Consider the following 60,948-nt stretch of genomic DNA (forward strand, 5'->3'; position numbering starts at 1 on the left):
ACGACATCTTTTTTGGGTGTTAGTTCTAAAAGGTCTTGTAGGTCTTCATAGAACCATTCAACTTCAGCTTCTTCAGCATTACTTTGGGGCATAGGCTTGGATTACTGTGATAGTGAATGGTTTGCCTTGGAAACGAACAGAGATCATTCTGTCGTTTTTGAGATTGCATCCAACTACTGCATTTCAGACTCTTTTGTTGACCATGATGGCTACTCCATTTCTTCTAAGGGATTCCTGCCCACAGTAGTAGATATAATGGTCATCTGAGTTAAATTCACCCATTCCAGTCCGTTTTAGTTCACTGATTCCTAGAATCTCTATGTTCACTCTTGCCATCTCCTGTTTGGCCACTTCCAATTTGCCTTGATTCATGGACCTAACATTCCAGGTTCCTATGCAATATTGTTCTGTACAACATTGGGCCTTGCTTCTATCACCAGTCACATCCACAACTGGGTATTGTTTTTGCTTTGGCTCCATCCCTTCATTCTTTCTGGAGTTATTTCTCCACTGATCTCCTGTAGCGTACTGGGCACCTACTGAACTGTGGAATTCCTCATTCAGTATCCTATCATTTGAACAGCAAACCACTTCAATATACTTGTTTTGAGAACCCCATCATAGTCAACAAAAGAGTCCAAAATGCAGTACTTGGGGGCAATCTCAAAAATGACAGAATGATCTCTGTTCATCTCCAAGGCAAACCATTCAATATCACAGTAATCCAAGTCTATGCCCCAACCATTAATTCCAAAGTAGCTGAAGTTGAATGGTTCTATGAGGACCTACAAGACATTCTAGAACTAATACCAAAAAAAAAAAATGTTGTCCTTTTCATCATAGGGTACTGGAATGCAAAAGTAGGAATTCAGTCAGACTATACTATAAAGCTACAGTCATCAAGACAGTATGGTACTGGCACAAAGACAGAAATATAGATCACTGGAACAAAACAGAAAGCCCAGAGATGAATCCACACACCTATGGACACCTTATCTTTGATAAAGGAGACAAAAATATACAATGGAGAAAAGACAATCTCTTTAACAAGTGGTACCGAGGAACGCTGGGCTGGAAGAAGCACAGGCTGGAATCAAGATTGCTGGGAGAAATATCAATAATCTCAGATATGCAGATGACATTACCCTTATGGCAAAAAATGAAGAGGAACTCAAAGGCCTCTTGATGAAAGTAAAAGAGGAGAGTGAAAAGGTTGGCTTGAAGCTCAACATTCAGAAAACAAAGATCATGGCATCTGGTCCCATCACTTCATGGGAAATAGATGCAACAACAGTGGAAACAGTGTCAGACTTTATTTTTTTGGGCTCCAAAATCACTGCAGATGGTGATTGCAGCCATGAAATTAAAAGACGCTTACTCCTTGGAAGGAAAGTTATGATCAACCTTGATAATATATTAAAAAGCAGAGACATTACTTTGCCGACAAAGGTCCGTCTAGTCAAGCCTATGGTTTTTCCCGTGGTCATGTATGGATGTGAGAGTTGGACTGTGAAGAAAGCTGATCGCCGAAGAATTGATGCTTTTGAACTGTGGTGTTGGAGAAGACTCTTGAGAGTTCCTTGTACCGCAAGGAGATCCAACCAGTCCATTCTAAGGGAGATCGATCCTGGGTGTTCATTGGAAGGACTGATGGTAAAGCTGAAACTGCAATACTTTGGCCACCTCATGCGACGAGTTGACTCACTGGAAAAGAGTCTGATGCTGGGAAGGGTTGGGGGCGGGAGGAGAAGGGGACGACTGAGAATTAGATGGCTGGATGGCATCACCGACTCTGTGTACATGAGTTTGAGTGAACTCCGGGAGTTGGTGATGGACAGGGAGGCCTGGCGTGCTGTGATTCATGGGGTCGCGGAGAGTCGGACACGACTGAGCGACTGAACTGAGCTGAATTGAACCTGTAAAAGAATGAAACTGGAACACTTTCTAACACCATACACAAAAGTAAACTCAAAATGGATTAAAGATCTAAATTTAACACCAGAAACTAAAACTCCTAGAGGAAAACATAGGCAGAACACTCTCTGACATAAATCACAGCAAGATCCTCTATGACCCATCTCCCAGAGTAATGGAAATAAAAGTAAAAACAAACAAATGGGACCTAATTAAACTTAAAACCTTTTGCACAAGGAAGGAAACTATAAGCAAGGTGAAAAGACAGCCTTAAGAATGGGAGAAAATAATAGCAAATGAAACAACTGACAAAGAATTAATCTCAAAAATATACAAGCAGCTCATGTACCTCAATACCAGAAAAATAAATGACCCAATCAAAAAATGGGCCAAAGAACTAAACAGACATTTCTCCAAAGAAGACATACAGATGGCTAACAAACACATGAAAAGATGCTAACATCAATCATTATCAGAGAAATGCAAATCAAAACCACAATGAAGTACCATCTCATGTCAATCAGAACAGCTGCCATCAAAAAGTCTACAAACAATAAATTCTGGAGATGGTGTGGAGAAAGGGGTACCCTCTTACACTGTTGGTGGGAATGCAAATTAGTACAGCCACTATGGAGAATATTGTGGAGATTCCTTAAAAAAACTGGAAATAGAACTGCCATATGACTCAGCAATCCCACTGTCGGGCATACACACCAAGGAAACCAGAACTGAAAGAGACACCCGTAGCCCAGTGTTCATCGCAGCCCTGTTTAGAGTAGCTAGGACATTGAGACAACCTAGATATCCATAGGCAGACGAATGGATAAGAGAGTTGTAGTACATATACACAATGGAATATTACTCAGCTATTAAAAATAATACATTTGAGTCAGTCCTAATGAGGTGGATGAAACTGGAGCCTGTTATTCAGGAGCCAAGCACCATGCCGACAAGCCTAGGCTCCCGAGCTCTCCTGCAGAGCAAACGTGATGGAACAGCCATGTGGAGGTTGCCTGGACGTTCCCTGGGAGTGTGGCAGCCCTGCCTGGACACGGGACCCTAGGGGCCATTGCCACTGCAAAATAAATTCCCAGCCAGCGCTCCCAGCCTGGGGTGACTCTCAACTCCAGGCGGCTGGGGCCGCTATCATCCTAGTGTGTAGCTCCTGAGGCACCAGACCGGCGAGGCCTGTTCCAAGGAACTCATTTCCCGAGTCAGGGATGGATGTCGGCCTGCACTCTGCGAGCCTTACAAACACATTCTTAGGTCAGCACGGTCCTGCCCATGGGTGAGGAGGCTGCGGGAGTGCATCTGAGGGGGCCGGGCGCCATGTCGGGAACCCTAACCCTAACTCATCTAACCCTAACTCATCTAACGCTAACCATAACCCTAACTCATCTAACCCTATCCGTAATCCTAACCCCTAACCCTAACCCTAAAACCCTAACCATAACACGGTTCCCTGATGTCTTTCCTTTCTAGGCCTGACGCTGCCTGTGGCCGGTCCTGACTTCTTTCCTCTCTCTGTGCCCTGAGACGGCCCCCTTCAGGTCCTGTCCACAGACCCCGTGCGCTGCCACTCACCCACTTATGACTCCCCACCCCAGGTCCGCTTGACCACTCCCCTCAGGGTCCTCTCAGCTAGACCGCCAGCCCCCCGCCAGGTTGTCTCCGTGGTTCCCCCTTCCCAGGTCCTCTCATCGGCCAGATCGGGTCCCCAGGTCCCCTCATTGGCCCGCCGCTGCTCCTCACTACATCCTGACCCTGGCTCACTACTCCCTGACATCAGTCCTCACAATGGCATGTCTCTGGACCTCACTACCGCCTGACTCTGGTCCTCGCTGTGCCCTTACTCTGGACCTGACTACACTTCGATCCTGGTTCTATGTCCTAACGCTTTTCCATGCAATTCCTGACACTGCTTCTCACTTTGTGCTGACACTGGTCTCATTATATCCTGACTTAGTTTACTCTACATCCAGATTTGGGCCCCACTGCGGCCCTGACTCGGCCTCACTTCGACGTGACTCTGATCCTCAGTCAACCCTGTCTTTGGTCCTCACTTGAGCCTGACTCTAAAAGACCTGTTAAATATGCCATACAATACCTACACAAACAGAGTGAAGTTATTTCAAACACAAATATAGATCACTTCAAAGCAATTCAGAAGCACTTTCCAGATGAGATTTCCTGGAATGAACAAGCACCAAAATGGGAACCAAGATTACCCTTAGTCTGCAGAACCACAGTGTCTCTTCCCTCTGATGCCCCCTTGCAAGACCTACCATCTTATTTGGGTTTCTCTTACCTTGGTCGTGGGATATCTCTTCACAGCTGCTCCAGCAAAGCACATACTTATTTGCAGAGTATATCATGAGGAACGCTGGGCTGGAGGAAGTACAAGCTGGAATCAAGATTGCCGGGAGAAATATCAATAACCTCAGGTATGCAGATGACACCACCCTTATGGCAGAAAGTGAAGAGGAACTCAAAAGCCTCTTGATGAAAGTGAAAGAGAAGAGTGAAAAGGTTGGCTTGAAGCTCAACATTCAGAAAACTAAGATCATGGCATCTGGTCCCATTACTTCATGGGAGTGGAAACAGTGTCAGACTTTATTTTTGGGGGCTCCAAAATCACTGCGGATGCTGATTGCAGCCATGAAATTAAAAGACGCTTACTCCTTGGAAGGAAAGTTATGACCAATCTAGATAGCATATAAAGAGCAGAGACATTACTTTGCCAACAAAGGTCCGACTAGTCAAGGCTATGGTTTTTCCAGTGGTCATGTATGGATGTGAGAGTTGGACTGTGAAGAAAGCTGAGCGACGAAGGATTGATGCTTTTGAACTGTGGTGCTAGAGAAGACTCTTGAGAGTCCCTTGGACTGCAAGGAGATCCAACCAGTCCATTCTAAAGGAGATCACTCCTGGGTGTTCATTGGAAGCACTGATGCTAAAGGTGAAACTCCAATACTTTGGCCACCTCATGCGACGAGTTGACTCACTGGAAAAGACTCTGATGATGGGAGGGATTGGGGGGGTGGGAGGAGAAGGGGACGACAGAGAATGAGATGGCTGGATGGCATCACCGACTTGATGGACATGAGTTTGAGTGAACTCCAAGAATTGGTGATGGACAGGGAGGCCTGGCGTGCTGTGATTCATGGGGTCGCAAAGAGTCGGACACGACTGAGCTACTGAACTGAACAGAGTGCACAGCCAGTGTTTAGCTCCTCAGATGGCAGACCTCCAGGCCTGGCCCCAGGGCCTCAATTCCGAGTCAAGGCCAGGAGCCGGCCTGCACTCTGCGAGCCTTGCAAACACATTTCTAGATCAGCGTGGTCCTGACCATGTGTGAGGCTGGAGTGCGTCTGAGGGAGCTGGATGCCATGCCAGGGTCACCTGGCCGAGGGCACCTTACACCTCCCATGGGACCCCAGTGAGGGGTGGCCGGCCGGACCCTGGCATGCCCAATGCCAGAGCGGGGACCAAAGCTAGCTCTGGCAGAAGGAAGCAAACAGCCAGGGGAAGCTTTTGCAAACAGTTGCTGAGCCGCTCCGCGTTAGGGCTCCCCGGGCATAAAATGCCAATTGGGGCCCCTAGGCCAGGGCTCCAGGTGGGCGCTAAGGGTGTTCTGCCCACAGGAGCCAAGCACCGTGCAGACAGGCCTAGGCGGGCAAGCTCTCTCCTGCAGAGCAAACATAATGGAACAGCCGTGTGGAGGTTGCCTAACGTTCCCTGGAGGTGTGGGAGCCCTGCCTGGGCACGGACCCCTAGAGGCCATTGAAACTGCAAAATAACCTCCCAGCCAGCGCTCCCAGCCTGGAGTGACTCTCAGCAAACAGGCGGATGGGGCCGCTATCATCCCAGTGTGTATCTCCTCAGGCACCAGACAGGCGAGGCCTGCTCCAAGAAACTCATTTCCCGAGTCAGGGCTGGGTGTCCGCCTGCACTCGGCTAGCCTTGCAAACAAATTCCTAGGTCAGCGCAGTCCTGCCCATGGGTGAGGAGGCTGCGGGAGTGCGTCTGAGGGGGGCGGGTGCCATGTCGGGAACCCTAACCCTAACTCATCTAACCCTATCCGTAACCCTAACCCAAACCCTAACCCTGGTCCCAGCTGTATTTCCTCTCTAGGACCTGACGCTGCCTCTCGCTGCTCCCTGACGTCTTTCCTCTCTAGGATCTGACGCCGCCTCCCTCGGCTCCCTGAGGTCGTCCACTCTAGGACCTGACGCCGCCTCCCTCGGCTCCCTGACGTCTTTCCTCTCTAGGACCTGACGCCGCCTCTCGCTGCTCCCTGACGTCTTTCCACTCTAGGACCTGACGCCACCTCCCTCGGCTCCCTGACGTCTTTCCTCTCTAGGACTGACGCCGCCTCTCGCTGCTCCCTGACGTCTTTCCGCTCTAGGAACTGACGCCGCCTCTCGCTGCTCCCTGACGTCTTTCCACTCTAGGACTGACTCCGCCTCTCGCTGCTCCCTGACGTCTTTCCTCTCTAGGACGTGACGCCGCCTCTCGCTGCTCCCTGACGTCTTTCCACTCTAGGACCTGACGGCGCCTCTCGCTGCTCCCAGAGCTCTTTCCTCTCTAGGACGTGACGCCGTCTCTCGCTGCTCCCTGATGTCGTCCTTTCTAGGCCTGACGCTGCCTGTGGCCGGTCCTGACTTCTTTCCTCTCTCTGTGCCCTGAGACCGCCCCCTTCAGGTCCTCTCCACAGACCCCGGACGCTGCCACTCGTCCACTTACGACTCTCCGCCCCAGGTCCGCTTGACCGCTCCCCTCAGGGTCCTCTCCGCGGACCGCCACCGCCCCCCACGCCAGGTTCTCTCCGTGGTTCCCCCCCAGGTCCTCTCATCGGCCAGATCGGGTCCCAGGTCCTCTCGACGGCCCGCCGCTGCCCCTCACTACATCCCGACCCTGGCTCACTACTCCCCGACGTCGGTCCTCACTGTGGCGCGTCTCTGGACCTCACTACCGCCTGACTCTGGTCTTCGCTGTGCCTTACTCTGGACCTGACCACACTTCGATCCTGGTTTTATGTCCTGACACTTTTCCATTCAATTCCTGACACTGCTTCTCACTTTGTGCTGACACCGGTCTCACTATATCCTGACTTATTTTACTCTACATCCAGATTTGGGCCCCACTGAGGCCCTGACTCGGCCTCACTTGGACGTGACTCTGATCCTCAGTCCACCCTGTCTCTGGTCCTCACTTGGGCCTGACTCTAAAAGAAGTGTTAGATATGCCATACAATACCTACACAAACGGAGTGAAGTTATTTCAAACACAAATACAGATCACTTCAAAGCAAAGAAATAAGAAGCACCTTCCAGATGAGATTTCCTGGAATGAACAACCACCAAAGTGGGAACCAAGATTACCCTAAGTCTGCAGAACCAAACAGTGCATGCCAGTGAGTTATCACACACTGTCTGAGTTCTTGCAACACCCCACGTGCTACTTTCCTGGTTTCCCAGATTAATTCCTTGGAGTAGGACATTTGGGACAGTCCAGGCAGGATGAAGAGAGGGTCGTCCTCAAGGCAGAGTTGGCCTTAGCAGAGGCCAGGGCAGTCCCTCTTCGCTGTCTGCTCCTGCCCTGGAGTTCCAATTGCCAGATGGAGTATGACTCGGTCTCGGCCTTTCCAGGCAAGAATGCCAGGTGATCTGCCCTCTCATGGCATTCTCCAACCCTCCACTCACTTGAAAGAGGCTGGCATGGAGAAAATCTTGGAGCATCTCATCAAGTCAGAGGACCCACGGGGGCCATCCCCAAGTCAGCCCCACACTGAGCACCAAATCTGCTCCCAAAACACCACCTCTGTACACCTGTGCTAACCCGAATCTCAGAGATAGAGTTTCAGGTGAAGTGGAAAAGCATAGCTTTACTGCTTTGCTAGCAAAGATGGACACAGAAAACTCGTGCCCTCAAAAACTGCCCCAAAGCAGGAGGATTTCTTCAGGAGTTTTATAGCTATGGACTTCCCTGGTAGCTCAGCTGGTAAATAATCTGCATGTAATGCAGGAGACCCTGGTTCAATTCTTGGGTTGGGAAGACTCCCTGGAGAAGGGATAGGCTACCCACTTTAGTATTCTCGGGCTTCCCTGGTGACTCAGCTGGTACAGAATCCACCTGCAATGAGGGAGACCTGGGTTTGATCTCTGGGTTAGCAAGATCCCCTGGAGAAGGGAATGGCTACCCACTCCAGTATTCTGGTCTGGAGAATTCCATGCACTGTATAGTCCATGGGATCGCAAAGAGTCAGACTGAGCGACTTTCACTTTGTAGCAATGGTTAAAGGGCAGAGTGGTTGTAAGGAAAGATTAGGGTGTGTACAGGGCCTGAACTCCCTTCATCTGACCTCAGGTGGTCTCTGGGTGAGCTTCTCTGGAATGAAGAATGCTACAATTTTCCATTTTGCTGGAGAGGATGTTTAGTTGGGTAAAAAGTTTGGAGATGTTTTTATGTGTATCCCTTTGGACAGAAACTGGAGAAGGAAATGGGAACCCACTCCAGTGTTCTTGCCTGGAGAATCCCAGGGACGGGGGAGCCTGGTGGGCTGCCGTCTATGGGGTCACACGGAGTCGGACACGACTGAAGTGACTTAGCATAGCATAGCACTGGACAGAAACAGGACCCTGACCCAAGACAAAATACTCTTTCTTGAGTGCTCTTTCCTTCTCTCTGCATCCCCTCCCTTCCCTGATTACCACCTCTTCCAATCTGCCCTTTGGAAATCAGGGTAGGTCATGGAGCCGGGAGTCTATTCCCAACAAAGAAACAGGGAACATGGGAAAGGCTTCTGGGCCCAGGAGCCTCACAGGGTCCTGCTCGATTTCATTACCAGGCCCTGACCCTACGTTAACTATGGCTCTGAGCTGCCCATGATGGCCTGAGCTTTCCCAAACTGTCCTCTTAACTCTCTCCCTAACTAAGGCCCTGATGCTGGTTGTAACAAACACCCTGACAATATGCCCTGGGACAAATGATCTAAAGTGTCTTTTACTAAGGTCTTCAAGTTTTCTCTAAGGCCCTGACACTCTCCCTAATTAAGCCCTTAACTCTGTATTTAAGTGACGACCTGATGCACTTCCTCTTGCAGGCACTGAAGATGCACTCCTGATGCACTCCCTCACTTCAAGGCACTAAGGCCTTGAAGAAGTCTCTATCTGAGGGGCTGATACTGTCGGTAACCAATTTTCTGACTCTTTCCCTAACTAACATCCTCATTTTGCCTCTAAATAGCACCCTGGGACTCATCCTAATGCCCTGATGGTGTCCCTAATAGCCCTCAATAGCCTTACTTTTGCCATGATCCTATCCATAACTAAGGCCCTGAATATGTACTGAAGTAGGTCTCTGACGCTGTCCCTAACTGACACCCTGACACTAGTCACAACTGTGAACCCAACGCTAGCCCTATTAAGATCCTGAGATGCTGCTAAGTAACAGTCTGAACTTCTTTAAGGCCCTCAAGTTATCTCTAACTGAAGCCTTGAAACTGTCTTTAGCTAAGCCCCAGACACGTCCCTAGCTAAGGCCTGAACTATAGTTCAGGAAGGCCCTAAGCTTGTCCCTTACTCTGACACTGCCCCTAACTGAGGCCATGATACTGCCCCTTATAGCCTAAGCTGTCACAAAATAACACCCAGATCCTATTACTAAGGCCCTGACTATGTCCCTAAGAAAGTCACTGAAGTGCATCTAACTAACAGCCTGAACTATCTCTTACACAGGCCATGAGGTTATCTCTGAGTTTCTAACACTGTCCCTAATTAAGGCCCTGTTGGTGGCCCTAACTAATGTCCTGCTGCTGAATCTGAGTCCTTGATGCTCTTCCTGTTATCCTTTGCCCTACCAACAGAGTTTTGCCAAGAGAACACACTGGTCGTAGCAAACACCCTATTTCAACAACACAAGAGAAGACTAAATAGGGACAATTCAGTTCAGTTCAGTTCAGTCGCTCAGTCGTGACCGACTCTTTGCGACCCCATGAATCACAGCACGCCAGGCCTCCCTGTCCATCACCAACTCCCGGAGTTCACTCAAACTCATTACCAGATGGTCAATACTGAAATCAGATTGATTATATCCTTTATAGCCAAAGGTGGAGAAGCTCTATACAGTTAGCAAAAACAAGAATGGGAGCTGACTGTGGCTCAGATCATAAACTCCATATTGCCAAATTCAGAGTTAAATTTAAGAAACTAGGGAAAACCACTAGACCATTCAGGTATGACCTACATCAAATCCCTTATGATTATCCAGTGGAATTGAGAAATAGATTCAAGGGATTACATCTGATAGACAGAGTGCCTGAGGAATTATGGATGGGAAGGCAGTGATCAAGACCATTCCCAAGAAAAAGAAATGCAAAAAGGCAAAATTGTTGTCTGAGGAGGTCTTACAAATAGCTGAGAAAAGAAGAGACGCTAAAGGCAACGGAGAAAGGAAAGATATACCCATTTAAATGCAAAGAATAGCAAGAAGAGATAAAGACTTCCTTGGTGATGAATACAAAGAAATAGAGGAAAACAAAAGAATGGGAAAGACTAGCGATCACTTCAAGAAAATTAGAGATATCAAAGGAATACTTCATGCAAAGATGGGCACAATAAAGGACAGAAATGGTATGAACCTAACAGAAGCAGAAGACATTAAGAAGAGGTGGCAAATGCCAAAGAATGTTCAAGTTCAATTCAGTTCAGTTCAGTCACTCAGTCGTGTCCAACTGTTTGCGGTAGTTTGAGCATTATTTGGCATTGCCTTTCTTTGAGAGTAGGATGAAAACTGACCTTTTCCAGTCCTGTGGCCACTGCTGAGTTTTCCGAATTTGCAGACATATTGAGTGCAGCACTTTCACAGCATCATCTTTCAAGATTTGAAATAGCTCAACTGGAATTCTACCCCAATTGCGCTCACCTCACATGCTAGCAAAGTAATGCTCAAAGTTCTCGAAGCCAGGCTTCAACAGTACGTGAACCATGAATGTCTAGATGTTCAAGCTGAATTTGGAAAAGGTAGAGGAACCAGAGATCAAATTGCCAACATCTGTTGGATCATCAAAAAAGAGAGTTCCAGAAAAATATCTACTTCTGCTTTATTGACTACACCAAAGACTTTGACTGTGTGGATCACAACAAACTGTGTAAAATTCTTAAACAGTTGGGAATACCAGACCACCTGACCTGCCTCCTGAGAAATCTGTATGCAGGTCAAGAATCAACAGTTAGCACTGGACATGGAACAACAGACTGGTTCCAAATCAGGAAAGGAGTACGTCAAGGCTGTATATCATCACCTGGCTTATTTAACTTCTATGCAGAGTACATCATGCAAAATGCCAGGCTGGATGAAACACAAGCTGGATTCAAGATTGCTGGGAGAAATAACAATAACCTCAGATACACAACGATACCAGCCTTATGGCAGAAAGCGAAGAAGAATCAAAGAGCCTCTTGATGAATGTGAAAGAGGAGAGTGAAAAAGTTGGCTTAAAACTCAACATTCAGAAAAATAAGATCACGGCATCCGGTACCATCACTTCATAGCAAATAGATGGGGAAACAATGGAAATAGTGAGAGACTTAATTTTCTTGGGCTCCGAAATCACTGCACATGGTGACTGCAGCCATGAAATTCAAAGACACTTGCTCCTTGGAAGAAAAGCTATGACCAAACTAGACAGCATATTAAAAAGCAGGGACATTACTTCGCTGGCCAAGGTCCATCTAGTCAAAGCTATGGTTTTTCCAGTGGTCACGTATGGATATGAGAGTTGGACTATAAAGAAAACTGACTGCTGAAATATTGATGCTTTTGAACTGTGGTGTTGGAGAAGACTCTTGAGAGTCCCTTGGACTGCAAGGAGATCCAATCAGTCCATCCAAAAGGAAATCAGTCCTGAATAGTCATTGGAAGGACAGATGCTGAAGCTGAAACTCCACATGTTGCAAAAAAACTGACTCATTTGAAAAGACCCTGATGCTGGCAAAGACTGAAGGCGGGAGGAGAAGGGGATGATAGAGGATGAGATGGTTGGATGGCATCACTGACTCGATGGACATGAGTTTGAGCAAGCTCTGGGGGTTGGTGATAGACAGGGAAGCCTGGCCTGCTGCAGTCCATGGGGTCACAAAGTGGTGGACACGACTGAGCGACTGAACTGACTGAAGCTCTTCCTAACTAAGGTCTTGATGATGACTCTACCTAAGGCCCAGACACTGTCGTTAATAACCTAATTCTTTCCCTATCAGTTCAGCTCCATTCAGTCACCCAGTCGTGTCCGACTGTTTGCTATATAACACCCTAATTGTGGTCCTAACTCATGACCTGAGAATGGTCCTATTTCTCTGATCCTATTCCTTCATAGGGTCAAGAACCTCCTCCTCACAAAGGCCTGACACTGTCAATAATAATGACCTGACTTTTCCCCTAAGTAACACCCTGGTTTTGTCACTAACTAATGCCCTGACACTGATTCTAACTATAGCCCTGACGCTGGTCCTATTGAAAGCCCTGAGATATCCCTAAGGAACAAATTTACCTGAAGCCTTGACACTGTCCCTAGCTTAGGTCTTGGTCCCTTATAGTCTATGCTGTCACTAAATATCCCTCTGATTCTCTCCATAACCAAGGCCCTGAATATGTCCCTGATAAAGTCTGCGAAGTCCCTAATGAACAGCCTTAACTGACTCTTGCTAAGGCCATCAAGTTATCTCTGAGATCCTGACACTGTCTCTCAGGCCCTGATGCTGGCTCTAACGAATGGCCTGACGCGGACCCTTACTAAGTCCTTGCCCAGGAGTTCACCCAGGCTGCTGGGCAGCTTTCTGGTTTCCTCATCTCTTGCCAGCTGCCTGCCATTGGCCAATCTAAGATTCTGTGATGCAGTGGTCCCACACAGGATGTGCCTGAGGACGCTTACCTACTGGAGGATGGTCATGGCATTCCACCCTCCAAGGGACAGTGGCTCAGGGTGGGAATCTCTCAGCCAGTGTCTGACCTCAGGTTCTGTGTCCCTATTTGTTGTAAAAACCTTGAAGTTACTTCAGTAACATTTTTTAATGGATCTCCCCCTTGGCATATTTATAAGATAAATTTTATTGAATTAAAATTCAGGAACAACATTATTAGAATGAGCAGGAAGACAAAGGATGCCCCCAGTGATCTATTACTTGGAGGATTTTACAGTTCTCATGAGAAAACACTCACTCTCGTCACCCTCAAGGCATCAGCACGAGGTAGGAATCATCTGCATTCTTTATTTATCCCTATGAATCTTTCAGAACCTGTCCTTCAGGAGAAATCTCTGGGCTCTTCAGGAACTGTGAGTGGCGATATCAGGTAACTCTGAGACTGAAAAGCAAAAGGAAAAGAGAAGGTGAGGAGTTGAGACTTCTTGATGGATAAGCAGGGGCGTCCACGTTCACAGTCAACCTGCGAGTCTGAGTTAGTATCCAGTGAAAGCAAGGACCACCGGGACCTCCCCCACTGGCCTCATCACCTGGTGCGGGGACTGGAGACACTCGACCTGCCCTGGCCACTTCCAGAGAGATGGAGAAGATGGGAGAACACCACGGGAGCCACACTGGAAAAGGTCACTGCTATGAAGTAAGATGCACTTTTCAAGAAAGTGAAGGATGATCCCTTGGTTCTCAAAGACTTGCAACGATTCTGTGTTCTTCTGGAGACCTGTTGAAGCCTCCAGTCTTTGAGGGCAGTGATGAGAAGGAGCGGGGCTCAAAACCATCCTGCGCTCACTCCTTGAGGATGCTGAGGACGACCAGTGTCCAGCCCAAGGGTGCTGTGGGGCCTGAAACTCCCTTATCACCTGGGACCGGAGGGGCCCCACGGGCACCCCCACTGGGCCAGTGGGGTCTCGGCTTGTATGCTACAGACCTTTATCAGGTACGTGATCTGCAAACATCTTGTGCCATTTTGGTGGTGGACTTTTTTCTGACTCCTTTTGTGCACAACTTTTGTTGTGAAGAAGTCTAATTCATCTCTTTTGTCTTCTGTTATTTGTGGGTTTTGTAGCAGATCTAAGAAATCATGGCCAAATCCAAATCCAAAGTCATGAAGTTTTTCTCTCACGTTTTCTTCCATGGGGTGTATAATTTTGATTCTTACATCTAGGCCTTTGATCCGTTTTGAGTTGATTTTGTATACTGAGGGAAGTAGGTGTCCAAATTTGTTCTTTTGCATGTGGGATCTGGTTGTCCCAGCACCTGTACTAATTGCTGGGGGAAAATATTTGCAAATTATGCCACCAAAATACAGATGTATTTTGTCTGATTTCCAAAATACACAAACAGCACATGCATCTTTAAAAAAAAAAATTAAAAATGGGCAGGTCTAAATAGGCATTTCTCCAAAGAAGACATATAGATGATCAACAGGCACATAAAAAGACACTTCACATTGCTAATCATTAAAGCAATGCCAATCAAAACCACAGTGAGATATCGCCTCATAGTCGTCAGAATGGCATTGATAAAATGTCTACAAATAGCAAATGCTGGTGAGGGGGTGAAGAAAACGAAATCTCCTACACAGTGGGTGGGAACTGATGCAGGCACTGTGGAAAACAGTATGGAGGATACTCAAAAAACTAAAAAGTTGCCATATGAATTAGCAATCCCACTCCTGGGCACATATCCAGACAAACCTATAATTCGAAAAGACACATTCACCACTATGTTCACAGCAGCACTATTCACAACAGCAAAGATGTGAACCTACCTGTCCAACAACTGACGAATGGACAAAGACGTGTGTGGGGGGCTGTGGTGTTTGTGTGTTTATATATATACACACACACGCAGTCCATGGGGTCGCACAGAGTCGGACACGACTGAGCGACTCCACTTCACTTCATATATATATGTAAGTATCTCCCATGCACACCTGAGATACACACATTATTCAACTTGTTTGTGCAACTACGTGAAAGTAATTAATATCACAAAACTGCAAACTTAAAATGAATTAAATGGCTAATGCCACGTTTTGTATTTTTAATGACAATGAGAAAAAAAGTGCAGTGGTCATAATTGTTACAACATAAATGAATATTAAAAACATCCTTAGTGAGAAAAACCATACCATAAAAGGCCACCCAGATCCCATACTCATCTTGTCTGTTTAAATCCATCAAGGCTGTCCAAATGAGGGGAAAACTCAGTACTGGTTCCAGGAAAAGAAAACTGCATCAGGATGGATAAAGGTTTCTTCACACAGTTGGGGCAGCAGGTGAAAGTGGCAGTGGGCCTGTGAATTAAACTATGACACAGAGTCATGATTTCCTCTCGGGGGGCTAGGTGTTGGTGCCTCAGGAGAGTGTCACTGTTTTGGGTAAAACACACTGAACATTTTGTGTGAATTTGCAAATACGAGTACTTTATGCCATTATTAAAAGCTTTCTGTACATTTTAAAATTAGTGGAAAGTGAATTACTTTTCAAAACAACCATGACAATACCATTCAAGAAATCAGGTAAGACAGGCATCAGACTTTGCTATAGAGGCCAAGACTTACCAGACCAAGTTCAATCAAAGTTGTGACACTTATTTCCCTTGGAGGAGTCCATATAGTATTAGTATTAACAGGCATCGTGGGAAGAGGGTGTTAGTAGCCACTAAGTCATGGGTCCTGTGGATGATCTGGATTGCAGGAGAAACAGTGAGATTTTAGTTTCACAATCTTTTACATTATTTAAAAAAAATACATTAAAAGGCAAATTCAGCACACACAGAAAAAATTGAATACACACAAATCAATTTTGTTTCTATACATGAATAACAAACTATTGAAAAGAATAAGAAAACAATCCCATTCACAATTCAAGAGAAAAAAAAACTATCTAGGAATAAATTTAACTAAAGACATAAAAGACCTATAATCAGAAAACTATAGGGCATTGATAAAGAAATTGAAAACAGAAAAGAAAAATATCCTATGCTCATGCATCAGGAAAAATATTTTTAAAATATTTTCTACTGAGCCCAAGAGCCTAGAAGCCCATGCTCCACAGCAAGAGAGGCCACTTCCAAGGGAAGCCCACGTACTGTAACTAGGAGTAGCCCCACGACCACAACTAGAGAAAGCCCATGCACAACAAAGACCCAGTGCAGCTAAAAATAAAAGTAAAACAAAAAATAACTTAAAAAAAGCCTGTCAACAAAAGAAAAAATAATGTAGACTTTATAAAAAATAAAAATTTCTACTCTGTGGAAGACCTTATTCAGAAAACCAAAAGAAAAGCACATACTGTATGTATGCTCAGTTACTTCACTTACGTCTGATTCTCTGTGACCCTATGAACTGTAAACTGCCAGGCTCCTCTGTCCGTGGGATTCTCCAGGTAAGAATACTGGAGTGGGTTGCCACACCCTCCTCCAGGGGATCCTCCCAGCCAAGGGGTCAGACCAGCATTTGTAAGTCTCCTGTATTTGCAAGTGGGTTCTTTACCACTAGTGCCATTTCCAAAACACATCTGAAAAAGGATCTGACTCAAATTATACCAAACGACCTCTTTAAAATTTGGTAAAGACTGAAATACACACCTGGCCAAAGAAGATAGATAGTAAGTAAGCATACAAGAGTACACTCAGATGCTGGTGGAATGCGTGTCCAGTCAACTTTGGAAGACAGTTGGGCATTTTTCTCCAAATCTAAACAGTCTCACCTCAGGGTCCAAGAAGTGTATCTCTTGTATTTAGACAAGTGCTTAGCAAAACTGTGAAACAGAAACTAGCATCAAGTGATGTACGAGAGCTCTATTCATGATAGCTACACACTTAAAGATATCAGGATGTCCTTTCACAGATGCATTCATAAGTAACTCAGGACACAGACACGTCACGGGGAGCACAGCACAGCACACCCAAAACATGCGCCTCTGACAAAAGGGTGATTCTGGACGGATTCGTTTAAAAACAGCAGCACCAGGAGAATCCTGGAAATCCTGGAGAAACGCCATTTTATGAAGCAGATTTCCATTTATTAAGGATATCTCCATCGGTAAGGGTGTGTCCCTCTCTGGGACAGGAATTGGATGATGACATCTCCAGATGGTCAACACTGAAACCAGATCAATTATATTCTTTGCAGCCAATGATGGAGAAGCTCTATACAGTCAGCAAAAAAGAATGGAAGCTGACTGGAGCCCAGATCATGAACTCATCACTGCAAAATTCAGGCTTAAATTGAAGAACATAGGGGAAATCACTCGGAGAAGGCAATGGCACCCCACTCCAGTACTCTTGCCTGGAAAATCCCCTGGATGGAGGAGCCTGGTGGGCTGCAGTCCATGGAGTCGCTAAGAGTCGGACACGACTGAGCAACTTCGCTTTTAATTTTCACTTTCATGCATTGGAGTAGGAAATGGCAACCCACTCCTGTGTTCTTGCCTGGAGAATCCCAGGGACAGGGGAGCCTGGTGGGCTGCTGTCTATGGGGTCGCACCGAGTTGGACACGACTGAAGCGACTTAGCAGCAGCAGCAGCAGGGGTAATCTCTAGGCCATTCAGGTATGACCTACATCAAATCCTTTATGACTATCCAGTGGAAGTGACAAATAGATTTAAGGCATTAGATCTGATATAGTGCCTGAAGAACTATAAATGGAGGTTTGTGACATTGTACAGGAGGCAGTGATCAAGACCACCCCCAAGAAGAAGAAGTGGAAAAAGGCAAAATGGTTGTCTGAGGAGGTCTTACAAATAGCTGAGGAAAGCAGAGAAGCTAAAGACAAAGGAGAAAGGAAAGATATACCCACTGGAATGCAGAGTTCCAAAGTATAGCAAGGAAAGATAAGAAAGCCTTCCTCAGTGATCAATGCAAACAAATAGAGGCAAACAATAGAATGGGAAAGACTAGAGACCTCTTCAAGTAAATAAGAGATACCAAGGGAACATTTCGTGCAAAGATGGGCACGATAAAGGACAGAAATCGTATGGACCTAACAGAAGCAGAAGATATTAAGAATACACAGAACTATACAAAAAATGAACTTCAAGACCCAGATAACCACAATGGTGTGATCACTCACCTAGAGCCATACATCCTGGAATACGAAGTCAAGGAGGCCTTAGGAAGCATAACTACGAACAAAGCTACTGGAAGTGATGCAATTCCGATTGAGCTATTTCAAATCCTAAAAGATGATGCTGTGAAAGTGCTGCACTGTATATGCCAGCAAATTTAGAAAACTCAGCAGTGGCCACGGGACTAGAAAAGGTCAGTTTGCATTCCAATCCCAAAGAAGGGCAATGCCAAAGAATGTTCAAACTACCGTACAATTGCACTCATCTCACACACTAGCAAAGTAATCGTCAAAACTCTCTAAGCCAGGCTTAAACAGTATGTGAATCGTGAACAACCAGATGTTCAAGCTGGATTTAGAAAAGGCAGAGGAACCAGAGATCTAATTGCCAACATCTGCTGGATCACAGAAAATATAACAGAATTCCAAAAAAAACATCTACTTCTGCTTTATTGATTATGCCAAAGTCTTTGACTGTGTTCACTTCAGTTCAGGCGCTCAGTTGTGTCCGACTCTTAGCGACCCCATGAACCAGAGCACGCCAGGCCTCCCTGTCCATCACCAACTCCCGGAGTTCACTCAAACTCATGTCCATAGAGTCGGTGATGCCATCCAGCCATCTCATTCTCTGTCGTCCCTGTCTCCTCCTACCACCAATCCCTCCCAGCATCAGAGTCTTTTCCAGTGAGTCAACTCGTCATATGAGGTGGCCAAAGTATTGGAGTTTCAGCTTTAGCATCAGTCCTTCCAATGAACACCCAGGATTGATCTCCTTTAGAATGGACTGGTTGGATCTCCTTGCAGTCCAAGGGACTCTCAAGAGTCTTCTCCAGCACCACAGTTCAAAAGCATCAATTCTTCGGCGATCAGCTTTCTTCACAGTCCAACTCTCACATCCATACATGACCACGGGAAAAACCATAGCCTTGACTAGATGGACCTTGGTTGGCAAAGTAATGTCTCTGTTTTTTAATATGCTATCTAAGCTGGTCATAACTTTCCTTCCAAGGAGTAAGCGTCTTTTAATTTCATGGCTGCAATCAGCATCCGCAGTGATTTTGGAGCCCAGAAAAATAAAGTCTGACACTGTTTCCACTGTTTCCCTATCTATTCGCCATGAAGTGATGGGATCAGATGCCATGATCTTTGTTTTCTGAATGTTGAGCGTCAAGCCAACATTTTCACTCTCCTCTTGCACTTTCATCAAGAGGCCTTTGAGTTCCTCTTCACTTTCTGCCATAAGGGTAGTGTCATCTGCATATCTGAGGTTATTGATATTTCTCCCGGCAATCTTGATTCCAGCTTGTGCTTCTTCCAGCCCAGCATTCCTCATGATGTACTCTGCATATAAGTTAAATAAGCAGGGTGACAATATACAGCCTTGACGTACTCCTTTTCCTATTTGGAACCAGTCTGTTGTTCCATGTCCAGTTCTAACTGTTGCTTCCTGACCTGCATACAGGTTTCTCAAGAGGCAGGTCAGGTGGTCTGGGATTCCCATCTCTTTCAGAATGTTCCACAGTTTATTGTGATCCACACAGTCAAGGGCTTTGGCATAGTCAATGAAGCAGAAATAGATGGTTTTCTGGAACTCTCTTGCTTTCTCCATGATCCAGCGGATATTGGCAATTTGATCTCTGGTTGCTATGCCGTTTGTAAAACCTGCTTGAACATCTGGAAGTTCGCGGTTCACATACTGCTGAAGCCTGGCTTGGAGAATTTTGAGCATGACTTTACTAGCGTGTGAGATGAGTGCAATTGTGCGGTAGTTTGAGCTTTCTTTGGCATTCCCTTTCTTTGGGATTGGAATGAAGACTGACCTCTTCCAGTCCTGTGGCCACTGCTGAGTTTTCCAAATTTGCTGGCATATTGAGTGCAGCACTTTCACAGCATCATCTTTCAGGATTTGAAATAGCTCAATTGGAATTCCATCACCTCCACTAGCTTTGTTCGTTGTGATGCTCTCTAAGGCCCACTTCACTTCACATTCCAAGATATCTGGTTCCAGGTGAGTGATCACGCCATCGTGAGTATCTTCGTTGTGAAGATCTTTTTTGTACAGTTCTTCTGTGTATTCTTGCCACCTCTTCTTAACATCTTCTGCTTCTGTTAGGTCCATACCATTTCTGTTCTTTATCGAGCCCATCTTTGCATGAAATGTTCCCTTGATATCTCTAATTTTCTTGAAAAGATCTCCTGTTTTTCCTATTCTGTTGTTTTCCTCTATTTCTTTGCATTGATCGCTGAGGAAGGCTTTCTTATCTCTCCTTGCTATTCTTTGGAACTCTGCATTCAGATGCTTATATCTTTCCTTTCCTCCTTTGCTTTTCGCCTCTCTTCTTTTCACAGCTATTTGTAAGGCCTCCTCAGACAGCCATTTCGCTTTTTTGCATTTCTTTTCCATGGGGATGTTCTTCGTCCCTGTCTCCTGTACAATGTCACGAACCTCCGTCCAGAGTTCATCAGGCACTCTATCTATCAGATCTAGACCCTTAAATCTATTTCTTACTTCCACTGTATAATCATAAGGGATTTGATTTAGGTCATATCTGAAAGGTCTAGTGGTTTTCCCTACTTTCTTCAATTTAAGTCTGAATTTGGCAATAAGGAGTTCATGATCTGAGCCACAGTCAGCTCCTGGTCTTGTTTTTGCTAACTGTATACAGCTTCTCCACCTTTGGCTGCAAAGAATATAATCAATCTGATTTCGGTGTTGACCATCTGGTGATGTCCATGTGTAGAGTCTTCTCTTGTGTTGTTGGAAGAGGGTGTTTGCTATGACCAGTGCGTTCTCTTGGCAAAACTCTATTAACCTTTGCCCTGCTTCATTCCGTGCTCCAAGGCCAAATTTGCCTGTTACTCCAGGTGTTTCTTGACTTCATACTTTTGCATTCCAGTCCCCTATAATGAAAAGGACATCTTTTTTGGGTGTTAGTTCTAGAAGGTCTTGTAGGTCTTCATAGAACTGTTCAACTTTGGCTTCTTCAGCATTACTGGTTGGGGCATAGACTTGGATTACTGTAATATTGAATGGTTTGCCTTGGAAACGAACAGAAATCATTCTGTCGTTTTTAAGATTGCATCCAAGTACTGCATTTCGAACTCTTTTGTTGACCATGATGGCTACTCCATTTCTTCTAAGGGATTCCTGCCCACAGTAGTAGATATAATGGTCATCTGAGTTAAATTCACCCATTCCAGTCCATTTTGACTGTGTAGATCACAACAAACTGTGGGAAATTCTTAAACAGATGTAAATACCAGACCAACTGACCTGCCTCCTGAGAAATATGTATGGAGGTCAAGAAGCAACAGTTAGAATTGGATAAGGAACAAGGGACTGGTTCCAAATCAGGAAAGGAGTATATCAAGACTGTATATTGCTACCCTGTTTATTTAACTTATATGCAGAGTATATTATGTGAAATGCTGGGCTGGATGAAAGACAAGCCAGAATCAAGATTGCTGGGAGAAATATCAATAACCTCAGATACACAGATGACACAACACTTATGGCAGAAAGTGAAGAGGAACTGAAGAACCTCTTGATGAAAGTGAAAGAGGAGACTGAAAAAGTTGGCTTAAAACTCAACACTCAGAAAACTAAGATCATGTCATCTGGTCCCATCACTTCATGGCAAATAGATGGGGAAACAATGGAAACAGTGACAGACTTTATTTTCTTGGGCTCCAAAATTACTGCACGTGGTGACCTCAGCCATGAAATTCAAAGAGGCTTGCTCCTTGGTTGAAAAGTTATGACCAACCTAGACAGCGTATTAAAAAGCAGAGACATTATTTTGCCAACAAAGGTCTGTCTAGTCAAAGCTATGGTTTTTCCAGTAGTTGCACTATATGGATGTGAGAGTTGGACTATAAAGAAAACCAAGCACTGAAGAATGGATGCTTTTGAACTGTGGTGTTGAAGAAGACTCTTGAGAGTCCCTTGGACTGCAAGGAGATCCAACCAGTTCATCCTAAAGGAAATCAGTCCTGAGTATTCATTAGCAGGACTCATGCTGAAGCTGAAACTCCAACACATTGGCCACCTGATGCAAAGAATTGACTCATCTGAAAAAACCTTGATGCTGGGAAAGATTAAAGGCAGGAGAAGGGGACGACAGAGGATCAGATGGTTGGATGGCATCACTGACTCGATGGACATGAGTTTGAGCAAGCTCTGGGAGTTGGGGATGGACAGGGAAGCCTGGTGTGCTGCAGTCCATGGGGTTGTAAACAGTTGGTCTCCACTGAGTGAACTCAACTGAACTTGCACCATTTCAGGAAGTGACTCAGTTTTCCCAGGTATCTTTCAAGTATACACGAATGCGTGGCATATATTAAACCTTCAATTGTTTTTCTCCAGTTCATCTCCCTTTCATTATGGGGATCTCAATGAAGAACATCGAAGGGTAGAGAGAAAACTATCTTTCCTCTCGTATAATGTAATACAATAGTATTCAGAGATACAAAGGAATGAATCACCAACCCATTTATTAAAAAATCATGAATCTAACACATTACTAAATGAAGGAATCCAGCCTCAAGTGCTACACACTGTACAAACTTATAAGACATTCTAGAAAAGGCTAAACAGACATGATAAACAGTTTATGGAATATGCAGTTGAAATATTTCATATGGTATTGTAGTGATGAATACCTGCCACTATGCATTTTCTAAGCACATATTTGTTTGTTTTTAGAACCTAACAAGTAAATTATTACCTATTCAAATTTATTTATTTATGGTATGGGAATGTCAAAGACTGGAAGGCAGAATTTAGCAAAGAATCTAACTGATTGAGAAATATATGAAAAACTTCAGGACTTCCCTGGTGGTCCAGTGATTAAGACTCCACGGTGCCAATGCAGGAAAGGTGGATTCAATTCCTGGTCAGGAACCTAAAATCCCACATGTCATATAGCACAGCCAAGAGATTTTTTTTAAAAAAGAAGAAAAAGAAAAAACCCACTCTTAGTGGTAGGACAAAATGAGCTGACCTAAGTTCACTGTGGCAAGGAATGGAATCTGCAGGCCAAAGGCAAAATGTACCATGCGTAAACAATGGACTCCGTAAGTTCTTTCCTATGGGAGGTTGTAGCTAACAGTACTGAAACTACTGTATCAGTCATTGAATGGAACAAGCACTGAATTTGATAAATGACAAGTAGTGGAAGCCAGGTTTCTTACCACTGGAGTGGGAAGTTACAGGCAGACAAAGGGAGAAGGTTACAATACCTGTGTCATAACAGATCAGGTTGGAGACATAATTATAAACTATCTTTTGCCTAATACAGAAACACATAGCTCCCTGTGAAAATCTTCATAACTGTGTGTATGCATAGTCTGGGATAGATGCATACATATTTTCATGCATTGTCTACTGAGAATAGAAAGTTCCCACATGCAAGTTTTTATTACTATTCTCGAATAAAAAGGGGTAAGGGCTCTTTAAATATGTGGCTGATACTAGGACTGAGACAATAAATAAGTAAGCAAGATAATATTAAAATATGAGAAAGAAGTACCAAAACCCCCCACAAGACCTGAATTGTGTAAAATAAAAACAGGACAGCATGGAAAAAACTCTCAACAGCCAAATCAAGAATAAATTAAGCAGTCTAATAACGTAGTGCTGGATTATAAACAAAAGTTTAAAATAATTTTCATGTGTCCAAACTGGTTTAAAAAAAATGTTACATAGGTTTTATGAGTAGTGTTCAATAAAAATCTCTATGCATAAAGAGTCTAAACAATTGATACAGACACTCAGCTGTCCATCAAGTATGTGAAGCTAACTTCCCTCTCCTCAAATGTGGGTCCTGCATTATGACTTCCTCCTTAATAAGGCACACAGGATGGACATGGGGAAAATCAACAATAAAGACAAATAACAAATGTTGGCAAAAATGTACAGAAATTGGAACTCAAACTTTACTGTGGAGATGTATAATGGTGCAATCAATGTGTGTAAAACTTCAGCATTTTCTCAAAAATATAGAAATGTAATTATCATATGTTTTGGAAGCTCCACTCCTAGACATACATACAAAGAATTTAAAACAGGTTTTCAAATATAAAGTTGTACACCAAGATTCATAGCAGCACTGTTCTCAACAGCCCAAGGTAAAAACAATGAAAATGTCCACCAACAGGTGAATGAATAAGCAAAATAAGGTAGATCCATCCATAAGTTGCATTACTCTGCCATATAAAGGCGTATAGTAATATATGCCATATAGTAAAATAGAGCCACAGCTGAAGAAAACAGTAGGGGGCGCCTCAAAAACAAACAGAATTAACATAGAGTCCATCAATTTCAATCTAGGGAATACACCCAAAATATTTAAAACCAAGAACGGGAACAGATATTCGTATCCCATATTCAGAGCAGCATTATTCAGTGGCCAATAGGTGGAAGCAACACAGCATTCAACAGATGAATGGATAAGCACAGTGTAGTATATACACAAAAGAAAATGATTCAACTTTTAAAAACAAGATAACTCTCACACGTGCTCTAATGTGAATGAACCTTCAAGACATTATGTGAAGTGAAACAAGGTCAATACAAAAGGAAAAATGTTCCGTGGTTCCACTTGTACGAGATATCCATATAAGAAAAATTCCTAATAGAATAAGGTATACAGGGATTGAGGGTGGTGAGTGTCTAATGGTTACAGTGTCACTTCAGGAAAAGGAAAAGATTCTGGAGATAAATGGTGAGGATACTTTTACAATGTGAGTGCAGTTAATGCTATAGAAGTGCATACTTCAGTTCAGTTCAGTCGCTCAGTCGTGTCCGACTCTCCGCGACCCCATGAATCACAGTACGCCAGGCCTCCCTGTCCATCACCAACTCCCGGAGTACACTCAAACTCATGTCCACAGAGTCAGTGATGCCATCCAGCCATCTCATTCTCCGTCGTCCCCTTCTCCTCCCGCCCCCAACCTTTCCCAGCATCAGAGTCTTTTCCAGTGAGTCAACTCGTCGCATGAGGTGGCCAAAGTATTGCAGCTTCAGCTTTAGCATCAGTCCCTCCAATGAACATCCAGGATTGATCTCCTTTAGAATGGACTGGTTGGATCTCCTTGCAGTATAAGGGACTCTCAAGAGTCTTCTCCAACACCACAGTTCAAAAGCATTGATTCTTCGGCGATCAGCTTTCTTCACAGTCCAACTCTCACATCCATACATGACCACGGGAAAAACCATAGCCTTGACTAGACGGACCTTGGTTGGCAAAGTAATGTCTCTGCTTTTTAATATATTATCAAGGTTGGTCATAACTTTCCTTCCAAGGAGCAAGCGTCTTTTAATTTCATGGATGCAAGCAGCATCTGCAGTGATTTTGGAACCCCAAAAATAAAGTCTGACACTGTTTCCACTGTTGTTGCATCTATTTCCCATGAAGTGATGGGACCAGATGCCATGATCTTTGTTTTCTGAATGTTGAGCTTCAAGCCAACCTTTTCACTCTCCTCTTTCACTTTCATCAAGAGGCTTTTGAGTTCCTCTTCACTTTCTGCCATAAGGGTAGTGTCATCTGCATATCTGAGGTTATTGATATTTCTCCCAGCAATCTTGATTCCAGCTTGTGCTTCTTCCAGCCCAGCGTTCCTCATGATGTACTCTGCATATGTTAAATAAGCAGGGTGACAATATACAACCTTGACATACACCTTTTCCTACTTGGAACCAGTCTGTTGTTCCATGTCCAGTTCTGACTGTTGCTTCCTGACTTGCATACAGGTTTCTCAAGAGGCAGGTCAGGTGGTCTGGGATTCCCATCTCTTTCAGAATGTTCCACAGTTTATTGTGATCGACACAGTCAAAGGCTTTGGCATAGTCAATGAAGCAGAAATAGATGTTTTTCTGAAACTCTCTTGCTTTCTCCATGATCCAGCGGATGTTGGCAATTTGATCTCTGGTTCCTATGCCTTTTCTAAAACCTGCTTGAACATCTGGGAGTTCATGGTTCACATACTGCTGAAGCCTGGCTTGGAGAATTTTGAGCATGACTTTACTAGCGTGTGAGATGAGTGCAATTGTGCGGTAGTTTGAGCATTCTTCGGCATTGCCTTTCTTTGGGATTGGAATGAAGACTGACCTCTTCCAGTCCTGTGGCCACTACTGAGTTTTCCAAATCTGCTGGCATATTGAGTGCAGCACTTTCACAGCATCATCTTCCAAGACTTGAAATAGCTCAACTGGAATTCCATCACCTCCACTAGCTTTGTTAGTAGTGATGCTTTCTAAGGCCCACTTGACTTCGCATTCCAAGATGTCTGGCTCTAAAATGACTCAAATGATAAATATTGTATGTTTGTTCAGTTCAGTTCAGTCGCTCAATCGTGTCCGACTCTTTGTGACCCCAGGAATCACAGCACACCAGACCTCCCTATCCATCACCAACTCCCGGAGTTCACTCAAACTCATGTCCATCGAGTCGGTGATGCCATCCAGCCATCTCATTCTCTGTCATCCCCTTCTCCTCCCGCCCCCAATCCTTCCCAGCATCAGAGTCATTTCCAGTGAGTCAACTCATTGCATGAGGTGGCCAAAGTATTGCAGTTTCAGCTTTAACATCAGTCCTTCCACTGAACACCCATGACTGATCTTTAGAATGGACTGGTTGGATCTCCTTGAAGTCCAAGGGACTCTCAAGAGTCTTCTCCAGCACCACAGTTCAAAAGCATCAATTCTTCGGCGGTCAGCTTTCTTCACAGTCCAACTCTCACATCCATACATGACTACGGGAAAAACCATAGCCTTGACTAGACGGACCTTGGTTGGCAAAGTAATGTCTCTGCTTTTTTAATAAACTATCTAGGTTGGTCATAACTTTCCTTCCAAGGAGTAAGCGTCTTTCAATTTCATGGCTGCAATCAGCATCCGCAGCGATTTTGGAGCCCCAAAAAATGAAGTCTGACACTGTTTCCACTGTTTTCCCATCTATTTCCCATGAAGTGATGGGACCAGATGCCATGATCTTTGTTTTCTGAATGTTGAGCTTCAAGCCAACCTTTTCACTCTCCTCTTTCACTTTCATCAAGAGGCTCTTTAGTTCCTCTTCACTTTCTGTCATAAGGGTGGTGTCATCTGCATATCTGAAGTTATTGATATTTCTCCCAGCAATCTACCACAATTAAAAAACGATACAGGTTACAACATGGAAAAGCACTGAAAACATCTTCCGTGAAAGAAGACACACAGAAAAAGCCATGCAGATCATAGTCATCTTGTCACTTTAAATCCACGAAAGTTTTTGACATGAGGGAAAGCCCCAGTGGTGGTCCCAGAAAAAGAAAAGTGCATTAGAATGGAGAAAGATATTTGCACAAAGTTTGGCCAGCTGATGCATGTTGAAGTGGTCCTATGGATAGGATTGTAATGTGGACACCATAACTATCCCCTATTTGGGAGTTATGGGCTGGTTCCCTGGGAAAGTGACCCTGTTTTAGGTAAAACACATTGCATTTTTCAGTGTGAATATAGAAAACTTTGTACCACTATTTAAACTTGAAGCTTTTGAAATTTTACTAGAAAGTAAATTACTTTTCAGTACAACCATGTAAGTCACATGCCAGAAAATCAGAGATGGCATCAAACATTGTAATAGAACCCAAGACTTAACCAGACCAAATTTAACTAAAGTAGTGATGCTAATTGCATTGTAGTAGTCCACATGGTATTAAAAGTCACCGTAGGAAGAGTAGCCACCATGCCTTGAGTGCTGTGGATAGCCCTGATGGCACTGAAACTATGAGATGTCTGAATTCTAGTTTTGCATGTAACACTACATCAAAGCAAATGTCAGAACTATAAAGTGAATTCAGGGACTTCCCTGGCAGTCCAGTGGTGGAGATTCTGCACATCCACTGTAGGGGTTCGGGTTTGATCCTTGATCAGGAAACTAAGATCCAACATGCTGAGTTGCATGGCCAAAAAATAAATCAGAAGAACTGCAAGATCATGTGTGATTTTCTACACTAATAATGAACTATCAGAAAGAGAAATTAAGAAAATAATCCCCTGTACAATTGCATCCCCCCAAAACTAGAAATTTAACCAAGGATTTGAAAGAGCTGCAAGCTAAATACTGCAAGAGACAGTGCTCAATTAAACTGAACAGATATGAAAAGATATCCCATGCTCATGGGTGACAGTACCGTTAAAACCTGCATTCTAACTAAAGTAACATACACATTCATGCAATCACTACCAACATCTTATTGACATTTTTCACAGAAACAATGTTAACATCCATGTGAAACCACAAAGGACCCAGAAGAGCCAAAGTGACCCTGAGAAAGGAGAACAGGCTGGCAGCATCCCCATCCCTGTCTTCAATCTACATTATGCACCTAAAGGCACCACAAGACGTGTGGAACTGTATCAGAAGCAGGCACAGATACAGAGACCCAGAAATAAATCTGCAGGTTCATGGTAATCAATTTACAAGAAAGGAGCTAAGAATACACACCCAGGAACGGACAGTCCCCTCAATAAGCCATGCTGGGGAAAATGGACACCACACACCAAGGAACAACACTGGACACCATTCTATACCACAGACAAAAACTGACAAAAAACCCACAACTTTCCACATCAAGCCCTAACAGTCCTGTGTCCTCTGAAGACAGGCACTCAGCAACAGCCACACACAGAAAGTTTCTTCTCAATTTTCCTCACCTCTTCCTTCATCAGCACCACCTTCCTGTAAGTCCTGAGGAAACCAAACTCCTGTCAGACTCAACTGAACCTCACAAGTACCAAAGATGAAGCCCCAGCAGGTCCTGAGGAAACCAGGCTGTCAACCTGAATTGAACCCCACAATGTCCCAAATCCAAAGCCCTAATGGGTCCTGAGTGGCCAGACTCCCATCACCCTGGATTGAACCCCAAAATGTATCAAAGCTGAAAACCCAGTGGGTCCCGAGAAGACCAGACTCCCATCAGCTTAAGCTGAACCCCACAACGTCCCAAAACTGAAGTCCCAGTGGGTCCTCTATGGCCAGACTCCCATCTCCCTGAATTGAACCCCATAATGTCCCAAAGCTGAAATCCCAGTGGGTCCTGAAAGACCAGACTCCTGTCAGCCTGAATTGAACCCCACAAAGTCCCAGAACTGAAGCACCAGCAGGTCCTGAGGAGACCAGACTCCCATCAGCCTGAACTAACCCCACAATGTCCCAAAGCCAAAGCCATAATGGGTCCGGAGGGGCCAGACTCCCATCACCCTGGACTGAACCCTAAATGTATCAAAGTTGAAACCCCAGTGAGTCCTGAGGAGACCAGACTCCCGTCAGCTTGAACTGAACACCACAACGTCCCAAAGCCGAAGCTCCAGTGGGTCTTCAGTGGCCAGACTTCCGTCATCCTGAACTGAACCCCACAAAGTCCCAGAGTTGAAGCACCAGCAGGTCCTGAGGAGACCAGACACGCATTCAGCCTGAACTAACCCCACAATGTCCCAAAGCCAAAACACCAATCGATCCTGAGGAGAACCACCTCCTGTCAGCCTGAAGTAAACACCATAAATGTCCCAAAGCCAAAACCTGAGCAGGTCCTGAGGAGACCAGACTCCCTGTCTTCCTGAACTGAATCCCACAATGTCCCAAAGCTGAAGCCCCAATGGGTCCTGAGGCGACCAGACCCCCCGTCAGCAGCCAGACGCTTGGTCAGCGCAGAAACTCCGCTGGGGTGGGGGCGGGGCGGGAGGCGGCTCCGCGCTCCTGCCAGCCAATGAGAACCGCAGATCCAGGCGCCCTCACTCGCGCAGGCGCAGCCAAGCGGAGACTCCGTCCCTCAGAGCGATTCTGCTAGGTCCATTAAACTATGGAAATTCAAACTGAAACATTGCCAATGTCCAAAACTTCTCCAAGATAGTTAAGGAATTAACTTGAAACTCTATAGAATAAAATGTAGTCACCAAATTCACTCAAATTTATTAACAGACATTTAAATTTTCAAACTATCAAAATTGTGGACATAAACATAGAAAATCTACATGACCCTGGGTTTTGCCTGTATATCAGGAGTTTTGAGTTTTAACACACAAGCTGTCAGTCCACAAATGAAAAATATTGTGGACTTTATAGAAATAAAGATGTCTATTCTGAAAGACCTCATTCAGAAAATCAAACTACAAGCAACAAACTGGGAGAAAAATATTTGCAAAATTCATGTCTGATACAGGATTTGGACACAAAATAGACAAAGCCCTCTTGAACAACCCTATAAACAATAAGTGAAGATCTGAACAGACACCCAGCCAAAAAAAGTTATACAGACAGTACAAGACAGAAACACGCTCAACACCATACACCATTAGGGAATTACAAAGTAAAGTCACGAGCTATCACACTACACACATTAGGCTGCTGAACTCTAAATACACGACAATACCCATCGCTTGAGGCTGAGGAAAAGCAACAACGCTCCCTCACCACTGGTGGGATGCATGCACAGCCACCTTGTAACACAGTTGGGCAGTTTTCTCCAAAGCTAAACAAACCTCACCTTGGGATTCAACAACAGTACTTCCAGTATTTAGGAAACTGCTTTGAAAAATCCATGCCCAAATGCAAACAAAGATGAACTTAGGCACAGCAGCGCTATCCACAATAGTTAAAAGCTTGAAGTAATCAGGGTATCCTTCAATAGATGAATGCATAATCAAGTTGGGGTATATCCATGTCAAAGCAAGTAAAACATGCCACCCCAAAATATGCCTCTCTGCTGTGAGGATTGCCTAAGTCCACTTCCATGAAAAGAAAATAAAAAAAAGAGGACTCTCAGTAAACTAAGTGGCAATTACCATTTTGTGATGGACATTTACAACAGAGAAATCTCAGCATTTAAGGGTTGTCCCTGTTTGCACCAGAAATAAAAGGATAATTAAAACTCAAGTAACTTATCAACTTGTCAACACCGAAATCAGATTGATTATATTCTTTGCAACCAAAGATGGAGAAGCTGTATACAGTTAGCGAAAACAAGACCAGGAGCTGACTGTGGCTCAGATCATGAACTCCTTATTGCCAAATTCAGACTTAAATTGAAGAAAGTAGGGAAAACCACTAGACCATTCAGATATGACCTCAATCAAATCCCTTATGATTATACAGTGGAAGTGAGAAATAGATTTAAGGGACTAGATCTGATTGATAGAGTGCCTGATGAACTCTGGACGGAGGTTCGTGACATTGTACAGGAGACAGGGACGAAGACCATCCCCATGGAAAAGAAATGCAGAAGAGCGAAATGGCTGTCTGAGGAGGCCTTACAAATAGCTGTGAAAAGAAGAGAGGCGAAAAGCAAAGGAGAAAAGGAAAGATATAAGCATCTGAATGCAGAGTTCCAAAGAATAGCAAGGAGAGATAAGAAAGCCTTCCTCAGTGATCAATGCAAAGAAATAGAGGAAAACAACAGAATAGGAAAAACAAGAGACCTCTTCAAGAAAATTAGAGATTCCAAGGGAACATTTCATGCAAGGATGGGCTCGATAAAGGACAGAAATGATATGGACCTAAGAGAAGCAGAAGATATTAAGAAGAGGTGGCAGGAATACACAGAAGAACTGTACAAAAAAGATCTTTACGACCAAGATAGTCACGATAACGTGATCACTGATCTAGAGCCAGACATCTTGGAATGTGAAGTCAAGTGGGTCTTAGAAAGCATCACTACGAACAAAGCTAGTGGTGATGATGGGATTCCAGTTGAGCTATTTCAAGTCTTGAAAGATGATGCTGTGAAAGTGCTGCACTCAATATGCCAGCAGATTTGGAAAACTCAGCAGTGGCCACAGGACTGGAAGAGGTCAGTCTTCATTCCAATCCCAAAGAAAGGCAATACCAAAGAAAGCTCAAACTACCGCACAATTGCACTCATCTCACACGCTAGTAAAGTCATGCTCAAAATTCTCCAAGCCAGGCTTCAGCAGTATGTAAACCGTGAACTCCCAGATGTTCAAGCTGGTTAAAAAAGGCAGAGGAACCAGAGATCAAATTGCCAACATCTGCTGGATCATGGAGAAAGCAAGAGAGTTTCAGAAAAACATCTATTTCTGCTTCATTGACTATGCCAAAGCCTTTGACTGTGTCGATCACAATAAACTGTGGAACATTCTGAAAGAGATGGGAATCCCAGACCACCTGACCTGCCTCTTGAGAAACCTGTATGTAGGTCAGGAAGCAGCAGTTAGAACTGGACATGGAACAACAGACTGGTTCCAAATAGGAAAAGGTGTACACCAGGGTTGTATATTGTCACCTTATTTAACTTATATGCAGAGTACGTCATGAGGAACGCTGGGCTGGAAGAAGCACAAGCTGGAATCAAGATTGCTGGGAGAAATATCAATAACCTCAGATATGCAGATGACACTACCCTTATGGCAGAAAGTGAAGAGGAACTCAAAAGCCTCTTGATGAAAGTGAAAGAGGAGAGTGAAAAGGTTGGCTTGAAGCTCAACATTCAGAAAACAAAGATCATGGCATCTGGTCCCATCACTTCATGGGAAATAGATGCAACAACAGTGGAAACAGTGTCAGACTTTATTTTTGGGGTTCCAAAATCACTGCAGATGCTGATTGCAGCCATGAAATTAAAAGACGCTTGCTCCTTGGAAGGAAGTTATGACCAACCTTGATAGTATATTAAAAAGCAGAGACATTACTTTGCCAACCAAGGTCCGTCTAGTCAAGGCAATTGTTTTTCCCGTGGTCATGTATGGATGTGAGAGTTGGACTGTGAAGAAAGCTGATCGCCGAAGAATCAATGCTTTTGAACTGTGGTGTTGGAGAAGACTCTTGAGAGTCCCTTATACTGCAAGGAGATCCAACCAGTCCATTCTAGAGGAAATCAATCCTGGATGTTCATTGGAGGGACTGATGCTAAAGCTGAAGCTGCAATACTTTGGCCACCTCATGAGATGAGTTGACTCACTGGAAAAGACTCTGATGCTGGGAAAGGTTGGGGGCGGGAGGAGAAGGGGATGACGGAGAATGAGATGGCTGGACGGCATCACCGACTCTGTGGACATGAGTTTGAGTGTACTCCGGGAGTTGGTGATGGACAGGGAGGCCTGGCGTGCTGTGATTCATGGGGTCGCGGAGAGTCGGACACGACTGAGCGACTGAATTGAACTGAACTGAACTGATCAATGGAGAGGTCCTGACTTAAATCTATAAACAATCATACCTTTCTTTACTGTGTTTTGTGTTATTACCTTCCATAACGGGCTTCTCCCATTCTTCAGGGTCTTGTTTTTAGCTGAAGATGGCATTTAAGGTGATGACTTTTTGCATTTCAGGGAGTGACTCAGGTTTCTTTGGTAGCTCCCCTCTATACAGAAACTATTTGTTGTTTTAGTCACTAAGTCATCATTGCCTCTTTGCGACCCCACAAACTGTAGCCCTCCATGGGATTCCCCAGGCAAGAATACTGGAGTGGGTTGCCATTTCCTTCTCCAGGAGATCTTCCCAACCCAGGGATTGAGCCCAGGTCTCCTGTATTACAGGCAGATCCTTTACCACAAGGCCACCAGGGAAGCATAGAGGAGGTATGCTTCTGTTTTTTCTCCTGGTAATTTGTCTTTTATTATGGAGGGCAGAGTGAAAATTGGTTTTCCTCCCATACACATGCAATGGAGTATTACTCATCAGCAGTAAGGAATGAACCACCAAACCTTGAGAAGCAGGGTTAACTCTCACGTGCATGTCTCTCAGTGAAAGGATAGTCTGGAGAGACAGCGCACAGTGTGACCTCATTCATGACCTTCTAGGAAAAGCAGAGCCACACAGTGTGACCTCATTTATGACCTTCTAGGAAAAGCACAGCTGCACAGATGATAAGCAGATCATCTGCTGAAGGGGGTTCTAGTATTCCCTGTGATGCTTTAGGATGGACACCTGTCACTATGCATTTGTCTACGCTCATCGATTTGTATAGCCCAAGGGATCAAACAATCTATTCAAGTATAGTTATACAGAGTGTAGGAGAGTCGCAGGACGGAATACACAATGCAACAAAACCTAACCACACTAGAAATGCACGAAAAAGATATCTCACTGTAGGAGATGGGGGAAAATGTGTTGACTTTGGAAATGAATGAACTGATACACAAAAGGCAAAATGGCCTGCACATAAACACTGGGCTTCATTTTATAGAGATCTTTCCAGGGTGCAGTAGCTAGCAATTCTGAGACCACTGTACATGTAATCTGAAGAGGAGAAAAGAGCTGACAAATGCAAATGGTGGGGGCCATGCTCCTCGCTGAAGGAGTGGGAAGTTACAGATAAGCAAAGAAGAGGATGAAGCTGAGCCCCTGACCACCACTCCTGTGACTCTTGAGTTGTGTCCATCAGGTCCACCACCACCTGCATGTAGGTGCTATAATCCTCCTGCCCCCTCCTGGCCTTTCCCCTTCCTCCCTGCGATGAGTCCAGTGACATTTCCAGCCTGCACCCCTCTCCCAGGCCAGGTGCATCTGTCCATCCATGGCCTCCCCATCTCATCCTGGGGACTAACAGGCCCCTCAAAGACTGCGATCCTGCTGCTTCCCACGCTCAGGAGGCAGCCCCAACTTCTCCAGCTGCTGAGCCAGACACCTGGTGTAACCGAGCAGGAGCCTATGGGGCCCTCACAGGACAGACCCTGTCCCGTATCCTCTGCTGTAGCTCCTCTCTGAAGTATGGAGATAATAAATAGTATCTCAGGCACACTCAGGGAGTTGTTTCACAGCTGCTAAAAGCCCCACTGAGTGGCAGAAGTTAACTACTTGATGAGCATGAACACGTCACCCCCAGGGTGTCCATTGCCTGAGGATTTGTGAGGTTAGCAGCCTGTTACCTCACCAACCAGAGAACGGCGCACCAGCGAATCACATACTCGGTGACCCCCTCCCTCACGTGGCCTGAAAAACTGCTTTCCTGAAACCCTGAGGGATTTACCCGTCTCCACGGATCGGTGCCTTTACAAGTAATGCCGCACTTTCCTTTACTGCAACTGGCGTCAGGCGACTGGCTTCACCGCACTCAGGTGTGTGGACTCAAGTTTGGTTCAGTAACACGGAGGCCTCCCAGGTTCCCAGTTCCTTGTGCCCCAGGGACTGTCAGCTCCTTCTCCAGGGCATATGGCCAAACTCCAAACTAATTCCCCTCTACACCCACGGCCCTGGCCAAAGCCTAATCCCTCCATCCTACAAAGCTCCCTGCCCTCACGGTGCGTCTCACATCCCACCCAACATGGTCTTTTTGAAGCCTGAACGGGACCATGCCCCGCTCCTCCCTGTGATTCCCCTCACCTGATGAAGCGAGGCCTTGATCTGTTCCAGGTGACTCCAGCATCCTCATTCTCTCCAGACTCCACGTGTGTGGCCGCTGTCTGTGCCCGTCTATATGGGCCTGTGGTGATCTCCTAAAATAAAGGTTATTTTATACACAGATAACGGGGTGAATGGTGGCCCCAAAAGATGTGTCCCCCCAAAACACGGGAACAGGGCCATATTTGGGAAAAGGGTCTTTGTAGATGGTAGTTAAGGATCTCAAGGTAAGGTCATCTGGGTTAGGCTAACCTTCAATCCATGACAGTCCTTATAAGAGATGAAAGAGGACACATACGAGAAGCCTCGTGAAGATGGAGGCAGAGGTGGGAGGGAGGGGCCACAAGCCCCGAGACCCCTGGAGCCCCAAAGCTGGAGAAGGCAGGAAGGACCCTATCCTGGAGCCTCTGGAGGGACCTCAGCCCTGCGCCACCTTGATCTCAGGTGTCTGGTCTCCAGGACTGGGGGAGGATGAACTCCTGTTGCTTTAAACCACACAACATGTGGTCGTTTGTTAGAGACGCCACAGAGAACTCACACAGGCCCTGCTCTGTAGGATCCTAGAAGTGTGGGTCTCACTAAAGAAAGATGGAGGCTGGATTACAGAACCCTTAGAGTCAGCACTGGGCCCTCAGAAATGCTAAAGCAGTGGCTGGACCCCAAACTGTTGAGGGGTCAAGTCTGAACGCTGTCCCTAGGGGTACTGGCTGCACATGCCTCCCCAGGTTCTTACACCTGTATGTGGCATAGTAAGTATCTAGTCCTGACTGAGGACATTCAATGTCACTGTTCACATTGCTCATTAAGAATCCACCAGTTACACAGGTGAAAACCCAATTAGGGTGCTTGATACACCAGTGAGCAATTCTGAAGATGGTCGGGGGCAGGGACTTACGTGCAGACGGCAGCCCTTCCACACCCTCACACTGACCCTGACCCTGACACCTGACCCCTGACCCTAACCCCTAACCCTAACCCTAAAACCTAACCCTAACCCCTAACCCTAACCCATCTAACCCTAACCCTAAACCCTCACCCTAACCTTCACACTCATGCTCACCCTTAACCTAACCCTACTGTAATCAGTCAACTTTGTATGTTTCCTTTTAAACTAACTTTCATATTTGGTCTACTCTAACCTCTTCTGTGTTCACTTTATGCTATACTTATTGCTAACAGTATAATTACCATAGGAGCTCTAATTATTTTTTTTTTTTTTTTACTTACAATGATAGTGATAGGACCAAAGGCCGATATCTACATCAAACAGAAGAAATGTAATGGAAACTAAACAATTTTATGTAATAACATTGCCGTGCTCCTACACAGTAAATGGACATTGAAAAAGACATGATTTTTCTGAATGTTTATTTCAGAAAGTTAGAATTGGATGGCTGCAAACAATAAAACTAATAATATATTAATACATAATGTTAATAATATACAGTTGGTCATTCTTTTTCCTATTCTACCACAGCTAAATGACTAGACGTCAGTTTTAGTAACTACTACTAACATAAGACCCTCACCAATAAGTGAAGATATATAGGAAAATCCATAATACATCTAAAAACCATCAAAGATAAAATGATGATAAAAATAAATACAGTGACAATTGGTATAAGAAACAGGATGATTATGAAAGCAAAGCCCACGATCACGTACAGGTCATGGAAGCCTGTGGCTATCACGACTGTTGACTTTTATCCTTCATCTGAGGTTGTAAAAAGCACTTTGTAAAATCCTGAGGTTTGCAGCAGTTGTAACCTCCTGAAGAGACTGCAATAAAAAGGGTTTCCAGAATATCCTGACGATTTCCATCTACTAGGCTGTGGTGAGCTCAAGCAATACATATTCCAGAGGACAGAAGACAGACAGGTTGGGAAGACTTCTACTGCACTTAGGAAGACAGGGCATGTTGCTACACAGCTTAGCACAAGTGGAGAAGCAACACCTCAGTGATTAAACCTTTAAAGACTCGATAAATATGAGAACAACTGGTATGAATAAACCTTCAGTAGTGCCTTCTCAGACCTCCCGTCATAAGCACAAGCATAATAAAAACATTGAGTTTTCCCGGTCTCACACAAACTTAGACTCACTTATGACTTTGCTTTGAGAGGAGTTGAACTACTCATTGTTAAAGAGAAATGATCCTTTCTTCTCTGAAGATTTGTTAATCATTCAGTTGGGTGAGGTGAATAAAATACTTAAGGATCTAATACATAAAAATGCAATAGGCAAAGCACATAGATATTTTGCTCCCTTTCTCAAAGGATGGAATATTTTGTATTTCCACTGATTTTATATCTTGACTTCATGTACAATTATATATTGATATTTTTAGTTGAAATACAATAGGACTAAAAATATTGATATAATACTAATAAATCATGTTGGTATGTGTGGTTGTCACATAGGATTCACAGAAGATTTAAATTCACAGTCATCAACGTAAAGGATTAATGCTATTTAGCTTCTTAATGAATCTATACCATGAATGAAGAGCTTTTCTCAACATATTTCACTGAGGGAACTACAAGGGTAATAGGTATAGTTCAGTTCAGTCGCTCAGTCATGTCCGGCTCTTTGCGACCCCATGAATCACAGCACGCCAGGCCTCCCTGTCCATCACCAACTCCCGCAGTTCACTCAAACTCATGTCCATCGAGTCGGTGATGCCATCCAGCCATCTCATTCTCTGTCGTCCCCGTCTCCTCCTGCCTCCAATCCCTCCCAGCATCAGAGTCTTTTCCAGTGAGTCAACTCTTCGTATGAGGTGGCCAAAGTATTGGAGTTTCAGTTTTAGCATCAGTCTTTCCATTGCGGATAGGCATAGTACTATGTTGCAACTCATGGATTTCTAAGCATTGCTCACAATACAGATTTCATTTTCATCATTAGGGTTCTTTCAGTGTCCTTGACCAGCATTTGTTTTTCTGTATACAGAAGAAAAAAACTCATGAGTATCAAACTTGTTCACATAAAACGAGTGTATGAATTGTTATCTTCCCGACCCAGGGATCAAACCCACATCACTTCCATCTCCTGCACTCGTAGGCAGATTATTTACCGACTGTGCCACCTAGGAATCAATATACATTTCAAGAACCACTGCCATCAGCTTCTATTGTTCATGACCAAAGTAGGATAAAGAACACTGGAAGAAGTACTCTCATAAGTCAAGGAACTGTTATACCGGGTACTCCAGTTATTACTGGGATAAGTCAGTTCCTCCAATGATGATGGGTATAACTGAAAAATTATTACAAATGCATGGGATGCGATGTCTACATGATAAATGTGTTCCTCTTATGCTACTGCTTCAGGTATGCCTACTTCAGCATGAAGGACTGCACTTCAAGGGATGCCTGCTATTCCAGCTCAAGCAACAGATACTGAAGTGCAGATCATTGTCCTTTGTTGAAAATGATCAGCAGTTTGTCAACATATGTAACATGCCAGAGCAACGCTTGGGATGGAACTCTAAAAACAGATTAGGCCCACTTTTTGCCAAGCCCTGAGATAAAATACAAATCAAAAAAAGAAAAATAGCATCGATTCTGTCAGGACTTCCTCACCTTTTCTTTCTGCATGGCAGGAAGCAGACACTGAGACCAGATGACTCCAGGGTTTAATTGTGAGCTAACATTGGGTGGGGTGGAAGCTCATCACTCTAGTAAGAATGTGGCTCAATTAAACTGTTTGACTTTCATTCACTTCATGTACATAAAGTTCTATAATCCTTCGTTAAGGAATTAAATAAGTTATACTTCCTTACACACTCAGAATCTCTTGGCTTACACTCATGTAAATTCCTGGTCCAGCCCTTATACAATGAGTGTTACAGATAGTAATAGTGCATGAATGATGATGAGCAATGACAGGAAGTTTATTTATTCTCTGCCTGAATTCTCGATATTTTACAATTTTTTTATAATATACTTACAGATGTGAATATTTTAGTGGCATGTATAAATACATGTTGAGTAGTGCTATGATAACTCATAGTGTTGGCACAATAATTATCATGGCTATTACCTTTTTCATATATTCCTTTTGAGATTCTGTCCCATTATACATTATCATAAGATACTCAGTACAGTTTCCTAAACTGTACAGGAGGTCCTTGTGGCTTCTTTCATATATCGTACTATGTATTTGTTAATAATTCAAACAAAAACTGGTACACAAATATTCATAGCGACATTATTCACAATAGCCCAAAGATAGAACCCATCCAAGTGTCCATCGGTGGGTGAAAGAACATGCAACACAGGGTACTGTCAAGAGCTTGAACAGTATTTTACCATACAAAAAAAAAAACTAAAATGGTGCTGCCACTGTGCAAGACATTACAGAAATTACTCCAAAACTAACACATGGAATAAATATATATTTCAATTCTAATTCATGCTATGTACCCAAAAGGTTTGGGAAAAGGGGCTGAAAAAAATGCATATTTTTGCAGTTATACTCACAACAGCATGATTCATGTTGGCTAACAAACAGAAGCACTCTAAGTGTACATGGCAGCCAATTCTATAAACAAACTGTGGTATACATACAATGGAATATGATTCGGCCCTTCAAAGTTGGTGATTCTGACAATGCTACAATGTGGACGAACCTTACGCTCATTATATTAAGTGAAATAAACCAGACCAAAAAAGGACAAACGTTCCGTGATTCCACTAACATGAGATATCCAAACAAGTCAAACTCAAAGCCAGAAAAAGCAGAAAGTGATTCCCAGGGATCAAAGAGAGTTCATGTTTCAAGGACCCCAGTTTCCCTTGGGGAAACTGACTTCCCATGATATCTCCAAAACCAATACAAATAATTGGAAGCCATATCCAATCAAATGAATGTAGACATTATTTTACAATTTACACCAACCTCACTCAAACTTCTCAACAGACAAAAGGCAAAACTGTATCTATGTTACCTCAGCTTTGCTTAAAACTGTATCTACAGTACCTCTGTTTTGCTTATGAAATTTAACAACAAAAAAAGAAAGAAACACTAAAGTATATCCATAAGTGAAAAGAAAGTGAAGTCGCTCAGTCGTGCCCGACTCTTAGCGACCCCATGGACTGCAGCCTGCCAGGCTCCTCCGTCCATGGGATTCTCCAGGCGAGAGCACTGGAGTGGGTTGCCATTGCCTTCTCCGAAGTATATCCAAAAAAGGATATAAAACATATATAACATGAACTTTAAAAAATTAGAAATTTAAACTGTGAAAAACCTTATCCGCAAAACTTAAACACAAGCCACAGAAAAATATATTTACAAAATACATATCTGATTAAGGATTGTACTCCAACTATACCCAAAAATCTGGAACAAACAACCTCATTAAAAATGTATAAATCTGAACACCTGGCCAAAGAAAATATACAGATAGTAAATAAGCATATTAAAAACAATCAAAATCATATATCATTAGGAAATTACAAACGAAAACAACAGTGAGGTAGCACTGCACACCTATTAGATCCAGGAAACTCAAAAAAAGGTGGGGCAGAGCTTCTCTGGTGGCTCAGTGGTAAAGAATCTGCCTGACATTGCAAGACAATCAAATTCGATGCCTTACCCAGGAAGATCCCACATGCCAGAGAAACTTAGCTGGATTTTTCCACAGCTAAACAAGGCTCACCTGTGACCTGAACACTACATGTCTAGTACTCAGTAAACAGCTTTGAAAAAGTGTCCAGACAAAAAGTATCACACAATTATACACAGCAGCTCTACTTGGAACAGCTAAAAACTTTCAAATAGCAGGATGTCTTCAGTAGATGACTGTGTAAACACATTGGGATACATCCAAAGTGAAGGGGTGCAAATGCTACCCCAAAATATACCTCTTCAGCGTGAGAATTAGTTGGACCTAATTAACTTTTTTATTTTAAGAGGACACATGATCCTCTCTGAAACCCAAGTTTAAGATGGCTCTTCTGTGAGTCACATTTACCAGAGAAATCTCATTTCAAAGGAATCTTCTGTATATACCAGATAGAAGGATGACAGTCTTGTGAAACTCTTTTTTTCATTAATAGGGAAAGCTAAGACGTAAATCTGTACAACAACCATACCCTTCCTTTGGTTTAATTTTTTTTAATATTTATTTGTTTTTTTAATTTGGCTGCGTCAGGTCTACCTTCATTGAGGCAGGCCAGATATTTAGCTACAGCATGCAAACTCTTCGTTGTGGCATGGGAGATCTAGTTCTCTGATCAGGGATTAAACCTGGGTCTCCTTCTTTGGGAGTGTCCAGTCTTAGCCACTGGACCACCAGGAAGCCCCCGTTTTGTTTTCAGATGAAGATGGTATCTAAGGTGATATCCTGGGCCATTTCAGTCACTGACTCAGTTTCCTGAGTTTCTCCAAAGCACGCACGAGGTACACATTATTGAACTGGTTTGCAAAACAAGTAAAGGTTGTTTGCTACAACACTGTATGCTTACAAATATCTAAATGGTAAATGGCACGTTATTTATTTGTAATTACTATGCGGGAAAAAAGAATGCAGGATTCATACATGTTACAACATGAATAAACATTAAAACCATCTTTAGGGGAAAATATCCATATAGAAAAGGCCACCCAGATCCCATACTCACCATGTCTGCTTTAAATCCATCAAGTTTGCCCAAATAACTGAAAATCTCAGTAACACTCTAAAAAAAGAAAAAAGGATGAGGAAAAGGATGGGAAGAAAAGATATAGTCATACAATTGAACAATTGTTGAAAGTGGAAGTGGGGCTGTGGATTACATTATAATGTAGAAACCATATGATTTCCTGATTTTGGGGGTTATGTGCTGGTTCTGCAGGAGAAACCACCCATTTTGGATAAAACACAGAGTATTTTAGATGATGTGGCAAATGTGAGTATTTTTCCCGTTGCTAGGAGTTTTCTGTACATTTTTAAATTTCTGGAAAGTAAATTATGTTTCAAAACAACCATATCAATACTACAAAAGAAATTCAGATTAGACAGGCATGAAACTTTCTTATACAGGCCAAGACTTACCCAGACGAAGTTCAAGGGAAGCTGTGATGCTCACTGCCGTTGTAGGAGTCCACATGGAATGAAGAAGTACTGTGGGACCCACCAGGTCTTGGGTCCTCTGGATGACCTATTGCAGGAGAAACAGATTTTACAAATAAAATTTTCCACATAACTTCACAAAAAGTTGTTAGACTACATTCAGTAAAGCTGAATCATTTTGGATCAATTTGCAATCATATAAAATACTACAATTTACAATGCCGATCAGTATACAAAAATCAGTTGTATTTCTATACACTAATAACAATCAGAAACAAAAATTAAGAAAATCTCACTTACAATTGCATCAAAAAGAATAAAACATCTAGCAACAAACTTAAGGACATAAAAGACCAATAGTCAGAAAAATAGAAAGCACTGATAAAGAAACCAAAGAAAACACAAATGAACAGAAAACTATTCCACGCTCATGCACTGGAACAATGAGGAAATAAAATGTCCATTCCAACCAAAGCCATCAACAAACACACTGACTGCAGTTACAAAGTAATATTCAATGGCATTTTTCACCGAAATAGTCCTAATATTAGGCTGCTAATATTGAACAGGACCTTAAACAGCCAAAAGGACTCTGAGAAAGAAGAACACAGCTGGAGGCATCTTCCTCTCCGACTTCAAACTTCATCAAGGAGCTGGAGTAACCACAGCAGTGAGGAACTGGCACGAACACAGACACATGGACTCGAGGAAAGGACAGAGAGCCCAGGAACGAACCCACAGGAACGTGGTCAGTTCATGAAAATCAAACCAGGAACGAGCGAAGAGGAAAGGACAGAGAGCCCAGGAACGAACCCACAGGAACGTGGTCAGTTCATGAAAATCAAACCAGGAACGAGCGAAGAGGAAAGGACAGGCCTCTCAGGAAACAGTGGCAGGAAAACAGGCCACCTACACTGAAGAACATCACTCAAGGTCATCCTCTAGATCATCCAACGGAAATCTAACTGAAAACCCGCCACTTTGCACAGGGAGCTCTCCCCACCCCCCCAGTCTTCCAAGATGGACCTCCGGGCAGCGCTCAGCTGGACACAAGAAACGCCGACTTCGTCCTCATTTCTCCCTCTTGCAGCGCCTCCCTGCTGGCGGGCACTGAGGCAAGCCCGCTCCTCTCAGCCTGGACGCAGCCCCGTTTTCCAGAAGCCCGAGCCCTGACGCCCTGAGGAGACAAAGCCCCCCCAGCGGGTCCCGGAGCCCAGTGTGAAGCAAAGCGTCCTGCACCCGCGGGTCAGAGCGGGGTGTGGCGCTCCCTGCCGGCCGCCAGAGAGGAGCGGGCAGCTCCGCGCTCAGAGCCCAGAGGGCTCACCCAGAAGCAGCTCTGCTGGGAGCACTCAGACTGCGAGCCCACACTGAAATGGAGCAGAATAGCTCCACGACCCTCCTCAAAACATGGCTAAGGAACAATCAGAGCCTGTATGGAATGCAGCCATAGAAAGGAACACATTTGAGTCCGTTCTAATGAAGTGGATGAACCTAGAGCCTGTTAAGCAGTAGTCAGAAAGAGAAAAACCAATATCATACATTAACGCATATATATGGAATCTAGAAGGGTGGTACTGACGAATCTGTTTGCAGATTAGCAATGTAGACGCAGACACAGAGAACAGACTGATGGACACAATAAGGACAAGAGGGAAAGGGGATGCACGGAGGGCAGCACGGCCACACCAACACGTGTGAGCTTGACCAAGGGACTGACGCTGGGGCTCTGCAACGACCCAGACGGCGGGGTTGGGCGGGAGGGGGAGAGAGTCGAGCATGAGGGCACTCCTGTACACCTGTGCTAAATTCACGTTGATGCATGACAGAAATCGAAGCCATAGTGTAAGCAATCATCAATCAATTAGAAATAAACAAATAAATTTGCTGCATGGCTCAGGAAACTCAAAAAGGGGCTCTGTATCAACCAAGATGGGGAGGGAGATGCAAGAGAGGTTCAAAAAGGAGGGGATATATGTGTACCTACGGCTGATTCATGTTGAGGTTTAACAGGAAACAGCAAAATTCTGTAAAGCAATCATCCTTCAATTAAAAAAAAGATTTTTTTAATAAAAAAAGTAGATGTTTTTAGAAAAACATATGGAATGAAATGAACATAAACACAAACTCTGCAACTGACACCATAATTCAATTAAAAACCTATAAAAATGTTAGAAAACAACAAAAGGTCTCCATGACCTTCAGTCTGGTGATGAGTTCTAACACACAAGAAAAAAGCCAATTCACCAAATGTTTAATATAAATTAATTAAAACACTGACTTTTAAAAATGTATACCTTTACTCTGTGAAGGACCTTACTCGAGAGAACCAAAAGACAAACTGTTAAATGAATCACTGACCACACACCCTTGCCAGGAACCAGAGAAAACACTTGTAGGAGTCAGCTTACTACAGGAGGTCCTGGTAAGGAACAAGGAACTAACAAGCTACCACCAACCAAAGAACTCAGCAGAGGTCAAAAGGAGACGGGAGACTCCAGTCCAGAGGTCCTACCAACCTCCCAGGATCCTCCTCGCTGGAATCCATCTCAGCTGAGTGATGCGTGTACCACCAGGAAGGACCCCAATTCAAAATGACTGGCAAGAGACAAACCAGAAACGAACCCAATGACCATAAAACCTGAGACCATGAGCCACGTGGCAGAGCAGTTCTCTCCGTTTCCCTCACCCTTCTGCCCTCCGCCCCGGCAGCCCTTCCCAGTCAAGTCTCTCACTTGGACAGCACTCCTCTCCTCGGACAACTCATTTCCAAGTGTCAGACAAGAACACACTCTCAAGCCCTGGAAGGGATCCCCGTTCCTTCATCAAAACCACAATCCAGGAGAAAATATCTTCAAAACGCTATGTTGCAGAGAAGGAAATGGCACCCCCTCCAGTACTCTGGACTGAGAAATCCAAGGGACAGAGGAGCTTAGTGGGCTACAGTCCAACAGCAGGGCATCTCTGAGGGAAAGAAACAGTCCCAGGAACGTTGAGGCGCCCGCCAAAGGGCCCAGAGCTTTTGATGGCACAATCAGAACTGTGGCTGAGGACTCCCAGCTGCCATGCCTGTTGATCCTGGCCTCTCTCACCAGATACACATGTGGAAAACAACAATCTAAAACATGCCTGAGGGCTTCCCTGGTGGCTCCGTGGTGATGAATCCACCTGCCAGTGCTGGAGATGCAGGTGTGATCCCTGGTATGGGAAGATGCCACATGCTATGGAGCCCATGTGCCACGACTGCCGAGCCTGTGCTCTCGATCCTGGAAGCCACAATGCCGAGCTCACAGACTGCAACTACTGAAGCCCGTGAGCCTGTGCCCCACAACAAGAGGAGCCACTGCAGTGAGAAGCCCGCTCACCCGAACTAGGGAAAAGCCCACACACAAAGACCCAACACAGCCGAAAATAAATAAAATTAATTTTTTAAAAAACTCATATCTGATAAAGAATCTGTACTCAAATTGTCCAAGAACACTAGAGCAAACAAACCCAGTGATAACTGGTAAAGACTGAAGCAGACAGCTGGCCACAGAAGGTATCCTGATAGTAAACAGTCGTACAGAAACATCCTCAAGATGCTGGTGGAGTGTGTGCACCGCGCTGGTTTTCCCAGTTAAGAGAAGGGACTCAGGATCAGGAAAGGAACTGAGGGAAGGAGGCTCACCATCATATTCAGAGCAGCCCAGCAGAGTTCTGCAGGCGGAAGAGGAGGAGGCTGGAGCTGTGCAGAGGATGGAAGGGGGAACTAAAGCAGCCCCCAACCTCCAGGCTCTAACGCCTGCTGATCTGAGGTGGAGCTGCTGTAATAATGGAAACAAAGTGCTCAATAAATGTAATTCGCTTGAATCATCCCAAAGCCTTCCCCCACCACTGTCCGTCAAAAAACTGTCTTCCACAAAAACCCCCGAAGTCAAGGAAGGAACTTCAAGTGTACTCAGCTGTGCCAGGTTGCTGGCTTAGGGAGATGCTGAAGCAGGGGTGTCCCAAGAGGTAGAACCTCCCTTGCGCGGGGTCCTCAACAGACCTCCGATAGCCTTGGAGATGATGGGAGAGATTGGTTTCATTTTTTAAATATCCGTGTGGCATAAACTTAAAACCTAGCAATACTCTTACAGTCCTCATAATAAAAGGTTTTCTTTACTGATCTGTGAAGACCACTGTTCCAAAATGCCTCACAGTGTTGCTGACGCTTCCATGTAATTAACTGCGCGAAATTCAACTTACTCAATAAAAACTACGAGGCATCTGCCCTGTGCCCAGCACTCTCCTGAGGTTGGGGATGCAGTGAAAACACTCCATAAGATGCACAGCTGGTAGGCACATTCTTTAAAAAATTTACTATTCCACCCATAGTTTATCCTCCATGGCAACACTTGCTGATTGAAGACCATGCTGGGTAGGAAGCTCATCAAAAACCCAGCAGCCAGGGTTCCCGGAAGGATGTCCTGCTCCCCCTTGGACAGTCCCCCACCCTCTCTGGGCCTCAGTTTCCTCATCTGTACAAACGTGGACATCTGACTATAGTTCATTCCTGGAACCCAAGTCTATACAGGGGGAGGGGAAATATCACCCAGGCCTACTCTAAGGCCTCATGATGGGCCAGAGTTAAAGAGACCAGATTTAAAGAAAAATATGTCCTTGCTGGTTTTCAGTTCGACAGACAGATACAATGCCGGAAGGAGCCCCTGGCCCTGCAGGATGTGCCTGGGAAACTCGTCTGGGAAATTCCTACTCATCAGGAGATGGCTCTGAGCTGGATTTCCACAAACAAGGGCACCCATGCCAAGGACAAGCCTGCAGAGCCCTGTGCCCGTCAGCCACAGGAAGAGACTGCCTGCAGGCTCAACATTTACAAGTGGCCCCCAGGGCCTTCGCCAAACTGCTGGCGCCGCTGCGCTTTCTGCTTCCTTCCCTTCTCTCTCTCTTTTCACAAAAACACACACTTCTTCATGGAATGCCGCAGTGGGGGGAAAACAGACCTTCAACTTTTAGCTCTCAATTTACAATAAGAGGCTCTAGGGGGTTTGTTTTTAAACTAAAGAACAACATAATTTAAAATTTTTAAACATTTAGGATGAATTTTTATTCAGTTCCAAGATACCAAACTCACTGCACACGGTCTCCATGGAAAGGCCCCTCGGCGGGACAGCCACTGATTTCACGATGGAAGGGCAGCAAAGTGCCCTCCTCCCTTCTGTTCCACTGGGTGGCCACCAGGTGTTTTAATCCATGCCGCTCTAAGGGGTAATTCTGAAACCCTTCCCTTTCCCTGGGCTTCCCTGATAGCTCAGCTGGTTAAGAATCCACCTGCAATGCAGGAAAGCTGGGTTCAATCCCTGGGTTGGGAAGACTCCCCTGGAGAAGGGATAGGCTACCCACTCCAGTATTCTGGCCTGGAGAATTCCATGGACTGTATGCATAGTCCACAGGGTCCCAAAGAGCTAGACACCACTGAGCGACTTCCACTTTTCCCTTTCCCATCCCAGCAGGAGGCCAACGGCCAGCAAGACCGCAAAAGAGAAGGAAGCAGGGCTGGGCAGCCATCCAGAGTGGGGCTTCCCGGGGTCCCAGCAGGTGAGATCTCCATGAAGGATAAATCCCTTGGACTCTCCAATGGCCAAAGGCGAGTGACTCTCTTAGAGCAACGGCCCCTCTAAGGTTCTGCTTACAGAGACCTCGCTGGGGGCTTTAGGCTGCTTGGGAAAACAGCAACTGGGCTTTATGCCAGGGGGTAGGCTTGGGAATGTCCTCAAAACCTTATCCCAAAGGCAAGCCCTTGCCGGGACCACCAGGTTAGGGAGAGGTTAATACGTGCTTCCCTCCACGCACAGCCATCGAGCCCCTGTCCCCTTACCTGTGGTTCACACAGAGGCCTAACAGGAGCAAGAACGCACAAAAGGGGCGCTTGCACCGACCACACGCTGGCTCCCAAGACCCCTGCCAGCTCTCCTGGGACCCAAGCAGGAGGTGGGAGGAGGCGCGTCAGGCGCCCTCGACCCCAGACCAACGCAAGGGGCGCTCGGCCCTGAGGCCCGCTCCCGGGAAAGGCGCAGGCCTTGCCACAGTGCCCGGGGGAACCGCAGCCAGGGCCGAGCAAATCCCGCTGCACGCGGACCATGTCCACGTGGAGCCGGAGAGTCCATAAACTCGCTGGCCGGGCGTCCGTCCCCTTTCCCGCCAGCGCCAGGGAGGAATCGTGCCCATGCGCCACCGCGAGCGATGCGCGGTGCACGAACTCCCTCCGCACTGACACCACACCAGGCTGGACTCACCAAGACCAATGCCGCCAAGAGAACCGCGTGGCGGGCCTAAGCCCCTACAAACAACCCAAGGTTTTAAACGGAAAAGGGACTTGAATAGACGCTTCTCCAGATAAGATATACAAATGGTGAACAAGCGGGTGAAAAGATGTTAAGCATCGTTAGCCATGATGTAAATGCAAATTAACCCCATAATGTCACAACCTCCAACACCAGAAGGCCTACAACCAAGAAAACTAAAAATAACAAATGTTGGCAACAATGTAGAGAAACTGAATAGTTTCCCACAGAAAGATGAATACGTTGTGGAGCTGCATGAGAAAATATGTGTACAACAATGTGAATGTAGTTAAGGCTACAGAACTATATACTGGAAATGGTTTAAATGCTCAATGTTACATATTTTCAATGGCAATGAAAAAAGAATGAAGCAGTTATACGTGTTACAACATGGTTGATCATTTAAGATATTAAGTCAAATACGTCATAAGAAAAGCCACCCAGGTCATAATCATCCTGTGTGTTTTGAATCCACAAAGGTTCTGAAAAGGAGGAACAGTGTCAGCTGGGAAAACTGGACTCCACACACTGAAGAACAGCACTAGGCTCTGTCTATACCACACACGAAAGCCAGCCTTCCACACCAAGTCCCTCTCTCCTGGGCCCTCTGAAGAAAGCCACCCTCAGCGTCAGCCACTCACAGGAACTTCCCCCACTTTTCCTCACCTTTTCCTTCAGCACCTCCAGCTCCCAGCAGGTCCTGAGGAGACCAGGCTCCTATTAGTGTGAAAGGACGCCACAGGGTCCCAAAGCTGAAGCCCCAGTGCATCCTGAGGAGACCCAGCTTCCATTAGCATCGACTCCCCATCCAGTTGCCTGGAAGTCCAGGCTGTCTGCAGGCACTCTGCCCCGAGGGTTTGACAAGCCAAAGCCCCAGCGGGTCCTGAGGAGACTGGGCTCCAGGTGGCCACGTGCAAACCAAGGTCCGTGGGCAGACCGTGAATCCCTGCCAGCTTGTGGAGACGACCAGAAAAGAGAAAGGTGCAGACCAAGGTGCTCTCACAGTTCAGCTGACGCCCTGGCCCCTGAGGGCAGTGCTGCAATATCCATTAAACTGTGCAGTTCAGTTCAGTCGCTCAGTCGTGTCCAACTCTTTGTGACCCCATGGACTGCAGCACAACAGGCCTCCCTGTCCATCACCAACTCCCAGAGCTTACTCAAACTCATTTCCATCAAGTCGGTGATGCCATCCAACCATCTCATCCTCTGCTGTCCCCTTCTCCTCCCTCCGTCAATCTTTCCCAGCATCAGGGTCTTTTCAAATGAGTCGGTTCTTCGCATCAGGTGGCCAAAGTATTGGAGTTTCAGCTTCGACATCAGTCCTTCCAATGAATATTCAGGGCTGATATCCTTTAGAATGGACTGGTTGGATCTCCTTGCAGTCCAAGGGACTCTCAAGAGTTTTCTCCAGCACCACAGTTCAAAAGCATTAATTCATCAGTGCTCAGCTTTCTTTATAATCCAACTCTCACATCTATACATGACCACTGGAAAAACCATAGCCTTGACTAGACGGACCTTTGGTGGCCAAGTAATGTCTCTGCTTTTTAATATGCTGTCTAGGTTGGTCATAACTTTTCTTGCAAGGAGCAAATGTCCTTTAATTTCATGGCTACAGTCACCATGTGCAGTGATTTTGGAGTCCAAAAAAATAAGTTTGGCACTGTTTCCACTGTTTCCCCATCTATTTGCCATGAAGTGATGGGACCATATGCCATGATCTTTGTTTTCTGAATGTTGAGCTTTAAGCCAACTTTTTCACTCTCCTCTTTCATCAAGAGGCTTTTAGTTCCTCTTCACTTTCTGCCATAAGGGTGGTGTCATCTGCATATCCAAGGTTATTGATATTTCTCCCAGCAATCTTGATTCCAGCCTGTGCTTCTTCCAGCCTGGCATTTTGCATGATGTACTCTGCACATAAGTTAAATAAGCAAGGTGACAATTACAGCCTTGACGTACTCCTTTCCCGATTTGGAACCAGGCTGTTGTTCCATGTCCAGTTCTAACTGTTGCTTCCTGACCTGCATAAAGACTTCTCAGGAGGCAGGTCAGGTGGTCTGGTATTCCCATCTCTTTCAGAATTTTCCACACTTTGTTGTGATCCACACAGTCAAAGGTTGTGGCATAGTCAATAAAGCAAAACTAGATGTTTTTCTGGAACTCTCTTGCTTTTTTCATTATCCAACAGATGTTGGCAATTTGATCTCTGGTTCCTCTGCTTTTTCTAAAACCAGCTTGAACATCTGGAAGTTCACGGTTCACGCATTGCTGAAGCCTGGCTTGGAGAATTTTGAGCATGACTTTACTAGCGTATGAGATGAGTACAATTGTGCGGTAGTTTGAGCATTCTGTGGCATTGCCTTTCTTTGGGACTGGAATGAAGACTGACCTTTTCCAGTCCTGTGGCCACTGCTGAGTTTTCCAGATTTGCTGGCATATTGACTGCAGCACCTTCACAGCATCATCTTTCAGGATTTGAAATAGCTCAACTGGAATTCCATCACCTCCATTAGCTTTGTTCGTAGCAATGCTTCCTAAGGCCCCCTTGACTTCGCATTTCAGGATGTCTGGCTCTAGGTGAGTGATCATGCCATCATTGTCATTTGGGTCCTGAAGGTCTTTCTGTACAGTTCTTCTGCGTATTCTTGCCACCTCTTCTTAGTATCCTCCACTTCTGTTAGGCCCACACCATCCACAGCATGCCTTTGAGCTCTGTTAAGCTCCTTACTACGCCAGCGCCCACTGCTGGAGGGCAAGGAACAACAGGAGCCCCTCACTGATGGGGGGCGTGCACACTCACTCTGGAAGACAGCTAGGCAGTTTTTCACAAAGGTAAACGAGTTTTACTTTGGTATTCAACAACCATGCTTTCAGTATTTAGTCAGCTGCTTTGAGAATGTATCTGCAAATTCAAACAAGGATGCCATTATGCACAGCAGCACTATTTCATAATAACTAAAAACTTGAAGAAATCGGGATATCATTCAATAGAAGAATGCAATCAAAGTGGAGTACATCCGTGCCAAGGCGACTGGAATCTGCCACCGCAAAGTATCAGTCTCTGGCATAAGGATTATTTCAGTGTAAAAAAAAAGAGAAAACTGAGTAGTGATTGCCCTTTCATGAATGACATTTACAGTAGAGAAACCTCCATATTTAAGGGCTGTCCCTCTTTGCACCAGAAATAGATGATTAAATCTCAAGTAGCTCTTATCAATGGCAAAGTCCTGGCTTAAATCTGCAAACAATCATTTGCTTCTTTACCATATTGTGCGTGATAACCTGCCCTAATACCTTCCCTCCACCAGGTCTTCCTTCTGTTTGCATCTGAAGAGGACATTTCAGGTGATGAAAGTGAAAGTCGCTCAGTGTGTCTGATTCTTTGCGACCCCATGAATCACAGCACGCCAGGCCTCCCTAACCATCACCAACTCCCGGAGTTCACTCAAACTCACCTCCATCGAGTCAGTGATGCCATCCAGCCATCTCATCCTCTGTCGTCCCCTTCTCCTCCCGCCCCCAACCTTTCCCAGCATCAGAGTCTTTTCCAGTGAGTCAACTCGTCGCATGAGGTGGCCAAAGTATTGGAGCTTCAGCTTTAGCATCAGTCCTTCCAATGAATACCCAGGACTGATCTCCTTTAGAATGGACTGGTTGGATCTCCTTGCAGTCCAAGGGACTCTCAAGAGTCTTCTCCAACACCACAGTTCAAAAGCATCAGTTCTTCGGCACTCAGCTCTCTTCACAGTCCAACTCTCACATCCATACGTGACCACTAAAAAAACCATAGCCTTGACTAGACGGCCCTTGGTTGGCAAAGTAATATCTCTGCTTTTTAATATGCTGCTAGGTTGGTCATAATTTTCCTTCCAAGGAGTAAGCGTCTTTTAATTTCGTGGCTGCAATCAGCATCCACAGTGATTTTGGAGCCCCAAAAAATAAAGTCTAACACTGTTTCCCCATCTATTTGCCATGAAGTGATGGGACCAGATCTTTGTTTTCTGAATGTTGAGCTTTAAGCCAACCTTTTCACTCTCCTCTTTCACTTTCATCAAGAGGCTTTTGAGTTCCTCTTCACTTTCTGCCATAAGGGTAGTGTCATCTACATATCTGAGGTTATTGATATTTCTCCCAGCAATCTTGATTCCAGCCTGTGCTTCTTCTAGTCCAGCGTTCCTCATGATGTACTCTGCATATAAGTTAAATAAGCAGGGTGACAATATACAACCTTGACGTACTCCTTTCCCTATTTGGAACCAGTCTGTCGTTCCATGTCCAGTTCTAACTGTTGCTTCCTGACCTGCATACAGGTTTCTCAAGAGGCAGGTCAGGTGGCCTGGTATTCCCATCTCTTTCAGAATTTTCCACAGTTTATTGTGATCCACACAGTCAAAGGCTTTGGCATAGTCAATAAAGCAGAAATAGATGTTTTTCTGGAACTCTCTTGCTTTCTCCATGATCCAGCGGATGCTGGCAATTTGATCTCTGGTTCCTCTGCCGTTTCTAAAACCAGCTTGAACATCTGGAAGTTCATGATTCACGTATTGCTGAAGCCTGGCTTGCAGAATTTTGAGCATGACTTTACTAGCATGTGAGATGAGTGCATCTGTTCAGTAGTTTGAGCATTCTTTGGCATTGCCTTTCTTTGGGATTGGAATGAAGACTGACCTTTTCCAGTCCTGTGGCCACTGCTGAGTTTTCCAAATTTGCTGGCATATTGAGTGCAGCACTTTCATAGCATCATCTTTCAGGATTTGAAATAGCTCAACTGGAATTCCATCACCTCTACTAGCTTTGTTCATAGTGATGCTTTCTAAGGCCCACTTGACTTCACATTCCAGGATGTCTGGCTCTAGGTCAGTGATCACACCATTGTGATTATCTTGGTCGTGAAGATCTTCTTTGTACAGTTCTTCTGTGTATTCTTGCCACCTCTTCTTAATATCTTCTGCTTCAGTTTGGTTCAGTCAGTTCAGTTCAGTTCAGTCACTCAGTCGTGTCCGACTCTTTGCGACCCCATGAATCACAGCACGCCAGGCCTCCCTGTCCATCACCAACTTCCGGAGTTCATTCAAACTCATGTCCACAGAGTCGGTGATGCCATCCAGCCATCTCATTCTCTGTCATCCCCTTCTCCTCCCGCCCCCAACCCTTCCCAGCATCAGTCTTTTCCAGTGAGTCAACTCGTCGCATGAGGTGGCCAAAGTATTGCAGTTTCAGCTTTAGCATCAGTCCTTCCAATGAACACCCAGGATTGATCTCCTTTAGAATGGACTGGTTGGATCTCCTTGCAGTCCAAGGGACTCTCAAGAGTCTTCTCCAGCACCACAGTTCAAAAGCATCAGTTCTTCGGCGATCAGCTTTCTTCACAGTCCAACTCTCACATCCATACATGACCACAGCAAAAACCATAGCCTTGACTAGACGGACCTTGGTTGGCAAAGTAATGTCTCTGCTTTTTAATATACTATCTAGGTTGGTCATAACTTTCCTTCCAAGGAGTAAGTGTCATTTAATTTCATGGCGATCCAGCGGTTAGGACGCGGCACTTACAGTGCCACGGCCTGGGTTCAGTCTCTGGTCAGGGGCCTAAGATCCCACAAGCCATGGGGCCAGAAAAGCAGTAAAGAAAACAGAAAAGCATGAAGTCAGTACAAGCCAACGCCAGTGACTGCGTGAGGTGGGAGAGGGGCAGGATCAGGGAGGCCGCCTCCAAGGCAGCAGTAGCACCCTTCTGGGGAGACTGGTGACAACGGGTGCTCCGGGCATGCTTGTCCTTCAGGTGGTGTATACTCTTCTCTAGCTACTCAATATTTAACAAGACAGCTTACAAAACTAACCAGTGTGATTTCTGACTTTAAGCCATGATTTGAAGATATTAACTTGGGCAGCTGACTGAGTTACACTCAACCAGGTACGTCCCTGACAGGGGCCCACCCAGCCCTGAGACTACAGAGATGAGAAATGCGTCACCAGCCAGGCTCCTGAGCTGGAGACAACTCCCCACTGGGCCCTGGAGCCTTCCACTCAGGACAGGAAAGGCACAGCTTGGATGAATCCGGTCAGTAGAGGAAGTGGGGTGGGTGGAGTAGGGGGAACAGGTTCTACTGCCAGAGCTTTTAAGACCAGAAGCTGAGTACATTTCTGATGTGACAGTGAACCCACCAGGGCTGCTTTCAGCAGACTCCCAGCGGGAACGGCCACCTCTGAGCCTCTGCATGCTGCTCTTCAGGCTCTAGTGAGCAATTCTCAACTCTAACCTTGCCCTCCGCTTCCTTCCTTTGAAGCTCAAGGCTGATCTCTTCTAACAAGCGGGTGTGAACATAAGAGCCCAGGTCTGGGTTTTCTGCACCATCTGTAACTGCATCCTTGAGGCCACTGTAGGCGCCCTCGGACTGTTAAGTTACTGACACCCACGAGGATGCCGAGAGGGCCAGACACCTGGAGCAAACGCTAACATCACTCGCCGCCAAATGCCTACTCTTGTGACCGCTGTTATTCCAATCATTTAAAATGTGGCTGGTGAAAGCAGATTACGGTAAATTACGGTCTCTAGGACGATATGCTTTGTGCACAAAATGTGCTTGGAGGTTTTCGTTCCCTGTGAGGTTGGGGTCCCTTCCTCTGGTGGTGTCCGTTATCCTGCCAGACACCAGGTCTGAGAACCTCTGCCAGCTGTGTGGCACCATCCTCGGGGGAATTCAAGGATGGTAGAGAGTGGGACAGCTGGGTCTTTTTTTGTGGCAAACTGTTCAAACTGAAGCACTGCCGACAGAGGCTCCCCTTTCGGCATTCTAGACTGAAGGCTCAGTTTGTGTGCGACAAAATCAAGCCACGTGACCCTTTAAAATGTCTCCCCTGTACACACAGACAGACACGAACATGCACACGAGGGCCCGGGCACGAGGACACACAGACGCCGGTAACAGTTACCTGGGACAGGAACCGGGTCTGGCCTGAGAGGGTCACTCACTTTCCTACCCTAAGCATTTTCCTTCCTCAACTCTGCACGCTCGCTCTCTTGACCCTCACAGGCCGCTGTTAGATCATCCTTTCCCAGCTAACATACGGTAACACTAGATGCCGACTGTGCACTCAAAGACTAGATACAACATTTTACGCGCATTACCTCATTAACAGCTGCACCCAATTAAGCCGGCGTGAGGTCTTCATTCTTCCCACCACACCCCCGAGGAAATGCAGGCTTAGAAAGGTCAAGCACTTTCTCCAAAGGCACACAGCTAGTAAGTACAAGGACCAGGTATGTTAGGCTCAAGTATCTTTGACTTAGAAGTTCATGCTTCCAATCAGCACCCTGTACCCCAGAGATTCTCTGCTGATTTTTGTTGTCTAGTCGCTCTGTTGTGTCCCACTCTTTGCGACCCCAAGGACTGTAGCCCACCAAGCTCCTCTGTCCTTGGGATTCTCCAGGCAAGAATACTGGAGTGGGTTGCCATCTCCTTCTCCAGAGGATCTTCCTGACCCAGGGATCGATCCCACGTCTCCTGCAATCGCAGGTGGATTCTTTACCACTGAGCCACCTGGGAAGCCCTCAGAGGTTCTTAGTTGAGGGCAGTTCTGCCCTGGGACACACATGGCCTCCTCTTGAGACGTTTCCATTTGTCACAGCTGAAGGCAGACGGGGGCTGCTGGCACCTGTGGGCAGAGGCAAAGGTGCTATTCAGCACCCTGAAGTGCACAAGACGGCCCCCAGGACAAAGACTCACCAAGCCCCAAACAGCAACCACGTCAAAGCTGAGAAACTGCTCTACTGGAAAATGGAGAAACGGTCTCGGACCTAAACTCTCGGAGTTTAGGTCACAGTTCACCACGCTCCCGTGCCATAGTACACACAGATACCAAGGAGACCATCGCGCGGCCTCTCTTCATCAACAGCACAGCAAACCCTCGTCACACTGCAGGCCTCTCTAGCCCCACAGGCTGAGCATCCATCCATTCCAGTGTTCACTGAGCACCAGTTCCATGCCAGGAAACGATCCGCACAGTGGGGACACCTGGAGAGACAAGGCCCTGTGCCTGCACGTGAGCTGCTCGTGGCCTCACAGGCGCACAGGCGAGGAGACCTGTAACATCACAGGAGGCAAGAGTGTACCGCGAGACTGCACAAGGATGCTAGGAAGTCACAGAGGAGGAGCTCAAAGGCAGCTGAGGAGGGGGTGGGAAGGGCGGGCAGGACTGGGAGGAAGTTTCCCAGAAGCATTTGAGCTTGAAGGAATTAACCAGGCAGAGGGAATCCTTTCCTTCCCAAAGGACCCCTCGCCAGCCCTTTCAGACAACAGCCTCTGAGAATCCAGATGGACCACTTTAGTTAGAAAGCTTGGTGGAACTCCTGAGAAAAACAGGGCACGCGCACAGCAGTCCCTGATCCCCTGAGTACAACCTGGGCAACCTGCCTCAAGATGGACAGACCACAGCCTGGCTTCCCCGGTGGTTTGGGCCTTCCAGGACTGTGGTCTGAACCAGCCTCTCTGGCTTCGAACCATCCCGCACCTTGCAGCAGGAGGAAGCCGACACGTTCACAGCAGGCCCTGTGAACTACATGCTCGATTTCCCATAATTCTCAAAGCAATTCTCCAAAGTAAACACTGTTGCCGCTGTTTCACAGATCAGGGAACTGAGGAGCAGCAGTGGAGTAACTGGCCCTCAGGACAGAGAGCCTCTAACCAGGAAGCAGGGACACACACCTGACCCCGGAGTCCTTGCAGCCTGGATCTGCGGGGGCCTTTCTAATGCAATCCAAAGCACGTCCTGTGCCGTGACTCTTGACCACCTCACAGAGCCTTCCACGTCAGTCACCTTCCTGTGCTCCACATGCTTCTGAACAGACCGCTGGCATCTCTGGCACTCTGCTGTCATTGCACACGTGCTCAGTCATGTCCGACTCTTTCTGATCCTATGGACTGTAATCTGCCAGGCTCCTCTGTCCATGGGATTTCCCAGGCTAGAATACTGGAGTGGGTTGCCATTTATTCCTCCAGGGTCACTTCTTGATCTCCAGGGTCACTCCTGCGTCTCCTGTGTTGGCAGGGGGATTCTTTACCACTGAGCCACCTGGGAAGCCCATACCGTGATTACCATGTGGCTAAGAGCGCCTTGATCCCAGGATCCAGCTCCCTCATCTCCACAGCCTGACCCCCAGCACAGTGACTGACACATCAGGCACAGAAAACACTGTGTAAGCAAGCCTGGACTCCCTGGGCCCAAGCAACACGAACAACCCAAAGCCAGAGGGGCCTGCCTTAGGGGCCCAGAGGCCGGGGGAACACACCCCACCCTGTTTCACCAGTGAGTTGACTTCCCTCAGGCCTACCATCAGAGTCAGCAATCCAGTCACACTGGGGACAGAACAGGTTCTTTCATCCAACTTTCCCTCCAGCATTGGAACAGTCATGATTCCTCCTTTGCTTGTACACCAGAGGCAGGGGTTTGGGGACACACTGGACAAAAATATGTATCTTTAAACATTAGAATCTCAAAAGGAAAGGGTATGTGCTCCCTACTCTTTCTCTCTCTGCCATACGGAGTGCATACACAATGGCAGGAGCCAAAGCAGTCTGCTCAGTCCATGAGATGGAAGCCTGGGTTTGGGCAAGGAGAGCCACATGATCAATGGAACCTTGCTTCTGGATGACTTCACAAAACAGAGTGAGCTGCCCTGACCAGTTCTGGACTGCCTACTTCCAGACTGTTAAGGAAAAGGAATAAATTTCTATTTCCTTTCAGTCACTGTATTTTGCAGCATTTTAGATTGTACTTAATTAAAACAAGGTATGAACACTACCCAGGGATTAACCTAACAAGATCTTTGTCAGCAAAACGACAACATCATTAACATTCTCCTAACCAAACTAACTAGGATTTTGTCATTACTGTACACTTTTAAAGAAAAAGTTATCTTGAAAAGGTGAGTTGAATCACGGTGCGCCTAGAGAAGAAGGACAAACAAACTGACCTCCTGGATTGTTTCATCTCTGAGTCCTAACAGATATACCTCAGATTTCCAAGATGCCCAGGCTACTCTTTTCCGACAGCTTGTCCGGGGAAACTCCAGCTTGGCTCTCCTCCTCCAGTTCATTACCTGAATCAGAGACCAAGTGGAAAATCTGATAAGAACCTGTAGGATTCTAAGAGCTGCTCTTGTATCCACCAAACAAAGGTAAATGCAGAGCACTGAGCGCAAAGCCTGGCACAACAAAGTCAGTGCTCAATAAATGTTACACTGGATTGTTACTGGGCTGCTGCATGCCAGTCCCTGTGCTGGACAGGTGGGACACAAAGATGAATATACAACTCAGGAAAGCCCCCTACACTCAGGAAAGCCTGCTGACTCAAAGCACAAGGTTGATAAGCAAAAGCAACGAGGCTGTGCCCAAGTAGTCATGCAACACTAGCATTCCCTGGGATGTCCCAGAACCCGTGCTTCTCACTCCAGACCCCACCCAGGAAACACATCCCTTCCCACAACTGTAGAGACCTTTGATGGACGCTAGATCACCAGGGGACAGCTCCATGTGAATGTTTTACAGGCATTTACGACAAACATGTTCAAAACAAAATGTGTCTTCCCTCCTTAAACCCCTCCCCATCCTGTTCCCTATCCCACTGAGCAGCATCACATCCACCAGTCAAAAACTCCGAGCCAACCTCTCCCCAACTGGAGGCTGACCTCTCCCCCAGCCTCTAGATCCCCTATCTAAGACATCACCAACTTTGGTCAAGTCTACCTCCAACACATCTCTCCCTACCTTCTGCCGCTAACCTAACTCAAGGCCATGGTCATCTCTTACCTCGACAGTTCTAGCAGCCTCTTAATGGGCCTCCAGGGCCATTCCCTTTAGTCTTCACTAAAGTGATCTTTCTAATCCACAAATCTGATTCTTAAATGTGCCCTCATTAACCCAAAATTGCAAGTCCACAGCTAGGTTTAAAAGGCTCCCTAGGTGAGATTCCACTACAGGATTCGTGGCTGGGGAACTAAGGACACCTCATGCCCCATGCCTGCTTCCCCTCCCCAAAAAAAGACCCCTAAGGACCAGACTACAGACTGGTGTCTTTCATCTCTGTCCCCAGGCAGCTTTCTCACACATTCCATCTTCAACTGAGAATACTCTTCCCCTTTTCTGCCTGCACTCCCCAAGCATCTGTTTCCTGGGGAACAGAAGCCTTCCTGGATTCTCCTAAATCGGGTGAGGTGCCTCTACTCTGTTTCCAGAGCAAGAATTTTCCTGCTTTTCTTCCATCATATAAGAATTGCCTAGGTTTCCGTATGTCTCCCACGTGAGTTTCTGAGCTCTGGGTGATGATGATGATACAAAAAATAACAGCAACAAGCACACACAGCATTTACTGTATGCCAGCAAGCCTTCTCAGCACTTTACCCCCGTTATCTCACTTAACCTTTATAATCCTTTCAGGAGGCAGGTTTCATTCTCAACTCTCTTTAAGGATGAGGAAAGTGAGGCAGGAGGCGAGGAACCAACGTGCCTAAGGACACAGCTGGCAAGCACCGAGACAGGATTCAAACCCGGCTGCCTGGCTGCACAGCCTACACTTTGTAACCACGACGCCGGACTGGGTCACGCGCTCCATCCTCAGAATCCATCAGGAGCTGAGCCACCGTCTGCGGAGCGAGGGAAAGAATGAAACGCTCCCACACGCGCAGCATCGGCGTCCACCACGACCAGCTCCTCCAAACCCCGCAGGCATGTGTCCTCGGCCCCGCTCGGCGGGCAGCGCCCCGCACCCTCATGTTGAGCGGGGTCCCTCAGTCCCGGTCCCGCTCCCAGTCCACTTCCTCCCCTCTCACACACAACCGTCCCCGGCGTCCCGCCGCGCCGCATCCTCCGTCGCCTCCGCCCGACGCCTGGGACCCCCCTGCCCCGGTGCTTGCTCACCACCCGCCAGGTCCCGGACCCCACCGCAGCGGAGGGCGTCACGGCCGCGAGCAGACCGCCATGTTAGAGTCGGGCGGAAGCGACCGCGCTGGCTTCCCGGCGCAACTTCCGGCGCATGCGCAGCGCCCGCCCGACGCGTAGCTCGCGGACACGCGCACGCGCCTAGTAATCCAGACCGTCTGTAAACCGGACTCTACGCTTAGAATTGTTCTCCTTGTAACCCTTCCTTGGGTTCAGTTCAGTTCAGTTCAGTTCAGTCGCTCAGTCGTGTCCGACTCTCCGCGACCCCATGAATCACAGCACGCCAGGCCTCCCTGTCCATCACCAACTCCCGGAGTACACTCAAACTCATGTC

General features: G+C 45.7%; 2 long non-coding RNA genes across 12 annotated transcripts; both read right to left on the reverse strand.

The window, feature by feature from the left end:
- Positions 1 to 12,308: 12,308 nt before the first annotated feature.
- Positions 12,309 to 36,233, reverse strand: LOC148778436 (uncharacterized). Of its 2 annotated transcripts, XR_016038918.1 has the most exons (4): positions 35,284 to 36,233; positions 15,457 to 15,581; positions 13,424 to 15,201; positions 12,309 to 13,275 (listed from the first exon to the last, which is right to left on the reverse strand). It is a non-coding gene; the product is annotated as an uncharacterized LOC148778436 (long non-coding RNA). The 2 variants fall into 2 exon arrangements; XR_016038919.1 differs by lacking the exon at positions 35,284 to 36,233 and adding an exon at positions 33,207 to 34,994 and having other exon boundaries at positions 12,309 to 15,201.
- A 419-nt stretch (positions 36,234 to 36,652) lies between these two features.
- LOC129537835 (uncharacterized) lies at positions 36,653 to 60,692 on the reverse strand. 10 transcript variants are annotated; one of them, XR_016038921.1, is made up of 9 exons: positions 60,594 to 60,692; positions 60,097 to 60,319; positions 58,691 to 58,777; positions 58,010 to 58,136; positions 56,209 to 57,714; positions 49,345 to 55,919; positions 42,338 to 42,443; positions 41,925 to 41,981; positions 36,653 to 38,240 (listed from the first exon to the last, which is right to left on the reverse strand). It is a non-coding gene; the product is annotated as an uncharacterized LOC129537835 (long non-coding RNA). The 10 variants fall into 10 exon arrangements; XR_016038927.1 differs by having other exon boundaries at positions 49,345 to 57,714; positions 60,184 to 60,319; XR_008682109.2 differs by lacking the exon at positions 49,345 to 55,919 and having other exon boundaries at positions 57,384 to 57,714.
- Positions 60,693 to 60,948: the final 256 nt, after the last annotated feature.

This window comes from Moschus berezovskii, chromosome 2 (assembly GCF_049115385.1).
Source record: "Moschus berezovskii isolate FMDL1 chromosome 2, NW_MosBer_1.0, whole genome shotgun sequence".
Lineage (NCBI taxonomy): Eukaryota > Metazoa > Chordata > Mammalia > Artiodactyla > Moschidae > Moschus > Moschus berezovskii.